Genomic DNA, 72,089 nt, shown 5'->3' on the forward strand with positions numbered 1-72,089 from the left:
TCAATAATTACTTTAAATATAAATGGATCAAGCTTCCCATCAAAAGTACAGAGTAGCTGAGTAAAACAAGATCCAACTTTATGGCTGCTGAAAGAAAACTACTGCAGTTTTAGTATTAGTTCATGCTTATTTTTAGTACATGCTTAGAGTGAAATTGTTGGGTATATGTGTAGATTCAACTTTTGTGGTTATAGTTCAACTGTTTTCCAGTCTAAGATACAGGAGAAAGTTTTAATTTCTCTCTATTATTCTTTCCTTCCCATCCAAGTAATGAGCAAAGCATGCCATTTTAAACTCAAGAATATATTCTGAATCCATCTGTTTGCCTTATTCCATTCCCACTGCCGCTACTCTAATCCATACCATCATATTTCCTCATCCATTGTACTTTAGCAATGATTTCTTAGTTTTCTTTCCTTCCATTCACTTATTCTTGTTAACCACACAGGAGCAAGGGCAATTAGATTGTGCTACTATGATCATGATTTCCTCAAAAAAGTCAGAGGCAAATTTTTCCCTTTTGTATATCTCACAAGGCCCAGCTTCCAGTCAGATTCTGCCCAATCCAAGCAGTCCCTGAAGCTAAGTGTATCTTTGCTCATCGTCTCCCTGCCCCACCTTCTGGACTAGGCCTAACTCCTCTTACACATCTGAAGCTTCTTAGCTCACCCTGTGGGCTCTAACTTCCCTTTGTCTGCTTTCTTGGGTCATACCACTACTCACCCATCCATCTGGCCCTATGGTATCATCAAGGGTGCTTAAAAGAGGAAAACATCGAATAAAAATAGAAAAAAAAAGTTTGGGGAAAATCAAAGTTGTGTCTACTAAATCTAGAAGGTGTTTTTAATTCTTGAAAGCATGACTCCTTTTATACATAAATATTCACCTTTTTCTGGACAACAGCTCAATACCCTAATTTGTAGAAAGAGTTTTTGACATATTATAATTTTTTAGGCTTTTTGGGTTCTCATTTCTTCCTGTTGGAGTCTCTATGACTTGTAATACTCTGACTCCAGAATAAAACACCAATGATTCAACTTTCTATAATGAGAATCTACAAAAGCTAAATAAATACACAACACAAGATATCATAATCTTAAAAAAAAAAAAAAAAGAATCTTTGCCCTTTGACCAAAACGCAAAGCCTTTTTAGCTGTTCAAGGCGATGGCACCCCACTCCAGTACTCTTGCCTGGAAAATCCCACAGACAGAGGAGCCTGGTGGGCTGCAGTCCATGGGGTCGTGAAGAGTCGGACATGACTGAGCGACTTCCATTTCACTTTTCACTTTCATGCACTGGAGAAGGAAATGGCAACCTACTCCAGTGTTCTTACCTGGGGAATCCCAGGGACGGGGGAGCCTGGTGGGCTGCCGTCTATGGGGTCGCCCAGAGTTGGACACGACTGAAGCGACTTGGCAAAACAGCCTCTGCCAGGTCTTCATGGTGCAGCTGTGAATATGTACTGGTTTTGCCTTGAAGGCTTTAAAAGCAGGTTTTGCTAAGACATGTATATTTGCTTTTCTTCAAGAACTTTGGGGATCATTAAATCTCTTACTTCACAAAGAATTGCCCAAGAAAAGATATCTTTTTCTATTGGACTCCTGTCGCATCCTTTTAAGAAGGTTAACAAATATCAAATTGTGATTACTACATTTCAGGGGAATCACTCCAGGAAGGATTCACTCTAGGTTATCAATTTAATTTTATTTCCAAAGAAATTACTGTATCTTTGGGTTCAAATAAATTAACCTCATTTAATACAGTTATAAAAAACTCAGCATTTAAAATCCCAACCTAGAAAAGTGTAGTATTTATTTGCATAAAGAACCTATATGCATCTGTGCTGTGCTCAGTTGCTCAGTAGTGTGTGACTCTTTGTGACTTCCATGGACTGCAGCCCCCAAGGCTCCTCTGTCCATGAAATTCTCCAGGCAAGAATACTGGAGTGGGCTGTGATTCCCTTCTCTAAGGGTTCTTCCTGACCTAGGAACCAAAACCAGGTCTCCTTCACTGCTGGCAGATTCTTTACTGCCCGAGCCAGCAGGGATGTATATCCATCTACATATAATTATTTAAAGAAAATTAATAAAAGCTAAATATTTTACACATGAAATATATTCCTTTTATTTCATGATCTTTTAAGGGCTGCTAGTAAGGTCATGCTTAAAATCTTGCATGCTAGGCTTTAGCATTATGCAAACCAAGAATTTCCAGATGTCCAAGCTGGATTCAGAAAAGAAAGAGGAACGAGAGATCAAATCGCCAACATTCAGTGGATCATAGAGAAAGCTAGGGAATTCCAGTAAAGCATCAATCTCTGCTTAATTGACTATGTCAAAGCCTTTGACTGTGTGAATCATAATAAACTGTGGAAAGCTCTTAAAGAGATGGGAATACAAGACCATCTTTCCTATCTTCTGAGAAACCTGTATGTAGGTCAAGAAGCAACAGTTAGAACCCTGTATGGAACAACTGATTGGTTCAAGATTGAGAAAAAAGTATGACAGTGCTGTCTGCTGTCCCCCTGTTTCTTTAATCTATATGCTGAGCGCCACATGAGAAATAACAGACAGGATGAGTAACAAGCTGGAATCAAGATAGGCAGAAGCATCAACAACCGCAGATATGCAGATGATACCACTCTAATGGCAGAAATCAAAGAGGAACTAAAGTGCCTCTTCATGAGGGTGAAGGCAGAGAGTGAAAGAGAGACTAAGACTAAATATATATATATATATATATATATATATATATATATATATATATATCACTAATATTGAGTCTTAGTTTTGTCTTCCATGATAGTTCAGTTGGTAAAGAATCCACCTGCAATGCAGGAGACCCCAGTTCGATTTCTGGGTCTGGAAGATCTGTTGGAGAAGGGATACACTACCCACTCCAGTATTATTTGGCTTCACTTGTGGCCCAGCTGGTAAAGAATCCGCCTGCAATGCGGGAGACCTGGGTTCAATCCCTGGGTTGGGAAGATCCCCTGTAGAAAGGAAAGGCTACCCACTCCAGTATTCTGGCCTGGGGAATTCCATGGACTGTATAGTCCATAGGATCACAAAGAGTCAGACACGACTGAGCAACTTTCACTCACTAAGATCAAGTCATCCAACCCCATCACTTCATGGCAAATCGAAGGGGAAAAGGTGGAAGTAGTGACAGATTTCCTCTTCTTGGACTCCAAAACCACTGAAGAATTGATACCTTTGAACTATGGTGCTGGAGAAGACTCCTTATAGCCCCTTGTACAGCAAGGACATCGAACCAGTCAATCTCAAGGAAAATCAACCCTGAATCTTGTTGGAAAGACTGATGCTGAAGCTGAAACTCCAGTATTTTGTTCATCTGATGTGAACAGATAACTCATTGGAAAAGTCCCTGATGTTGGGAAAGATTGAGGCCAGAAGGGGAAGAGGGTGTCAGAGGATGAGATGGGTAGATGGCATCACCAGTGAAATGGACATGAACTTGGACAAATTTGGGAAATGGTGAGGGACAGAGAGGCCTGGTTTGCTGCAGCCCAAGGGGACACAAAGCATCAGGCACAACTGGACTACTGGACAACAATAGAAAAATAAGATTTTAGGAACACTCTAAGAAAAAAGTTTGCTAATGGGATGTAATGTGTGCATGCATGCTAAGTAACTTCAGGCATGTCCTACTATTTGTGACCCCATGGACTGTAGCCTGCCAGGCTCCTTCATTCATAGGATTCTCCAGGCAGGAATACTAAAGTGGGTTGCCTGGCCGTCCTCCAGGGGATTTTCCTGACCCAAGGATAGAACAAAGTCTCCTATGACTCCTGCATTGTAGGTAGATTCTTTACCACTGACACTAGGGAAGCCCTGCAATGTAATGTTTGCCCCTAAATGTAATTGTTAATACAAATAAGTGAAAATAAATGAATTGGATTACTTGACCTTAAGTAATTTAATATGAATTTGTAAAATCATTTTTATTATTTTAATATTACTGCAAACTTATTGGAAGCAATCTTTGAAATAAAACCAATTTCTCTTTTTTGTGTGCAAATGAAGTTATGCTTTAATTGAAATGTTGTTGCTCTACAATATTATATAACCCAATTCCTCACCTTCACAATTTAATGGGATTAAATTGGTAGGAGGCATCTAGTTACTCTGCATGATGTGATTATTTTTGTCAATATTTGAGGCAAATACAATTTAAACTGTGTCATTCAAATTAAAACCTATGACATTGATAATGAGAAGTCTCAATTTTTTTTACCTCAATAGCTTGTTTTTCTTTTTTTTTTTCCCCTATAAATTAGTGTTTCTAGTACCTAATAAAAATATGACCAAATCTAATCATCTCCATGAAAATATACTACTTGTTGGATGAACAATAAGCTATAAGGGACTTCCTTGGCAATCCACTGGTCAAGCGTCTACCTACTAATGCAGGGAATGAAGGCTCTATCCCTGGTCAGAGAACTAAGATCCCATATGCCATGGGGCAACTAAGTCCTTTCACAGCTACTGAGCCCACATGTTCTTGGAGCCCACACCACAGCTGAAGAGAAGATCCCGTGTGCCACAACTAAGACCTGACAAAGCCAGAACTAATAAAAATATTAAACAAAGCACAAAGCATGGAATTTTCAGGCCTCTCCATAAAAAACCTGTTGTAACCCCTCTCTCCATACACTCATGCTGCTGTCATATACCTGTATCAAAACTAAGATCATCTTTTCAATTAAGGTGCTGATGAAGATCCTAGCAGTATGTTGGCTACATTGGTGCCAATAATAAAGAGGGTGAAATATTTTGATCCTATTGCCATTGGGGTCTGGTTAGTTAACAGTGGATCAGTGGATTGAATCTAAGGGTCTAAGCCAATGACCGTACTGAGAGAGAAAGAGTTAATGAATTTATAACTTTATTTCTTTAATTTTGAAACATAGCACCCTGCTTTTATAAATACAGTAATAGGAGTTTTTCTCAAGTTTTTCTTTTTTGAGTATTTCCTGTCTTATCTTTTATCACAGCTCCTCCATTCTTCATACTCAGTCCTTTGAAGACCTAATGCACTCCTGGTCTAGTTATCATTTGGAGAAGTCATGGATAAATTGCTAACTGTAACTTCATATAGTCTGATAAAAATATTTCATCCAGATAGGCTTAAAGATTGGAAAAACAAAAATATAAGGAACATATGTATCACTTAAAGATGGAAACTTGGCATTGACGGCCATATCTAGATATTCCTTCTTCCTATTTGATTTCCCCCAGTTATTCTCATACCCAGCCTGGTGTTGGTGGTAATGCAGTTAACACTTTTTACATGTTTACCTGGCAGAGAGGGAATTTAAGTTGCATAGGTCATATAGGATATTCCTAAATAGAATTTAAAGAGGCATATTGAGGAGAGTCCTTGGAGGATTGCAATCTGCAGTTTACACCAAAGTGATGTAATGACAACCACTTTCACAAACCAACTGAATTTAGAGATGAACGTTTGGAACATATTTCCAGGGTGTTAACTATGTATAAAGACAAAAAACTGGTAAAGGGCAAATAAAGCTTTCGTGTATTTTAAGATTCACAAGAGTGAAAAATAAAAACCACAGTAAACAATTCTCTGACAAAATTAGAGGATGTGGATTGGAACTCTGATGAATACACACCTTGGAAGAATTGATGCTTTTGAATTGTGGTGTTAGAGAAGACTCTTGAGAGTCCCTTGCATGGCAAGGAGATCAAACCAGTCAATCCTAAAGGAAAACAGTCCCGAATATTCATTGCAAGGACTGATGCTGAAGCTGAAACTCCAATCCTTTGGCCACCTAATTCAAAGAGATAACTCATTGGAAAAATACCCTGATATTGGGAAAGATTGAAGGAGGAGGAGAAGGAGAATACAGAGGACAAGACGGTTGGATGGCATCACCGACTCAATGGACATGAGTTTGAGCTAGCTCTGGGAGATGGTGAAGGACAGGGAAGCCTGGCCTGCTGCAGTTCATGGGGTTGCAGAAAGTCAGACATGACTGAGCGACTGAACAACAACAACGTGGCCATTGAGATCTTTTTTCCAAGGAAACAGGTGAAGGAGTGTGGTGGGGATTAGAGAATGAGGCTAGGAGTTTTGTGCAAAACTTTTGAGGGAAAAACAGAGAGGATGCCATTTTGTATAACATTCTTACAAAATATTACTTGATAATATAATGTTTTGAATTTCCCACTAGGAAAACAGTTTGGATATGCATACCTGAACATGTCACTTGAATTTGTCTACACCTCCTTCTCTTTGGTATTTATCAAGAAGAGAACATGCTAGAATATAAAGCATGCAGATTTTCATTTTATGACAAGCACCCGGTTTCTCTTTAGCATGGCTATATGAAAATGTGCTCCAATCAAAATGTGTGAATTTTCCTAATGTGCCCACACAAATTACATTTTTTATACAAATATACAATTCCTTGATGAGTCACAACATTTTTCTAAACAGGGATTCATTTTCAGTTCCATGTTAATAATTTTTCAATAATGTAACCTCGCTTGTTTGACTTGATCTAATTAATCAATCAGAAAGATTTCATTGAACTGTTTTGGTGATTGATTCTTCAAGTCTATTATACCTATTTGAACCATCTATCCTTTAAGATTCACATATGAAATTGTACTTTGCTATGAGGACAGTTTAATGCAATGAAGTTTGTTGTTTCCCATTTAATCCCTCTTGAACCCAAAGATGGCATGGGGAAGTTCGAACAAACTAGTGATCCAAGCTGTAAGCATATGATTATGTGAATATTACTATGTGAGAGAAGTATTGAAAATACGTGGATGAAATAATGAGTTAGTCAGTATATGTTTCTAGACAAAATCTCTCCATATTTAAAATGCATGTGTAGTTATATAGTTACATGTAAGTGTTATCACTATATTTGTACCACCCAACATGCATGAAGAATGTATTCCTGATAGATAAAAAGATCTAAATATAAGATCAAATTTTTAGAGTGAATAAAGGATAATCTAGTTATTTGAGTGCAGTAGAATAAAAACACAAATTATAAACAACCCAAATCACTGAAATTGAAAATCATGATAGATTCATATCAAACGAATGCTTTTTAAAATTGTGTATTACAAAACAACGCTATTCAGAGTTAAAAGTAAGTGAGAGTATATAAATACATATTTGCAAGCTTATAAGGAACAAGTTTTGGTATGTCAAGATATACAGGTACATAAGTAAATTACTTTAGATACATAAGTGAATTTAGGCAACATGATAAAAGAGAAATGGGCAGTTACATAAAAAGAGAGGGAACCTTATTACTACAAGAAGCATAGGAAAAAATGTTCACCCTCACTTGTAATGGAGCAAAAGGAAAATAGAACATTTTTTTTCACAACTTCTGTGGATTCTTTTAAAATTCAAATTAGTTGTTTTTATTTTCATGTTTTCTTTGTTTATCTGAAAATGAAAAAGGGAGTGATATTTATTCCCTGACTAACAGGTTATCAGTCACAACCACTTTGAATGTTTTCACATCATCCAGTACAATAGAATACATATATTCCAAGACCAACAACTTCAGTTCCAGAACCATATCACTAGAATAAATAATTGTTGAATGCTTTCTACATATGTTTTAATAGAGAAAATATATAAATCATACGCATTATCTTCAAGGGGATATTAAATCATACATTGCAGTAGGAAAAATAATACCACACAACACATAAAGCAGATGAGAATACAGAAAACAATTATAAATCAAAAAGGAAACAGTGGCAGCCTTTATTTTGGGGGGGGCCCCAAAATCACTAAACATGGTGATTGCAGCCATGAAATTAAAAGACCCTTACTTCTTGGAAGGAAAGTTATGATTAACCTAGACAGCATATTAAAAAGCAGAGACATTACAATTTTTCCAACAAAGGTCCATCTTGTCAAAGCTATGGTGTTTCTAGTAATCATAGATGGATGTGAGAGTTGGACTATAAAGAAGGCTGAGCACTGAAGAATTGATGCTTTTGAACTGTGGTGTTGGAGAAGACTCTTGAGAATCCCTTGGACTGCAAGGAGATCCAACCAGTCAATCCTAAAGGAAATCAATCCTGAATATTCATTAGAAGGACTGATGCTGAAGCTGAATCTCCAATACTTTGGCCACCTGATATGAATAGCCAACTCATTGGAAAAGGACCTGATGCTGGGAAAGACTAAAGGCAGGAGGAGAAGAGAACAACAGAGGATGAGATGATTGGGTGGCATCACCAACTCAATAGGCATGAGTTTGAGCAAGCTCCAGAGGATGGTGATGGACAGGGAAGCCTGGCATGCTGTAGTCCATGGGGTCACAAAGAGTCAGACACAACTGAACAACAATAACAACAACTATTTGTTGCAATAGTGAGTATTCATTTACAGTAATCAGGAGATAGAAGCAATCCATCAGCAGAGGAATAAATAAATGATGTAGTGCATACATACAATGGAATATTACTCAGCCATAAAGAGAATGAAATAATGCCATTTTCAGGGACATGGATAAACCTAGAGATTATCATACTGAGTGAACTGAATCAGACACAGAAAGACAAATATCATATAATAACACTAATATATGGAATCTAAAAAAAGAGTACAAATGAACTTAGTTACAAAATAGTAGCAGAATCACAGATGTAAAAAATAAATTTATGGTTACCAGAGGAAAAGGGGAAGGGAAAGATAAATTGGGAGATTGGAACTGATGTATACACACTACTATATATAAAATAAACCAATAAGAACCTACCATATAGTATAGGGGAATCCACTGAAGGATTCCTAAATAGGAAAGGAATATTTACAAAGAGTGGATATATGTATATGTATAACTAATTCACTTTGCTGTATACCTGAGACTATCATTGTAAATCAACCATATGCCAATAAATTTTTTAAATGTACATATATATATATATTTAAATTTAAATTGCTGGTGCATTAAAGCATGTGGATAATTTAATATATATTTTCTTTAGACATTAGCCACTTATTTTATTTTTTTAATATAAATTTATTTTTAAATTTTTTATTCATTTTTTGAACATTGAGGTTTTTTTTGACGTTTTACCTTTTTTTAATTTATTTTAATTGGAGGCTAATTACTTTACAATATTGTATTGGTTTTGCCATACATCAACATGAATCCGCCACAGCCACTTATTTTAAATGTTTCGACTTGAAATACAGTTCTTTTCAAATACAATAAACTCTCATTGACCAGAGAAAAACAAGAATATGTAGATATTCTATTAACTATTAACAAAACAAATAACATTTTTGAATTACACACAGAAATGAAGATTGATGATATTTAACATACATTTAAATTGTGCACATAAACTGGTAAAGTGAGAAATATATGTGAATATAAAATACAGCAGTATGCTATGCTACGCTATGCTAAGTCACTTCAGTTGTGTCCGACTCTGTGCGACCCCATAGAGGGCAGCCCACCAGGCTCCCCCGTCCCTGGGATTCTCCAGGCAAGACCACTGGAGTGGGTTGCCATTTCCTTCTCCAATGCATGAAAGTGAAAAGTGAAAGTGAAGTCACTCAGTCGTGTCCGACCCTCAGCGACCCCATGGACTGCAGCCTTCCAGGCTCCTCCATCCATGGGATTTTCCAGGCAAGAGTACTGGAGTGGGGTGCCATTGCCTTCTCCAAAATACAGCAGTAGGTGGTTCAAATACATAAAAACATTTCATGTGTCAGTGAATATTCTTTCACTTATTTAATATTATTTTCACAATGTAGTATCTATCATATTCTAAGTAATTACTAGATGTATTTAACTGAAAAAATGAATACAAACTTTCCTTCATATAATTTGATAAAGTCACTCTATCTTTCTAAAACTTGAGATTATGGGCTTAAAAATATTTGCAACAATATTATTGAAATCAAAATCACAAGAATGAAAAGAAAATTAAAAAACAAGCAAATATTGTGTTTCCCACATTCTATTTAATATTTGTAACACCACAAAGATTAAAAAACACAACACAAAGCAAAATTGTTCACATTTTCCTAATTAGATATTGGCAGTTTAAAAACAAGGGATAATCAGCCTTCCAAATGAAGTCTCAGTTATTGATAAAGACAAAATAGTATGCTGATTTTAAAATAATTTTACATTGTATATAGATATTGGTGAGAGTGAACAACGCTTTGAATTAATTTTTTTTCTAAAATACTACAGTTAACTGGCTTATTCCATGCTTAGAAAAAGATCCAATTGTAATTAACATATTGCATTATAAATATAAAAGATTGCTAAAAAGATAAAGTTGTAGCAAATAAGCTGTGCACACCCCTAATGTGTATCCTGCTTCAATATTCACATCATAGGATGCAGAATATTTTATATAGAAGTGATTTATATTACAAAATGAAATAATGGTTTTCTTAATATTTTTCTGAAATTGATTTTAACATCCTTTTCTGATTAAAGTGGATTTCTGAAGTGATTCTATCATTTTGACTGTCTAAATGAACCTTTTTGACTAACTTACTCTAAAGCTGAAAGCCATAGTGACATAATATCTGACCAGAATCACTTACCATGCATCTGCTTGAAGACAAATACCATGTCTGGATCATTCTCAAATTTACTTAAAGAATTCTCTTGTCCATAGCTTAGTCATTCTTTTGAAATCTCCCATTATTCATGATGAAGAGTTGCTATTTGGTGCAAGTTTCATTTAGATTTTAAGTGAACTGAGGCTTCACAAACTGAAAAAAAAAAATTAAAAATAAAACTTACCATTCATTTCTTTTTAAATTGAAAATAACAAATTATATACAAACACTAGCTTACACTAGTTGAGAATAAAAGTAATTATTTCAAGGTTATAACTCACATTATTTCCTTTGAAATGCTAACAGACATAGAGTCCCTAGTGAAACATGTGTTTCAAAGGTTTTTGTTACTATTGCAAAGATTAATAATCAGCAGTGGCCACAGGAATGGAAAATGTTAGTTTTCTTTCCAATCCCAAAGAAAGGCAACATGTAAGAATGCTCAAATTACTGCAAAATTGCACTCATCTCACACACTAGCAAAGTAATGCTCAAAATTCTCCAAGTGAGGCTTCAATAGTATGTGAACCAAGAACTAGATGTTCAAGTTGAATTTAAAAAAGGCAGAGGAGCTGGAGATCAAATTGTCAACATTCGCTGGATCATAGAAAAAGCAAGAAAATTCCAGAAAATCATCTACTTTGGCTTCATTGACTACACTAAAGCTTTTGACTGTGTTCAGTTCAGTTCAGTTGCTCAGTCATGTCCAACTCTTTGTGACCTCATGGACTGCAGAACGCCAGGTTTCCCTGTCCATCACAAACTCCTGGAGCTTACTCAAACTCACGTCCACTGAATTGGTGATGTCATTCAACCATCTCATCCTCTGTCATCCCCTTCTCCTCCCTGCCTTCAATTTTTCCCAGCATCAGAGTCTTTTCCAGTGAGTCAGTTCTTTGCATCAGGTGGCCAAAGTATTGAGGCTTCATCTTCAGCATCAGTCTTTCCAATGAATATTCAGGACTGATTTACTTTAGGATGGGCTGGCTTGACTCCTTGCAGTATAAGGGAGTCTCAAGGGTCTTCTCCAATACCACAATTCAAAAGCATCAATTCTTCAGCGTTTAGCTTTCTTTATGATCCAACTCTCGCATGCATACATAACTATGGAAAAGCCATAACTTTGACTAGACGGACCTTTGTTAGTAAAGTAATGTCTCTGCTTTTTAATATGCTATCTAGGTTTGTCATAGCTTTTCTTCCAAGGAGCAAGTGTCTTTTAATTTCATGGCTGCAGTCACCATCTACAGTGATTTTGGAGCCCAAGAAAAGAAAGTCTGTAACTGTTTTAATTGTTTCCCCATCTATTTGCCATGAAGTGATTGGCCCGGATGTCATGATCTTTGTTTTTTGAATATTGAGTTTTAAGCCAGCTTTTTCACTCTCCTCTTTCATTTTCATCAAGAGACTCTTTAGTTCCTCTTTTCTTTCTGCCATAAAGTTGGTGTTATCTGAATATCTGAGATTATTGATATTTCTCTCAGCAATCTTGATTCAAGCTTGTGCTTCATTCAACCAGGCATTTCTCATGATGCACTCTTCAGAGAAGTTAAATAAGCAGGGTGACAATATATAGTTCTAGTTCTAACTGTTGTTTCTTGATCTATATACATATTTCTCAGGAGGCAGGTAAGGTGGTCTGGTATTCCTATCTCTTTAAGAATTTTCCACAGTTTATTATGATCCACACAGTCAAAGGCTTTTAGGCTATGAGTTTGAGCAAGCTCTGGGAGATGGTGAAGACAGGGAGGCCAGGGGTGCTGCAGTCCATGGGGTCCCGAAGTACCAGACATGACTGAGCCACTGAGCAACATATGGCTATGTAATTTCTTACTTAAGTCTCCAGGCCAGCTTTACATATTAGTTTTGATTTGTAGAGATGTAGCTGGACCTAGAGTTGATCATACAGAGTAAAAGAAGACAGAAAGAGAAAAACAAATATCATATAAGAAGGTACATTTGTGGAATCTAGAAAAAATTGTACAGATGAACCTAACCCCAGAACAGAAATAGCGATGCAGACTTACAAGAACAACATGTGGACGCCGGGGCGGGGCGGGGGTGGGGGGTGGTGAGATGAAGTGGAAGATTAGGATTAACATATATACACTGCTGCTGCGGCTAAATCGCTTCAGTCGTGTCCTACTCTGTGCGACCCCATAGACGGCAGCCTACCAGACGTCCCTGGGATTCTCCAGGCAAGAACACTGGAGTGGGTTGCCATTTACTTCTCCAATGCATGAAAGTGGAAAGTGAGAGTGAAGTCGCTCAGTCATGTCCGACCCTCAGCGACCCCATGGACTGCAGCCCACCAGGCTCCTCTGTCCATGGAGTTTTCCAGGCAAGAGTACTAGAGTGGGGTGCCATTGCTTTCCCCGATATATACTCTACCTTGCATAAAATAGGTAGTGGGAAACTGCTGTATAGCACAGGGAGCTCAGCTCGATGCTCTGTGATGACCTAGATGGGTGATACAGGGCTGGGGGTGGAGAGAGGTCTGAGAGGGAGAGAATATATGCATACATATAGCTGATTCACTTCAATGTAGAGAAGAAACTAACATCTCAATTGTAAAGCAATTATACTCCAATAAAAATAAACAAAAATATAAATAAAAAACAAAAAATATATGTAAGCTGACTTTTATGTAGTAAGTATATATTCTTATATCCTAAATGGGGCTCTGAAAATCATTCTATATTTCTTGCAAATCTGAGTTTTTTTTTTATTTCCTAATAAAAAGCTCTTTTGAAATTTTTTACATATTATTTTCCTATTTTTTTCTTTGTATTTTTGTTGTTAATAATTTTGCTAAGCTTGAAGGAACTTTCATTTCAGACTTAGTACTATTCTTTCCTGGACTTTCTTTGGGCCTCAGATGGTAAAGAATCTACCGGCAATGCAGGAAACCTGTGTTCAATCCCTGGCTTGGGAAGATCCCCTGGAGAAGGGCATGGCAACCCACTCCAGTATTCTTGTTTGGAGAATCCTACGGACAAAGGAACCTGGCAGTCTACAGTCCATGGTGTTGCAAACAGTCAGACATGACTGAGCAACTAAACGCAGCACCATTCTTTCCCTAGAGAAATCTAGATTAAAATATACATACACACATGCATACACACCAACTGTTATTTTCTAGTTCAGAATTAGGGTAAAGAAGGTGCAAAATTCCATGCAAAAACGTTCTTCCAAATCCATACTAAAGCATTCTCCCAATGTATCCCTAAGATTGCGAATTTGCAAATGATTTAAACAAAGATATGCTCTCCTGTTCAGCAATTAAAGCCGAATTTTCCTGAGGGGAGAAATTTATGGGTGGATTGTATTTTTATATGCTTTCTCTTTCATATTTATGATTCTGGCAAATTCTTCTACTTAACCATCACTTTTTATAGCTCTTTTTCCTAACTCAGACTTTTGTTTTCCCATATTTTTATTTTTTTTTAATGTTTAAAAAGATATTTATTTATTTTGTTGGTTTTTTTTTTTTTTACTTTACAATATTGTATTGGTTTTGCCATACATGAACGTGCATCCGCCACAGATGTACACGTGTTCCCCATCCTAAACCCCCCTCCTCTTCCCTCCCCATACCATCCCTCTGGGTCATCCCAGTGCACCAGCCCCAAGCTTCCTGTATCCTGCATCAAACCTGGACTGGTGATTCGTTTCTTATATAATATTATACATGCTTTAATGCCATTTTCCCAAATCATCCCCTCCTCCCTCTCCCACAGAGTCCAAAAGACTGTTCTATACATCTGTGTCTCTTTTGCTGTCTCACATACAGGGTTGTCGTTACCATCTTTCTAAATTCCATATATACGCGTTAGTATACTTATTGGTGTTTTTCTTTCTGGCTTACTTCACTCTGTATAATAGGCTCCAGTTTCATTCATCTCATTAGAACTGATTCAAATGTATTCTTTTTAATGGCTGAGTAATACTCCATTGTGTATATGTACCACAGCTCTCTTATCCATTCATCTGCTGATGGACATCTAGGTTGCTTCCATGTCCTGGCTATTATAAACAGTGCTGCGATGAACATTGGGGTACACGTGTCTCTTTCAATTCTGATTTCCTCGGTGTGTATGCCCAGCAGAATCATAGTCTGTTACAAAGTCTGTTGATATATATTATATTGACAATTCCTCAAAATAAAGAAAATTAAAATTGTGAGCAGTTATGTCTTTCTAGACATTGTGTTCAATTTCCAAGTGAAGAAAATGGACACATTAAGGTTCAGCTGTCTGCTCTTCAATTTTTCCCTTCAGGTTCTCTAATGTCTTTTGGCAGACAATCTCAGCTATTGAATTGCTACACTGCCTGTCTCAACCTGTATGGTTTTATAGATAATGAGACTTCACCTCACTTTTAACTTAATTCCTGGAAAATTATATTCTAGTGTCATTCTATCAGGCATTGTCAAACAGAGAATCATTTTCTATGCATTCAAATATTTCACTCTGGTTACAATAGTCTACTCATGATTTTCAGTTTGATATATGACCTTATTATTGTCCACTTCATCATGCTGCCTTTGTTATAGGTGTTAAAAAATAAGCTCTGTCATTTAAAAATGTTTTAAACATATGAACAATACAGCATGCTGAATCATAATTTTATTATGATATTTTGAAAGATATATGGAGGTTCTGGTGATTCTTAAATTGGTATATGATAATGTATATACAAATCTTGGCATAATTTTGTTGAATTCTACATGGAATTTACATTCACTTTTCTCTTACTTTTGTGAGGCAACCTACTATGTGTGATGTATTGCCCAGAGAAATCACTCTTAGTTTTTTGGCATCTCCTTTTTATTTAAGAGTTCTCGGCTTACTTTTCATTGTGTCTGAAAGATTCTTGTAAGCAATTGTTTCTCCCCTTCAGTAAAACTTTTCCATGCTAGTCGTTTTCCTTTCCAGGCCATTAGACGTATAAAAGCTGTCTTATCGAATGATGATTTTAGTCTCCTATGAAAGTTGCTTTCTAGAAAAGCTGACCATAAGAGCAAAACCAAAGTCTATTTAGATTAAACATACTCCAGTTGGTAAGAATCTAGGATGCTTTTAATTTTTAAAGAATTAACTCCTTGTGTTGAAAGAGAGAGAGAAGCATAAAGCATATTGTTGTGGGGGGAGAAGGAGAAGGAAAACGGAGGAGGAGGAGAAAAAGGAAGAGAAGCAAAGAAAGGAAGAAAGAAAAGATACGATAATGACTGTAGAAGAGACCTATAGGAATTATAAAATGGCCCTCTCTCAGCGATTCTCTGTATATGAATTTTTGAAAAGGAAATACTAAGAACTGCTTACAAATATTTAAATATAAGTGGCTCTTAATTGAAATGTTATCTCTAATATTATAAAATTTGAAATACCTTAAATTACTAACAACAAGAATAAATAATAAACATACTATGTTTGCTACGTACTTCATGGAAATTTTTAAAACTTCATAACATAATTCCTAGAAAGACAGTTCAGTTCAGTTCAGTCGCTCAGTCGTGTCTGACTCTTTGCAACCCCATGAACCCCAGCACACCAGGCCTCTCTGTCCGTCACCAACTCCCAGAGTCCACCCAAACCCAAGTCCATGTGTCCATGATGCCATCCATCTAACTCATCCTCTGTCATCCCCTTCTCCTCCTGCCCTCAACCTTTCCCAGCATCAGGGTCTTTTCAAATGAGTCAACACTTCGCATCAGGTGGCCAAAGTATTGGAGTTTCAGCTTCAGCATGAGTCCTTCCAATGAACACCCAGGACTGATCTCCTTTAGGATGGACTGGTTGGATTTCCTTGCAGTCCAGGGGACTCTCAAGAGTCTTCTTCAACACCACAGTTCAAAAGCATCAATTCTTCGGTGCTTAGCTTTCTTTCTTTCTTTATTTTTTTTTCCTTAGTTTTCTTTATAGTCCAATTCTCACATCCATACATGACCACTGGAAAAACCATAGCCTTGACTAGATGGACCTTTGTTGACAAAGTAATGTCTCTGCTTTCTAATATGCTGTGTAGGTTGGTCATAACTTTCCTTCCAAGGAGTAAGAGTCTTTTAATTTCATGGCTGCAATCACCATCTGCCACGGTTTTGGAGCCCAGAAAAATAGTCAGCCACTGTTTCCACTGTTTCCCCAGTGGATGAGACCAGATTCCGTGATCTTAGTTTTCTGAATGTTGAGCTTTAAGCAAACTTTTTCACTCTCTTCTTTCACTTTAATCAAGACGCTCTTTAGTTCTTCTTCACTTTCTGCAATCAGGGTGGTGTCATCTGCATAGCTGAGGTTATTGATATTTCTCCCGGCAATCTTGATTCCAGCTTGTGTTTCCCCCAGCCTAGCCTTTCTCATGATGTACTCTGCATATATGTTAAATAAGCAGGGTGACAATATGCAGCCTTGACATACTCCTTTTCCTATTTGGAACCTAGAAAGACACGTAAATACCAAGTAAGTCTATGAATTATTGTGGCTTTTTTCCCAAATAAATATGTTTTCATATAGCTCATTTTGTATTTAGCACTAGTAAATTTACTTCAATATTAACAGAAAAAAAAATAGTGATCAGTTTAACTTTTTAAGAGATTCTCTGGAGGCTCAGATGGTAAAGAATCTGGCTGCAATGCAGGAGACCTGAGTTCAATCCCTGGGTCAGGAAGATCCCCTCAAGAAGGAAATGACAACCCACTCCACTTTTTAAACACAAATCAAAGAGCGTTGTCAGTTACATAATCTTCCAAGTACTTTTATATATTAGCTCATTAAACTTTTCAACAATCCTGGAGATAGCCATTATTATTAAATGAGGAAATCATGACACAGAGAGCTTAAGTGACTCACTCAAAGTCACACAAAGTCACACCTAGTAAAGCTCAATTTTGAACTTAGCAATTTGGCTGCATAATTATTGCTAAAAATCAGTATACTATTTTGAAGTTATTACTGATTATACAAATTTAAAAATATAATAAATTTAATATTCCCTAAAGTTCCATTTATATGAGAACATTGACACTAATAAGAATAACACCCAGAAGCATATTTTCTAGCACCAAACTTGGAATAAAAACAGAGATGGAAACTCCCATGTTGTCTATCTTTATTCTTGTTTTATAAGCTCTGTTTGGAGTAATCATCTCTTTTATTTCGTTGAAATTTTAGACATTATTTGACATTCTTTCTTAGGAGTAAGTAGAAAATAAAATACAAAACTAATTTTGAAAGCTGAGAATTTAGAATTTCTTTGTATTCCTCTGTTAATGGTAATATAACCATCTAAAAATGCGTTGATTTAACAATTAAAATTTTAAAAGTATAGTACACTCTTCTTTTCTCAAAACTCTGTATCACGTAAAGTCACATGTCAGTGAGACATTTATTATGTATAAGCTGCTGCTGCTGCTGCTAAGTCACTTCAGTTGTGTCTGACTCTGTGTGACCCCATAGACGGCAGCCCACCAGGCTCCCCCGTCCCTGGGATTCTCCAGGCAAGAACACTGGAGTGGGTTGCCATTTCCTTCTCCAACACATTAAAGTGAAAAGTGAAAGTGAAGTCGCTCAGTCCTGTCCAACTCTAGTGACCCCATGGACTGCAGCCTACCAGGCTCCTCCATCCATGGGATTTTCTAGGCAAAAGTACTAGAGTGGGGCGCCATTGCCTTCTCCATATGTATAAGCTAGTAACTATTATATCAGATGTTTTTGATTGTTGTTGCTCAGTTGCTAAGTCATGTCTGACTCTTTGTGACCTCATGGACTGCAGCACTTCTTCACTATCTCCTAGAGGCTGCCCAAGTTCATGTCCATCAAATTGGTGATGCCACCCAACCATCTCATCCACTGCTGTCCCCTTCTCCTCTTGCCCTCAATCTTTCCCTGCATCAGGATCTTTTCCAATGATTCAGCTGTTTGCATCAAGGAACTGAAGGAGGGAATTGCAAATCACTCCAGTAGTCTTGGCTTGAGAACCCCATGAAGAAGTATAAAACACCAAAAAGATATGCCTGTCCATAGGTATATACTATCTTCCTGCTTAGAAAACTAGTATTTTGAGGAAAGATTAAATATTATATTTTGAATCACTTATAGTTACAAGCACATTAACAGATGGTAAGTAAATGTTTACTTACCAGCATTATATTTCAATAGGATACCTTATGCTTACCCTTGTTTTTAAATCCATTCTTTTCTACAAATTCAGAAGAAAATGTATTGCAAATATCAAATATCCACTCAAATATCTCTCAATTATTTATTTTTTATTCAATAATTCGAAGGTAAATTTCTTTCCCTAATGCAAATGAAAATAATCAGGGATTCATAGGGACCCAGATCAAGTCTAGTAGACATCCTGATTTGGTGCCAATGATAAAGAACTTAAATAGAATTTTAGAAAACTTAGAAAAGAATGATGAGCAGAATAGGAGACTGATAAAACACTTGATAGGGAGAAAGGAAAGAAGAAGAGTTCACGGAAGAGAAGCTAAGGGAAATCTAAAACTGGTGCCGTGGCCTCTACACTTCAGTATGTACTGCTTATCTTGGTGATGACTGTTGAAAGTTTGTTCTCATTAATTACAAATTCATCCTGCAGTCACAAAGCAGGATGTCTCTGAGACTGTCATTATCATTCAGTTAATCAAGGTTGATTAATTTTTATTGAGTGACTCCAAAGTACTGAAAAGAAACTCCTCCAAGTTAAAATGTATGAAAAACCAATCAATAATATGGTTTCAAAATAAAAGTCACTAAGCATAGACATATGACAATCTGTTTCCAAAGTTTATTTGAAGAAAACTGGAAACCCAGTTGTTTTATGGAAGTGTTTGTGCTGTTCTTGAATATTCATGCAATAGAGATACTGGTGGGCTATTTAACACCTAGATTATAAGGAAAATGATACAAAATAAATACATTTCTAATAATAGAGTGGTTATTCCAAACAAATATTTTATTCAAAGCATGGGAGTCTTACTTGACTCTAAACTAAGCATAGTCTTTTCAGCAATTTTATTTTCGTTATTGTTTATAGTCAAAGATTTTAAAAAACAAATTGTGTTTGTTGTACAGACTACTTTAAGAAAGCAAATTTGGAAAAAGTAGAACACAAGAGAACACACTTCTAATAAGTAAAAGTGGAAAAATCAATACACGTTAAATTTAAAGCAAAGATCTTTACTAATAAAATTGAAGTGGAAATTATTGTTGTTTTTCAGTTGCTAAGTCTAGTCTGATTCTTTGAGATCCCATGAACTGCAGACCATCAGGCCTCCCTGTCCTTCACTATCTCCCTGAGCTTGCTCAAACTCATCCACTGAATTGATGATGGCGGCCAACCCTCTCATCCTCTGTCACCTTTTTCTCTTCCTGCCCTCAGTCTTTCCTAGCATCAGGATCTTTTCCAATGAGTCTGCTCTTCACATCAGCTGGTCAAAGTACTGGAGTTTCAGCCTCAGTCACAGTCCTTCCAATGTGTGTTCATTATCGATTTCATTTAAGATTGACTGGTTTGATCTCCTTGCTGTCCAACAGACTCTCAAGTGTCTTCTCCAGCACCACATTTCGAAAGCATCAATTCTTCAGTGGTCAATTTTCTTTATATTCCAACTCTCCCATCTGTACCTGATTATCGGAAAAGCCATAGCTTTGACTATATGGACTTTCATCTGAAAAGTGATGTCTCTGCCTTTTAATATACTGTCTAATTTTGTTACAGCTTTCCTTTCAAGGACCAGGAGTCTGTTAATTTCATGGTTGCAGTTTCCATCTGCAGTGATTTTGGACTCCAAGAAAATAAAATCTGTCACTGGTTCCAATTTTACCCCTTATATTTGCCCTAAAGTGATGGGACCAGATGCCATAATCTTAGTTTTTTGAATGTCTAGTTTTAAGCAAACTTTTTTACTGTCCTCTTTCACCCTCATCAAGAGGCTCTTAAGTTCCTTGTCCTTTCTGCATTACAGAGGTATCATCTGCATATCTGAGGTGGCTAATATTCTCCCAGAAATCTTGATTTCAGCTTGTGCTTCATCCAGCCCAGCATTTCGCATGATGTACTCTGCATATAAGTTAAATAAGCAGGATGACAACATATAACCTTGACATACTCCTTTCCCAATTTGCAATTAGTTCATTGTTCCATGTCTGATTCGAACCTTTTTTTTCTTGACCTACATACAGGTTTTTGAGGAGACAGGTAGGGTGGTCCAGTATTCCCAACTAGAAGAATGTCCCACAGTTTGTTGTGATCCACATAGTCAAAGGATTTTGCATAGTCACTGAAGCACAAGTAGATGTTTATTGGAATTCTCTTGCTTTTTCTATGATCCACCAGAGGTTTGCATTTTGATCTCAGCTTCCTCTGCCTTTTCTAAATCCAACTTGTATATCTGGAAGTTATTTGTTCACATACTGCAGTGAAGTTTGAAGGGTTTTGAACATTACCTTGCTAATATGTGAAATGGGAATCATCAATTCTAATTATCTTTTAATTCTCTCATGGATAAAACAAGTGCCAGATGCATACTTATTCAGTGGATTAGCTTCCCTTCAGAGAAAGGAAGCCATCCTCTTAAACAAATGATTTGTTTGTGGAAGTCAGTGAGTCAGAGCTTGGCCTGTGAGTTTGTTTGTTTTTTAATCAACCTGAGTAAAGGGAAATAGAATGGAGCAATGACACTTTGCAAAGCAAGACTAAGAAAGCCTCTGCTGTTGCTGCTGCTAAATCGCTTCAGTAGTGTCCGACTCTGTGCGACCCCAAAGATGGCAGCCCATCAAGCTCCCCTGTCCCTGAGATTCTCCAGGCAAGAATAATGGAGTGGGCTGCCATTTCCTTCTCCGATGCTCACTGAAAGTGAAAAGTGAAAGTGAAGTCGCTCAGTCGTGTTCCACTCCCAGTGACCCCATGGACTGCAGTCTACCAGGCTCCTCCATTCACGGGATTTTCCAGGCAAGAGTACTGGAGTGGGGTGCCATTGCCTTCTCCGAAGAAAGCCTCTGCCAACCGCTAAAGATAATTTGGTGTTAAACTGCCCTTTGTTTCACATCAGACTAAATTAGCCAACCTTTTTATAGCTTTGGGCAGGGTGACTCTGCTTCGGAGGCTGGGCCCAAAGGAGCTGACAGCTGGAGGACTTCCTTTGGCTGCACTCCTTGACGGAGGACAGAAAACCCTTCCTTGAAGAGCCATCTACATGAGGTGCCTTCCTGTCTACCACATCAAAGGAAAATGCAGCTATATTCATAAAATCCTAAACTTGGAAACAGTGTCAATGCTGATCCTCATTGAAATGAATAAATGTAATGCAGCATATTCAGATGATTCAATATTATATAGCATTTATGCAAGCACAAATATATGTATCAAGAACATAGATAAATTTTATAGGTGTATTAATTAGAAAAAAACAGACAAAAGAATATCAGAATGTCTATGATTCCATTAGCTTAAAATTCAAAACCAAGCAACATCTATGATGCCACATTGAGGGAAGTGGAGCATGGTGTGAACACTTCTCCCTTAAAATAAATAGGTCAAATAGGCCTACAACCACTTTTCCTTTATCCAGACTCCACTTAATTACAACCAGAAATCAATTTATATCCCTAATTACTTACTTATATTCAGTGTTGAAATGATATTACCAATTTGGTTTCGGATAAATTGACAAGGGTGAATAAATTAGAAAACTGATAATTATTTTATCATTAACTCTTGCTTTTATTAAGTTTTTTACTACACCAAATTTCCTTTAGGGAAAATAATAAAAATTAAGATTCATGAGGAAATAGGAAATAATCCTTTGGTGTAGTCCCATTTAATGACATTTAATAAGTATTATTGAATACCTGTACAGTGTCAAAATAGCTCCACTTAATAAGGTTGATAATTAATTACATATGATTTTTACCTCCTAAGCAATTTTCATTCTAATGGATGATACCTAGTGGATGATATATGATTTCTAATGGATGATACATAATTTCAATAATTTCTAATGGATGATACATATTTTTAATGTAATAAATTTTGATATGGCAGCATGTACAGAGGATGGGATGGTTGAATGGCATCACTGATTCAATGGACTTGAACTTGGGGAAACTCCAAGAGATGGTGAGCAACAGGGAAGCCCTGGTGTGCTGCAGCCCATGGGGTCATGAACTGTTGAACACGACTTGGGAACTGAACGACAACAACAGTAGACACATGGTCTTCAGCTAGCATATTGAAGAACAATTACCAAAGCCTGGTGACATGGGAACTCATCAGTGACACTTGTGACAATTGACCTTAAGTGGGAAGAAAAATTTTAAAAATAGACTTTAATGCTCAAAATAATTCTACATTATTGTTTGAGGTATACATATCAGAAATCAGATTATTTCATTAACATGAAAGTTTAGGAATAAAAATGCCTTTTAAAGTATTTTTTCTACTGAGTTGAACATACAACATTAAAATTAAAATTGCATTTGGGAAGGTGAGAATAAACTGGGTACAAAAGAAGGGAAAGAATAGAGATTATTGCTATGAGAAATAGGTCATTTCTCACAAGGAAATGTGCCTTTCACATAAGTAATCTAGTTGCTACAATGCAATGATTCATTTGATAATAGTCATTATCTTTTATTTTTCCTCTATCTCCAGAGACTATGCATATTATTGATACTAGCATTTTGTATACCCAAATGGAAACAGAAATCTAATTGGAATAATCCAATGTATAGACTGTGCTTTAATGAGAAATATGGTAAAATATTTATTCAGATATCATGTCCTCCTTCAAATATTTCAGATAAAATTTCTAAGAAAACTTTCACCTCCTCTTATGATTATAATTCTCTTTGACTCTGTAGACAGTAGCAGTGTAAAAAGTTCTCAGATAGCAAAACTGAATCTGTCTTAATGTTTGATCTTTTCATGTGTGCCATATTATTTTCAAAAAATCAGATCAGATCAGATCAGTCGCTCAGTTGTGTCCGACTCTTTGCGACCCCATGAATCGCAGCATGCCAAATTATTTTTGATGAAACTACTCAAATATAAATTTTTTTCAGTGATAAAATCCTCATAAAAATTTTAAAGAATGAAAAAGTGGCCATAAAAGATATAAATCATTGCTCTGCTTGGTGCATAATTCATTTTATAATGCTATTGAACAAAATATGTGCAAATCAGTTTATGCTAACCTAATATAAAAATGTGGAGTTTAAGATGATCAGGCTACTTTGATCAATGCAGGCGAAATCTGAAGCACATTCAATCAAATCCTGTAGCTTTCTAAACACACAGAAAAACATTTAAAATATTTACTATTTGGTGGTCCTGAAGTTTTTAAATTTATTTTATTTGTTTGTTCATTTTGTGTCACTATTATGGTAAATCCTGCTACTCCTGTTTCTCCTCCTGAAGCTCTTGACTAAAAGAAACAATGCCCCAATGAAAGAGGATTCAAATGAGATCAGCTTACTACTTAGTTCATGACTTAGAAATACACGTAGCCCTCTCCTTCACTCTCATGCACAGCTCTGATAAGTGCTGTAGTGGAGAAACTGGAATAGGCCTGACAGTGTTTAATATGCTTTTTTTTTGCCTTTTTCTTCCTCCAAAGTGACCAGTTTCGAAGTGCACATCTTGATCTGACTTATTTACTCAACAGTAGGCTCAGAGAAAATGGAAACAAACAAATAAACAAACAAAGAAAACCTAACCTTTGAAACTAGGCAATTTCATGTCCCTAGTGTTATGACAAAATTATAGAAGCAAATTTTGTTCAAAGAAGTCTTCATAATAAAAGGTATCTTTGAAAAACCCACATTATACTTGATGGTGAAAGACTAGATGCTTTCCCTCTGAGATCTGCAACAAAACAGGGACATTCATTCTTGCTGCTTCTGCACAACTTTGTATTAATATTAGAAGTTCCATCAAGGGTAATCAGCAAGAGAACAAAAGACATGCAAAGGGGAAAGGAAGTAGTAAAACTTTATCTATTGATAGATGGCATGATATTGGACTCACTAAAAATATTATCATTTGTGAAAAACTTCAGTAAGATTGCAAGATACAATATGGATATAAAATAATCCATTGTATGATTATCACTTGGAATAATCAATACAAAATAAAATTTCTACTTCATGTAAAATGATATCAAAAAGAATAAGATGACTATGAAAAAATTAACAAAATGAAGTGTGTGTGGAATTTATAGCTTGAAAAACATAAAACATTGTTCAAAGAAGAGCTAAATAAATGGAAAAAATCTTGTATCCATGGATCAGATTACTTAATATAGTTAAAATGGTGAAATAACCTCCCAATTAATCTATAGATTCCACACAATCCCCATCAGAGTCTCAACTGATAGCCAATCCTAATGTTCATATGAAACTCTATAGGACACTATCAATTCAGTCGCTCAGTCATGTCCAACTCTTTGTGACCCCATGAACTACAGCACGCCAGGTCTCCCTGTTCATCACCAACTCCCAGAGTCCAACCAAATTCAAGTCCATTGAGTCAGTGATGCCAATCAACCATCTCATCCTCTGTTGTCCACTTATCTTCCTGCCCTCAATCTTTGGCAGCATCAGGGTTTTTTCTAATGAGTCAGCGTTTCGCATCAGATGGCCAAAGTATTGGAGTTTCAGCTTCAGCATGAGTCCTCAACGAATACCCAGGACTGATCTCCTTTAGGATGGACTGGTTGGATCTCCTTACAGCCCAAGGGACTCTCAAGAGTCTTCTCCAACACCACAGTTCAAAAGCATCAATTCTTCAGTGCTCAGCTTTCTTTATAGTCCAACTCTCACACCCATACATGACCACTGGTAAAACCATAGCCTTGACTAGACGAACCTTTGTTGGCAAAGTAATGTCTCTGCTTTTGAATATGCTATCTAGGTTGGTCATAACTTTCCTTCCAAGGAGTAAGTGTCTTTTAATTTCATGGCTGCAATCACCATCTGCAGTGATTTTGGAGCCCAGAAAAATAAAGTCTGACACTGTTTCTACTGTTTCCCCATCTATTTCCCATGAAGTGATGGGACCAGATGTCATGATCTTAGTTTTCTGAATGTTGAGCTTTTAGCCAACTTTTCACTCTCCTCTTTCACTTTCATCAAGAGGCTCTTTAGTTCTTCTTCACTTTCTGCCATCAGGGTGGTGTCATCTGCATATCTGAGATTATTGATATTTCTCCCAGCAATCTTTGTTCCAACTTGTGCTCGATCCAGCAGATGTTGGTAATTTGATCTCTGGTTCCTCTGCCTTTTCTAAAACAAGCTTGAACATCTAGAAGTTTGCAGTTCATGTATTGCTGTAGCCTGGCTTGGAGAAGTTTGAGCATTACTCTACTAGCGTGTGAGATGAGTGCACTTGTGTGGTAGTTTGAGCATTCTTTGGCATTACCTTTCTCTGGGATTGGAATGAAAACTGACCTTTTCCAGTCCTGTGGTCACTGCTGAGTTTTCCTAATTTTCTGGCATATTGAGTGCAACACTTTCACAGCATAATCTTTTAGGATTTGAAACAGCTCAATTGGAATTCCATCACCTCTACTAGCTTTGTCCATAGTGATGCTTCCTAAGGTCCACTTAACTTCACATTCCAGGATGTCTGGCTCTAGGTGAGTGATCACACCATTGTGATTATCTGTGTTGTAAAGACCTTTTTTCTATAGTTCTTCTGTGTATTCTTGCCACCTCTTCTTAATAACTTCTGCTTCTGTTAAGTCCATACCATTTCTGTCCTTTATTGAGCCCTTCTTTGCATGAAATGTTCCCTTGGTATCTCTGATTTTCTTGAAGAGATCTCTAGTCTTTCCCAATCTATTGTTTTCCTCTATTTCTTTGCACTAATCACTGAGCAAGACTTTCTTATGTCTCCTTGCTATTCTTTGGAACTCTCCATTCAAATGGATACATCTTTCCTTTTCTCCTTTGTTTTTACTTCTCTTCTTTTCACAGCTATTTGTAAGGCCTCCTAAGTCAGCCATTTTGCTTTTTTGCATTTCTTTTTCTTGGAGATGGTCTTGATTTCTGTCTCCTGTAGAATGTCATGAACCTCCGTCCATAGTTCATCAGGCACTCTATCAGATCTAGTCCCTTAAATCTATTTCTCACGTCCAATGTATAATCATAAGGGATTTGATTTAGGTCATATCTAAATAGTGAGTGGTTTTCCCCACTTTTTTCAATTTAAGTCTGAATTTGGCAACAAGGAGTTCATGATCTGAGCCACAGTCAGCTCCCAGTCTTGTTTTTGCTGACTGTATAGAGCTTGTCCATCTTTGTCTGCAAAGCATACATGAACAGTATGAAATACATGAAGAGTATGAAAAGGACACTATCAATAAAGTGAAAAAACGATCCAAAGAATGGTAGAAAATATTTGCAAATTACAATCTTATAAGTATTTGTTCCTAGACTACAAAAGAATTTTTACAACTCAGTGATAATAAATAAAAATATATCAATTCTTAATGAGCAAAAGATCTTATTAGATATAAAATGGTAAAATGTTCCACATCATTACTTGTCAGAGTAATACAAATCAAAGCTACAATAAAATATTTCTTTGCATCCACTTCATGTATATGTATAGGATGGTTTTCTATGGTAGCTATAAATATAAAAATATATTTTATCATTGTAATTATAAAAGCAAGATAACAAATACTGATTTTCCAAGATGTGGACAGTTGGAACTCTCATACATTGCTGATAGGAATGCAAAATAATGCAGCCAGCTTGGAAAACAATCAGGCAGTTCTTCAGGTAGTTAAACATAGATTTGTGTGAGCATGTTCAGTCACAAAGTCATGTTCAAGTCTTTGTGACCCCATAGACTGTAGCCCGCCAGACTCTGTCCATGAGATTTTCCAGGCAAGAATAGTGGAATGGGTTGCCATTTTCTTCTCCAGGGGATCTTCCTGATCCAGGGATAGAACCTGTGTCTCCTGCATTGGCAGGTGGATTCTTTACCACTGGACCACCTGCAAAGACCAAACATAGACTTACTATATGATATGGCAATTTCATTCCTAGATATATTTCCAAGGGAAATGAGAACTAAATGCATGGAAAACCTTGTAGAATATTTATATATTTTTGTTTATAGTAGAATTATATTCAATAGTCAAAATGTGAAAAAGACTCAGTGATGAACAGATAAACAAAATGTGACATAAATGCATAAACACTACCATTTGACCATAAAAATGAATGAGTTACTGAATGAGCTACAATGTAGATGAAATTTAAAAATCTTATATTACATGAAAGTAGTTACTCACAAAAGACTGCATAGTACATGCTTCATTTTTAATGAAAAGTCCAGAATAGGAAAATCCATGGCAATAAAATACAAGTTCATGGTTCCATATGGCTGGGGACATAGGGATCCCAGTAGGTGACCAGTTCAGTTGCTCAGTAATGTCCAACTCTTTGCAACCCCACGAATCACAGCACACCAGGCCTCCCTGTCCATCACCAACTCCCGGAGTTCACTCAAAATCATGTCCATCGAGTTGGTGATACCATCCAGCCATCTCATCCTGTCGCCCCCTTCTCCTCCTGCCCCCAATCCCTCCCAGGATCAGGGTCTTTTCCAATGAGTCAACTCTTCACATGAGGTGGCCGAAGTATTGGAGTTTCAGCTTCAGCATCAGTCTTCCAATGAACACACAGGACTGATCTCCTTTAGGATGGACTGGTTGGATCTCCTTGCAGTCCAAGGGATTCTCAAGAGTCTTCTCCAACAACACAATTCAAAAGCACCAATTCTTCAGCTCTCAACTTTCTTCACAGTCCAACTCTCACATCCATACATGACCACTGGAGAAACCATAGCCTTGACTAGATGGGCCTTTATTGGAAAAGTAATATCTCTGCTTTTGAATATGCCATCTAGGTTGGTCATAAGTTTCCTTCCAAGGAAGAGGAACCAGAGATCAAATTGTCAACATCCAATGGATCATCACAAAAGCAAGAGAGTTCCAGAAAAACATCTATTTCTGCTTTATTGACTATGCCAAAGCCTTTGACTGTGTGGATCAAAATAAACTGTGGAAAATTCTGAAAGAGACGGCAATGCCAGACCACCTGACCTGCCTCTTGAGAAACCTGTATACAAGTCAGGAAGCAACAGTTAGAACTGGACGTGGAACAACAGACTGGTTCCAAATAAAAAAAGGAGTATGTCAAGGCTGGGAGAAATATGAATAACCTCAGATATGCAGATGACACCACCCTTATGGCAGAAAGTGAAGAGGAACTAAAAAGTCTCTTGATGAAAGTGAAAGTGGAGAGTGAAAAAGTTGGCTTAAGGCTCAACATTCAGAAAATGAAGATCATGGCATCGGGTTCCATCACTTCATGGGAGATAGATGGGGAAACAGTAGAAACAGTGTCAGACTTTATTTTTCTGGGCTCCAAAATCACTACAGATGGTGACTGCAGCCATGAAATTAAAAGACGCTTACTCCTTGCTAGGAAAGTTATGACCAACCTAGATAGCATATTCAAAAGCAGAGACATTACTTTGCCAACAAAGGTTCGTCTAGTCAAGGCTGTGGTTTTTCCTGTGGTCATGTATGGATGTGAGAGTTGGACTGTGAAGAAGGCTGAGCACTGAAGAATTGATGCTTTTGAACTGTGGTGTTGGAGAAGACTCTTGAGAGTCCCTTGGACTGCAAGGAGATCCAACCAGTCCATTCTGAAGGAGATCAGCCCTGGGATTTCTTTGGAAGGAATGATGCTAAAGCTGCAACTCCAGTACTTTGGCCACCTCATGTGAAGTGTTGACTCATTGGAAAAGACTCTGATGCTGGGAGGGATTGGGGGCAAGAGGAGAAGGGGACTACAGAGGATGAGATGGCTGGATGGCATCACTGACTCAATGGACGTGAGTCTGGGTGAACTCTGGGAGTTGGTGATGGACAGGGAGGCCTGGCGTGCTGCGATTTCTGGGGTCGCAAATAGTCGGACACAACTGAGCGACTGAACTGAGCTGAACTGAAGGCTGTATATTGTCACCCTGCTTATTTAACTTCTATGCAGAGTACATCATAAGAAACCCTGGGCTGGAAGAAGCACAAGCTCAAATCAAGATTGCCAGGAGAACTATCAATAACCTCAGATATGCAGATGACACCACCTTATGGCAGAAATTGAAAAAGCCTCTTGATGAAAGTGAAAGAGGAAAGTGAAAAAGTTGGCTTAAAGCTCAACATTCAGAAAACGAAGATCATGGCATCTGGTCCCATTACTTCATGGGAAATAGATGGGGAAACAGTGGAAACAGTGTCAGCCTTCATTTTTCTGGGCTCCAAAATCACTGCAAATGTTGATTGCAGCCATGAAATTAAAAGATGCTTACTCCTTTGATGGGAAGTTATGATGAACCTAGATAGCATATTGAAAAGCAGTAGGGAATAGTTCTAGGGTTTAGAATTTCTTTATGGGATGTTAAAAAAAACATTCTAATATCTACTGCAGTGATGGTTGGAGAAATGTGTATATACTAAAAAGCATTGAATTATAAACTTCAAATTAGTGAATTGTATGGTATGTGACCAATGACTCAATGAATCTGTTATGTTTTTAAAACAGGTAATTTTCAAGATTTTGACTGTAAATAAACTTGAAAGCATCATATTTAATAGTTCATAATTGGCTTCCCTGGTGGCTCAGATGGTAAAGAATCTACCTGCCATTTGGTAGACCGGGGATGGATCCCTGGATTAGGAAGATCCCTTAGCAGAGGAAATGGCAACCCACTCCAGTATTCTTGCCTGGAAAATCCCCTGGAGAGAGGTGCCTGGCAGGCTACATTCATGGGGTCACAAAGAGTCTGACATGACTGAACCACAAAACTTCACCTTCATCAAGAGGCTTTTTAGTTCCTCTTTGCTTTCTGCCATTAGGGTGGTGTCATCTGTATATCTGAAGTTATTGATATTTCTCCTGGCAGTCTTGATCCAGCTTGTGAGTCATCCAGGCCAGCATTTTGCATTATATAATCTGCATTTAAGTTAAATAAATAGTGGCAACATACAGCTTTATCATACTCATTTCCCAATTTTCAACCAGTTGTTCTGTGTCCAGTTCTAACTGTTGCTTCTTGCCCTGTCCTGTTGCTTCTTGTCCTTTCTCAGAAGGCACGTAAGGTGGTCTGGTATTCCTTTTTCTTTAAGAATTTTCCACAGTTTGTTGTGATCCACACAGTCAAAGATTTAAGTATAGTCAATGAAGCACAAGTAGATGTTTTTCTGGAATTCCCTTGGTTTTTCTATGATCCAGTGGGTTTTGGCACTTAATTATTAAACCAAATAAAAATGAAATGGGTCAAGTTGTATTTATAATTTCAAATAATAAGAAAAAATGGCTTTTTATTGCATGCAAATTACACCCGCAACAATCATCATCACCATCACCTCTGAGTTAATAGGCTCATAAGGGCATTGATTTCAGAACTGAGGATATGAAATAACTATCTTTTATACAGCATAATTTAAGTAACTGGACAATCAAGCATGACATAAGTGATGATAGAAAGATCAGCAATCGTTTTAAACTTTACTTTTAATTGGAAGATAAATGATTTACAATGTTGTTTTGGTTTCTGCCACACATCAACATGAATCAGTCATAGGTATACATCCCCTCCTTCTTGAACCTCCCTCCAACCCCACCACATCCCACCCTTGCAGGCTGTCACAGGATACTGGGTTGAGCTCCTTGTGTTATACAGAAGCTTCCCACTAGCTATTTATTTTACGTATGGTAATGTATATGTTTCAGTGCTGCTCTCTCAATTCATCCCACCCTCTCCTTCCTCTGCTGTGTCCACAAGTCTGTTCGCTACGTTTGCATCTCTATTGCTTGCCCTGCAAGTAGATTTATCAGTACCATTTTTCTAGAGTATATATATAGATAGATAGATATAGATATATGACATTTGTTTTTCTCTTCCTGAGTTACTTCAATCTGTATAACAGGATCTAGATTCATTCACCTCCCTAGAACTGACTCAAATTTGTTCCTTTTTGTGGCTGATAATCAAGAATGTACAACGGAGAAAAGATCAGCAATTCCTTAAAAAGAGTAAAATTTAAACAATTTTGGTGTCCTATGTATGCCCTGATCTACTCAAATAACTATATTTTAAAATAAATACTCAAACATAACAAGGCAAGATGCTATCTTTGACAAAAAGTCAGATGAATCAAGAATAACCAAAATAGAGAAGAAATAAATAAAATTAAACTGAAATTCAAAAGACACATCTCTGACTATGAAAATAAAGGAAACATCATATTAAATATCTTTCATAGTGAAATATTACTGTCACTAATACATATTAGCTCATATATTAATATGTAATACTGTAATAGGCAGTGGTCACCATTTCAGAAAAGAGAAACAAGTTGAAACAATTTATCCCATATCCTCTTAGCTCAGTGACAAAACCAGGAACTGAAACCAGAGAGAAGAGAACAACAATAATAAAGGAATCTGAATTTAGCCACCAGTGGGTGGAACACTGTCCCTAAATAAATTACCATCATCAGTGCCTTTTCAGTTCAGTTCAGTTCAGTTCAGCCGCTCAGTCGTGTCCGACTCTTTGTGACCCCATGAACCACAGCACGCCAGGCCTCTCTGTCCATCACCAACTCCTAGAATTCACCCAAACCCATGTCCATCGAGTCAGTGATGCCATCCAACCATCTCATCCTCTGTCATCCCCTTCTCCTCCTGCCCTCAGTCTTTCCCAGCATCAGGGTCTTTTCAAATGAGTCAACTCTTCACATCAGATGATGATAAAATTTAATCACACTTGTTAAATGGAAACATGCTTAGGTTACCTTTTGTTGTTCTTTAGTCATCATGTCCGACTCTTTTTTGACCCCATGGAATGTAGCCTGCCAGGCTCCTTAGGTCCATGGGATTCTCTAGGAAAGAATATTGGAATTTGCTCTTCCAGGGAATCTTCCTGACCCAGAGATCGAACCCACATCTCCTAAATTGCTTGTGGATTATTAACCTCTGAGCCACCAGGAGAGCCCACAGTTACTTATCTTTCAAATGAGAAGATTCTCTTTAAATCAGGGAACACATCACTATCTTCCTTAACCTAATATGGTTCAACAATCCACATTTTAATGTCTGAAAATATGTTTAACGTCTTACAATATTGACAACTAGTGCTCTTGATCAAGATAATTTTCTGTTGTGTTCCTTAACATATCATTAAAATACTCCATAGCCCTTGAGATTTTCAAATAACAACATAATAAATATTCACTTGAAATAAAACTATTTCATATTGAAATTTTACTTTATACACTAAGACACAGGCTCTGTTGGAGTTCTAAGAAATCTCAACAATGTATTTTAAATTCATAATTAAACAGCAGCATTCAAATATAGACTAGAAAGCAGAAGTTTAAACAGAAATCCTGTACTTAAATATCATAAAAGTATCAGCTACCTACTAAATATTTTTATATAAGCTTTCCATTACCAGAAACACACTTCCAGTTGGCATTATTAAAAGTGACAGTGTGCCCTTTACATTCATCTGGATATAATAGATATATGAATAATTGAAATATTATCTACTATCTAAATGAATGTTAAAGTATTATGGTCTCTCAAGATCATATCAAAATAGTTCTGAGGAGAAACTATCATTAATATTTAAGTGGAATCTCTTCTGTATTATGACAAAACAAAACCAAAGAAATGAAATTAGCATCTATGTGTGTTTTTCATTTCCAATCTAAAAGGTGACCCTGTAGATGTTACAGCTGTATGTTATTACATATTAAGTACTTGCTCAATAATTTTCTTAATACTTATAGCCAGAATGACTTGAAAAAAACTTAAGGTTTGTATGACCTTCAGTTTTTAAATAATTTAACACTCATCAGGAAATGTCTCTGTTAGACATCCCTTTGCCATATGTATGTTTACTCCACATACTAAATTTATTATCGGAGTGGAATTTGGCAGTCATTGAAACCGTGAAAGGACTAACTGGGTTTACTCCAAAAGAATTTGCATTTTTGAAGTTCAATATTTAACACTAAATATTGGTTTATCTATAATAATTGTGATATTAGTATGGTCATATGTTGTAGAATTTTAATTTTACTATTTGTCAAGTAAGCAGGGTAGATTATATTAGCAGGTATAGCCCTAAAACAGTATTATTTCAAAATTTTGTCCCATGTTATGAGATTACAATCGACTTTTATACTACAGTGTCTAAAAACCTTGGTCTTTTATGCTTGGTCTACATTTCAACTTAAATTTATCACAGATTTTTTTTTAGCTTATATCATAAATATAGTTAATTACTGATTTTTCTGATATGGTGAAATTAAGAATATGTTTCACACATCATGATTCATTGTTTTACTTTATAGTTATAATTTTCCCAACTTGCTACTTTTCTCAATTTCTCTCAGAAGCCACTTATCTGTATGTAATTCATTTCCATGAATGTTGATCCCTGGTAGTACATAAGCCCTAAAATGTTGTTTCTTTTTCTTTCTTTTTAAATTTTTTAAAATTGTTTTTTAATTTTTAATTGAAGGATAATTGCTTTATAATATGTGTTAGCTTCTGTCATACATCAGCAAGAATCAGCCATAGGTATACACATGTCCCTTCCCTCTTGAAACTCATTCTCACCTCCCACTCTACCCCACTCCTCTAGGTAGTCACAGAGTACCAGGCTTGAGCACCCTGCACCATGCAGCAAATTCCCACTGGTTTTCTATTTTACATATGGTAATATGTATGTTTCAATACTAGTGCAAATGCCCAAATTAAGGTTTGATTGTAGAGGCATCCACTTCTAAGATGGCTATTGAGAATAAATACTTTTTTTTTTTAAAACTTTACAATATTGTATTAGTTTTGCCAAACATCGAAATGAATCCGCCACAGGTATACCTGTGCTCCCCATCCTGAACCCTCCTCCCTCTTCCCTCCCCATACCCTCCCTCTGGGTATAATATCATGTATGAAACGAGTCGCCAGTCCAGGTTTGATGCATGATACTGGATGCTTGGGGCTGGTGCACTGGGACGAGAATAAATACTTTTGCAGCCAAAGCAATGTGCTAGATAAAAAGCTAGGCCACCTCAGCCACCAGAACCCCTTCCCCACATCCTCCCCCCAACCACGCTGCCAGATTCCCCTTTGTAGAGATCTTGGCTAATGTGGGTGACTGGAAATTTGGGCCCCCTGTGTTTTTGTGCCATTTTCATTTTTGTTTTCTCTTCTCACAGTTTAAATTCCCCAATCTTATGTTTTGAATTCACCAACAAAGAGTGAGTTGTGAAACCTTAGGCCCCCCACCATCAACCCTACCAAACCTGTCAAACACTTGTAAAGGAAAAAAAAAAAAAGTGTTGTCTGCCCTTCAGTTCTATAAGGATCATGCCATTAACCATGTTAGTCATCCAGGGACAGGGGAATTCAAGATGGAGAAAAACAGCAAGTATGCTATGCTTTGGATGTACAGGCCCCCAGATACTTGTATGGTCCATCAGTTGCATCTGACTCTTTTGCAGCCCCATAACCCGCCAGGCTCCTCTGTGCATGAAATTTTCCAGTCAAGAATACTGCAGCAGCTTGCCATTTCCTACTCCAGGGAATCTTCCTGACCCAGGAAACAAATCCGTTTCTCTTGCATCTCCTGTGTTAGCAAGCAGATACTTTACCACTGCACCAGCAGGGAAGCCCAGTTAAGACACCTGTCTAAGGACAAATTTCAATGAACCTGCATTCTTTCATCTTCCCAAGCAATGGAAAACATTAAAATCATTAACTTGAAATGTCTTTTCCTTGGGTTGAGCAATAATCTTTTTATGCTTGACAATATATCCCCCCCCCAAATTTGCATATATCTGTTCCTATTCAACACTTAGAGGCAGTTTCTCACAGCAATCTGACAGGCTCTCCCCTGTAGTCTTCACCAAGGCCTTCAAAAAACATTAACTCACAACTTTCATTGCACACTGTGTATTTTTCTTTCAGTAGATGCTACCTATCCATGACCTCACTGTGTCACCCAGGCGTGCCGTGTAATTTTCAAAACTTGTTAGGAATAAGCTTTGTCTCTTTCAAAGTTTCCTGGTGGTCATAGCTGAGGGCATCTGCAACTGTAACAAGGGCTACAAGAGCCAATCCAGTCACAACACTGATTACTGACAGGCTGAGACAGGCAAAGAGACTCAGCAAAATATTTACCAACCTATTTGCATTTGTCTGGGCTCATTTGATTGCCTTTTCATACTGTCCATGGGGTTCTTGAGCAAAAAATACTGAAGTGGTTTGCCATTTCCCTCTCCAGAGAGGATGAGATAGTTAGATAGCATCACTGACTCAATGAACATAAGTTTGAACAAACTCCAGGAGAGAGTGAAGGACAGGGAAGCCTAGTGTGCTGCAGTCCATGGGGTCATGTGAAGTGAAGTGAAGTTGCTCAGTCATGTCCGACTCTTTGCAACATCATGGACTGTAGCCTATCAGGCTTCTCCATCCATGGGATTTTCCAGGCAAGAGTACTGGAGTGGGTTGCCATTTCCTTCTCCACCATGGGGTCATAGTCAGACACAACTTCATGACTGAACAACAACAATTTGATTGCTAAGAACAGAAATTCAACATTAAATCAGTTAAAAGGAAATGTTTACATGTAGTAATAATTAGGAGAAAAAGTGGAACCAATGACAGATTTTATTTTCTTGGGTTCCAAAATCAATGCAGACAGTGACTGCAGCCATGAAATTAAAAGATGCTTCCTCCTTGGAAGGAAAACTATGACAAAACTATGTAGCATATTAAGAAGCAGAGCCATTATTTTGCCAACAAAGTCCCTATAGTAAAAGCTATGGTTTTTCCAGTAGTCACCTAAGGATGTGAGAGTTGGACCATAAAGAAGGCTGAATGATGAGGAATTGGTGTTTTTAATTTGTGGTTCTGGAGAAGAGTCTTGAGAGTCCCTTGGACAGCAAAGATACAAAAACAGCCAACCATAAAGCAAATCAACCCTAAAAATTCATTGGAAGAACTGACGCTGAAGCTGAAGTTCCAATACTTTGGCCACCTGATGAGAAGAGGCGACTCACTGGAAAAGACCCTGATGGAAAAGAATGAAGGCAAAAAGAGAAGAGGGTGGCAGAGGATGAGACAGTTAGATAGAATCACTGACTTAATGGACCTGAATTTGTGCAAACTCTGGGAGATAGTGGAGGACAGAGGAGCCTGGCATGTTGTAGTCCATGGACTCAGACAGGACTTAGCAACTGAATAAGAACAACAATAAATGTAAATAATAAAATAAAACTCATCTCAACACTTTGAGAAGGTATATCATTGACACTTCTGTGCTGGGTTGAGATACTACAGCACTTTTGGGTATCTTTTCTTAGTTTGTGCTCTTTCTTATGTATTAACTGTGCAGTATATACATTTCCCTTCCCTTCTCTTCCCTAGTGATTCAAATGTCCTACATAGCTTTTTGTGTGTTGTTGTTTACACACTGTTGTTTTTCAGTTGCCCAGCCATGTCTGACTTTTTGCAAACCCATGGACTGCAGCATGCCAGGCCTCTCTGTCCCTTACTGTCTCCTGAAGTTTGCCCAAGTTCAGGTCCACTGCATCGGTGATGCCATTCAAACATCTCATCCTCCAAAGCCCTCTTCTCCTTCTGCCCTCAATCTTTCCCAGCATCAGGGACTTTTTCAATGAGTTAGGTGTTCGCAGATGACCAAAATACTGAAGTTCCAACTTCAGCATCAGTCCTTCCAATGAGTATACAGGGTTAATTTCCCTTAAGATTGACTGGTTTGATTTCCTTGCTGTCCAAGGGACTCTCAGGAGTCTTCTCCAGCACCATGGTTCAAAGGCATCAATTCTTCAGTGCTATACCTTCTTTACAGTCCAGCTCTCACAACTGTACATGAGTTGTACAAGGCCACTGGGAAGACCATGGCCTTGACAATAGGGACCTTTGTCAGCAGAGTAATGGCTTTGCTTTTCAACACACTATGTTTGTCATAACTTTCCTGCCAAGAAGCAAATGTCTTCTGATTTCATGGCTGCAGTAACCATCTGTGGTGATTTTAGAGCCCAGGAAGAGGAAGTCTGTCACTACTTCCACCTTTTCCCCTTCTATTTGCCATGAAGTAGTGGGGCCAGATGCCATGATCTTATTTTTTTTTTTAATATTTAATTTTAAGCCAGCTCTTTCACTGCCCTCCTTCACCCTCAAGAGGCTCTTTAGTTCCTCTTCGCTTTCTGCCATTAGAGTGGTATCATCTGCATATCTGAGGTTGTTGATGTTTCTCCTGCCTATCTTGATTCCAGCTTTACATGCTACAGATCCCCAAACTAAACTAAATCAGAGTCAAATAACAACAAAAGAAAAGGACATATATAATACCCATGATAAAGACAAGAAACAGTTTCAAATTGTTACTACTAAGACTACATTGTCTATTTAGTACTGAAAACAACCTTGTGTTTCACTTTGTTCAAATCTGACCTAGTATCTTTGAAATGATACATAAGATATCCCAAACACAAAGTTGGTAATGAAGAATTATTAAGTTTTCTGATGGACACAAGTTTGAGCAAGCTCTGGGAGTTGATGATGGCCAGGTAAGACTGGCATGCTGCCGTCTATGGGGTCACAAAGAGTCGGACACGACGGAGAGACTGATCTGAACTGAACTGGTGGATTGCAGAGGTAGCACTGTGTTAGAGGTCAGGTCTTCATTTCTCAGAATTAACATTCCTTGTGGACAAAGCTGCATGACCACATGGTGAGTTTAGTTCCAAATAAGCCCTGTCACTGTGCATGTGTGCTGAGTCGTGTCCAACTCCTTGCAACGCCATGAACTGTAACCCATCAGACGCCACTGTCCATGAAATTTTCTGGGCAAGAATACTGGAGTGGGTTGCCACTTTCTCCTCCATGGGATCTTTCTGATCCAGCGATTGTCTTCTTTCACATCTCCTGCACTGGAAGCAGATTCTTTACCACTGCACCACCTGAGAAGCCCCAAAGCACTATCACTCAGTTCAGTCACTCAGTCATGTGATGGCTGAGCACTGTCATTAACTCAGGACAAATATCTATTAAAAGAAAATTTTATATCACTTTTTTTCTGTCTATATTAAAAGTGTTTAATATAAAATTTTAAATGGCCCATTTAATAATCTGGAAATTCAATGCTTGTCTCTAAAGAATACATAAAATCTAACATTATAACTATGAGAGTAACATAATGAAACTTTATAACCAAAATAATAAAGCAGTAAAAGAAAATATATTTTCTTGGAAAACCAGATATTTAAATAATTCCTTGGTTCGCTTCCTCTGTGGTCATATCACCTAAATTACACTCACATATTTAAACAACACTGCTTCATTTTTCTAAGTCAACATACAAAATTATAAAAGTGTAAAATTACAAGGTAGTAGCTTATGCTTTTCTCTGTATTGCTACCCTTAAATATTTACAATAGCTTTTCTTTTTATTATACAATCTAAACAGAGTTGTAAATCATAAAGAAAATCTATGAATATACCATCTGTAGGGTGAGAACTTTGCTTGCCCTTAACAAATTGTTTTTGAAATTCTCCTATTTGTAGAGACTTGAGATTTCAAAAGCTGTAATGAAGGATGTATTGTGGCAGTATGACCATGGGTTGAAAAAGAATTTCCAGAAACAGAGTATTGTAGAAAAGATTGAGTTAAGAGCAAAGATAATGTGGGCACTATGAGCACAGCAGGTTGACATCCTGACAGGCCAGGGAGAGTTGATGCTTTTTGTGGGTTAGCAGCCACCTTTTATAGGCTTAAGACAAAGAAAATTCTTGCTGGAAGGGTGGCTTTAGGTGATTGGTTAGGATGCTATAGGGTGAGTACAAAGGTGGGCATTTTTGCCTAATTTGGGGTCAGGAAGCTAACCAGTAAGCATCATGGAGCTTTTGACAACGGTTACAATGTGACTCAGTGAGTTCTGGAAATGACGTTGGTTCTGGGCTCCACTTCTGTGATCTTGGTACAAGACCTTACACCTGTAACCTTTAGATAGGACTCCACAGGGTGAACTGTAAAAAAAAAAAAAAAAAAGAAACAAAAAAATGGAACAAATCACACCATCCCTGAAACCTAGTCCACCACTTTATGAGTTTATGATTAATTTCCATATACAAAATTTTATTTCCTTTTTTGTCCCCTCTGCCCTCAATCCTGTGATAATTGAATATTATTCAACTAGAGTCAGATGATAAACCTACCTACAATGTAGGAGACCAGGGTTTGATCCCTGGTTTGTTAAGATACCCTAGAGAAGGGAACGGCTACTAACTCCAGTATTCTTGCCTGGAGAATTCCATGGACAAGGGAACGGCTACCAACTCCAGTATTCTTGCCTGAAGAATTCCATGGACAGAGGACCGTGGCAGGCTATAGTCCATGGGATCCCAAAGAGTCAGACATGGTTAAGCAAAGAACACCAAGTAAATTCAACTCACAGCTCTTACATTGTGTATTTTTTTTACAGTTTATGAAATAATATTCAATATATGATCAGGACTCTGAGTCACATGGTTGTTTTGAGAGGTTACACACAAATAAATAAAACATGAAATGCAACACAGGAAAGAATGCTGCTGCTGCTGCTAAGTTGCTTCAGTTGTGTCCAACTCTGTGCGACCCCACAGACGGCAGCCCACCAGGCTCCCCCGTCCCTGGGATTCTCCAGGCAAGAACACTGGAGTGGGTTACCATTTCCTTCTCTAATGCATGAAAGTGAAGTCACTCAATCATGTCCGACTCTTAGAGAGTCATGGACTGCAGCCTACCAGGCTCCTCCGTCCATGGGATTTTCCAGGCAGGAGTACTGGAGTGGGGTGCCATTGCCTTCTCCGAGGAAAGAATGAGACTGGTGGATAAAAATAAGTAGTTATGTGTTTTTTAAATATAATGTCATTTACAGCTTCCTCATTTCCTATATGTTGGAGTTGCAAACAGTCTTCCCATAGGAATCCAAATATTCAGATGTCAAATTTGAAGGAGTTGGAATAATCCATTATTAAACTCTGCAGTGCCCACTCCCCTAAAGAATACAGAGAAAGGCTAACTGAGTGTTAGGAAACTTGTCCTTAGCTGTCCTCTTCCACTAACTAGTGTTCTAGGCAAAAAGCACCTCAACTTATTGTCTAAGGTCAAATTAGAACTTAGGCAATAATAATCCATGGAATTTATGGTCTAGAGTTAGGAACAAGCGTTTGTGTGCACTCAGTTGTATCTGATTCTTGGCAACCCCATGATCTGTAGCCCATCCATGTCCTCTGTCCATAGGATTCTCTAGGCAGCAATACTGGAGTGCTTTGCCATTTCCTTCTCCAGGGAATCTTTCCAATCCAGAGATGGAATCTGTGTCTCTTGTGCCTCCTGTATTGGCAGACAGGTTGTTTACCAAATGAACCACCAGGGAAGTCACTTAGAAACAAGGGAAATACTCAAAATAAATAAAATTGTGACTTAGAATATGCATTAAAAATAATATATTAACCTAGAAATTAATGAAAGATAGATGCTTTATAAAGCAGTTTTGTCTTTTTATTTATTTATATTGAAATATAGGTGATTTATAGTCTTATTAATTCTTGTACAGCAAAGTGATTCAATTCCACACACACACAAATATATATATATATATATATCCACACACACATACATACATATTCTCTTTTAAATTCTTCTCCATTCTGGTTTATCATAGGAGAAAGTTTATTTTAATTTTAAGATAATTGCTTTACAATGTTGTGCCAGTTTCTGCAGTACAACAGTGTGAGTCAGCTCTAAGTGTATATATACCCCTTTCCTCTTGAGCCTCTTACCTCTGCATCCATCCCTGTAGGTCATCACAGAGGATCAAGCTGAGTTTGTGTGTGATTCAGCCCTTTCCCACTAGCTATCTATTTCTCACATGGTAGTGTTTTATAAAGCACTTTAATGTCAAATAATAAGTTTCACTATAAAGATCAAAAGAGGCTATGAATATAAGGACTTAACCATGTTAAGAGAACCTAAAAGAGGCCATAGAATCTAAAACATGTTGCATGAGCTAACTGGATCAAGAGTGGTGAGTTCAAATTCTGGTTATAATTAGTTTGAATATTCAGTAAAGAAATAGAGAATTGCACAAGTTTGAGGTTTATTTTGGAGATAATTATGAAACTGGAGAAAGAAAAGAGAAACAGCATTGGACCAAGTCCAAAAAGTATCTGTAATTAGAGGACAAATACAGACGAATAGAAGACTGAAGAAGAGTGTCTTCTGAGGCAGAAGAAAGTGCCTTATACGGTCTTAAGGAAGCCAGTAAGTACATGGTTAAGAACACACAATCACCTGTGGAAAATACTAATAATGCAGGACTGAGAAAAATGAAGAGGGAAATATGTCCATCTAGGAACTTCCTGGAAATCCAGCAGTTAAGACGCCATGCTCTCAATGCAGTGGGCCTGAATTCAATCCCAGGTCAGGTAACTAGGCCTGGCACACTGCCACAAGATGCAGTGCAGTCAATTAAATAAGGAAAAATAGATATTTTAAAAAAGAAAACAAGTATATGTCTACCAGAAACCTTGATAAAGGCAATTTTGATTGACTGATTAGAACATAATGTCAATTAGAATTAGATGAACAGAGAAAGGGGATGTGATAAAATGCAGAGAAAATTATTATGAAATTATTTTTGAAGTTAATCTGTGAAAGAAAATAGAAAAGGGCATCATAGAAATAACTCTAAAAGCTGAGTGGAGTACAGATGGCTACTTCTATACTTGCTGGTTTTGTTTGCTATTCTATATGGTGTTTCAAGGGCTTTAAAGTTTTTAATCATCAAATCTCTATAGCAACTCCAATAGAGAGGTTAGTATTCTGGATTCAGTCTTTACTCTTCTTCATGCTTTAGAGTATATAAAAATGATTCCTGAACTGTTTGATGTATCTTGTGATCCCAGAGATATACGAATTAAGGAGTGTTTGAAAGAATTTCAGAAACTCATTGCAGGCATTGGTGCAACCATGGAACCATGCCAGCAACAGTTCATTTTCAGAACTCTTTATTTCTAAGAAAAACACACCATTATTTAAACTACTCTGAGTCTAGACTTTTTTTTTTTTTTTTTTTTTTTTTTGGTAACTAAAAATTTTTTGGAAACTGTTAAGATAGGTTACATGTTGACATTTTTTTTTTTTTTAAGTGATGGGATATATACCCAACAAGCAGAAAGAGAGAGAATGATTTAGAACAGATAGAGTTCCAGGAGGATCAAATATCTGGATAATGAAGTGAAGTAAAGTAAAGCAAAGTGAAGTCGCTCAGTCATGTTCAACTCTTTGCGACCCTGTGGACTGTAGCTTACCAGGCTCCTCAATCCACGGAATTCTCCAGGCAAGAATACTGGAGTGGGTAGCCATTTCCTTCTGCAGGGGATCTTCTTGACTCAGGGATCGAACCTGGCTCTCCCACATTACAGGCAGACGCTTTACTGTCTGAGCCACCAGGGAAGCCCAATCTGGATAATACAGGGTCACTAAACAAAGGGTGAAGTAGATGATCATTGATTTGTTCATTACAAAAAGAGGCGGGAGAAAGGAAAAGGAGCAAAAACAGAGTGACAAGAAGATTTGTTGATGAGAGGAATACACGCACGCACACACACATATGCTATATTTTCTTTGTGAAATATGATACAGCAATAGCAATTAATGGATGATGCATGAGGCATATAGAGAGATTATGCTCATTTTGAAAGAAGACATTTACTCAATAGTCTCAAGAGTTGTCTTGTGGAATGAGAAAGAAAGTCTAATAGTGCAACAGAGCTGGTAGCAATATTGTTTCACTCTCTGCTTCTGCCAAATCATATATTTCCCCCTCCCCCACCTAAGCTTTGTTTAGTTTCTTTAAAGTGGTCTGTCTTTTATCCCCTCCCCTTAAATATTTGTCTTCACTTTTCTGTATTCTATTAACAATCCATGTACTATTTCTGAAATGGGCACCTTTATCCATAGCTTGTGATTACTAAATTATCTTCTTTAGTCTTGTTTCTGAGCTCCAAAGACACCTAGACACCTAGTTACGGGTTCTTCAATAGGTTACAGAATGATCAATGCAATCTATAGAGAGTTTGACTCTTCTTTCTTCCTTTCCTTCCCTCCTTCCTTCTTTCTTCCTCCCTCCCTTCCATTTTCCTCTCTCTCCCTTCCTTCTCTCCTAATTTTCATGTCACTACTCACTCCAGTACTCTTGCCTGGAAAATCCCATGGACAGAGGAGCCTGGTAGGCTGCAGTCCATGGGGTCGTGAAGAGTCAGACATGATTGAGCGACTTCCCTTTCACTTTTCACTTTCATGCATTAGAGAAGGAAATGGCAACCCACTCCAGTATTCTTGCCTGGAGAATCCCAGGGACAGGGGCGCCTGGTGGGTTTCTGTCTATGGGGTCGCACAGAGTCGGACACGACTGAAGCGACTTAGCAGCAGCAGCAGGCACTTTTGAGAGCCAGAAATTGTATCAATATTTGTCACAAAAAACACAAAATTAAAATGACTCTTTGACAACCTCCTCATCAAGCCAAGCATCCCACAGTTTTATTATACAGTCCCTTACTTTCCATACTTTCTATTAAATCAATGTTTTCCAACTATTCTTTCTCCTAAATCTCTACCAAGTCCCATTCTTCCAAACACATTTAAGGGCAGTGTTCATGTCTACTCCTCTGCAGGAGCCTCCTAAGGAACTTCCTGACTCCAAGGCCATCACGTCTTCCATGTACCCCTATGTTGTCCCAAGGATTTTTTCTTTCAGATATGCAACTATGATCATATAATTCACTTGTTCAAAATCATCAGAGATTCTATACAAGACACAAGAGTTTAAGGTATATAAAGTGGAATGACTCTTTAATTTATTTTTTAATATATTTTTTCTTCCTGAAGGCTGTATAAGAATACAAATTATTATTCTAATTTTGCTTCAGAAGCATAGATATTTTACATCTAAAATGATTGAGAGAGGGCTTGGTACAGCATAACTGAACCCAGAGAGATAATTTTATTTTCTAAATCTATTTCTATTTTCTATTTCATTTTAATTGTTAAAAGGCAGATAAAGTTATTAGAGGTACTTAGAATTCATGAGAATGCCATTAAAATATTTTTAAATATTGAAAAATATATTAAATTTTAACATAATGTGAAATTCAAGTAAGCTATAGAATTATTTATCTGCAAGAGTGAGTGTAGAGATTTAAATCTATTCTAATGAGATGAACACATTACATGGAAGTAACTTGAAGGGAAAATAAATGTTTGAAATCAATCTCAATGTAGTGGTGGAAGATTTAGCAATGTAGATGCCTTGTATCATCAAAATAACAAAAATTCTTCAAAATGCTCATTTGTATGTAGCATGAGTCAACTGAAGTAATGCAACCTCTAGGACCTTATTGAAACCTTCGTGTCCCTGAGATCTTAGCCATCACATGGTCCTAAATAGTTAAACTCGTAATGCCAACTCTTTGATATGGAAAATCTGCTTTCCTAGAGGATACATGATCTTTTAGATTTGTTTAAAAAGGGAGATAAATATAAAGTAAAGATCAAACATATCACACTAGTCATTTTTTAACTTAGGAATAATCTATTATTTGAAGAACTTGTTATGCTTGAAAGATTTTGACTTGTTAGAGAATCTGATAGATCAGACCTATGATCTATCAGTCTAAAAATATAAAGTTGACTTCAGGTTTATGATTTTAATTTGAAATATATAAAATATATTGTTAATACAATATAGTATTTGAATATTTTAGCAAACCACTTTTTACTATGCATGCCCAGTTGCTCAGTCGAGTCCAACTGTTTGTGACCCCATGGACTATAGTCCATCAGGCTCCTCTGTCTGTTGGATTTCCCAGGCAGGAATACTGGAGTAGGTTGCTGTTTCCTCCTCCAGGTGGTCTTCTCGATCCAGGGATGGAATCTACGTCACTTATGTCTCCTTCATTGGCAGGCAGATTCGTAACCACTGAGCTACCTGGGAAGCCCCCTTTTTACTATATTTACGGTTTAATTTACTAGATTTGCATATGTTGTTTAAATAGTTTTGTTCAATCAGACAGCAATTGTTTAAAAAAAATCAAGCTAAACAAATCAGTACATGCAGAGTAAATGCTTAAAAGCAAACAATGATTTAATTTTAATTAGGGAATTAATATATTTATAAGAAATGAACACATGTAAGCATTAAAGTAATTGACTTTATATGAAACTTACTTTACTTTTAACTTAAAATTAAAGGTTAAAGGAAAATCAGGTTCTTACATCTGTAATCTTCAGAAACTATGATTCTTTTAAAAGTAAGAAATTCTGAAGCCTACAATTGTTTTACTCCTTGAAGTTAGCTATCTCACATTGATATCTAATTTGATAAAACATTATATGTTTTTTCAGAGTTAATGAAACTGTCACCTACATCTGACAAAGCTATAGTTTATTTTATGAATATTTTTAAAGTTAGCATATTTCAATATAATCACAATAATTTTTGTCTGCTAATTCATGGGGAAAAATCTATTCTTTTCTCAATTCTAACACTTAAATCCCAAAAGTATATCTATATTTTGAGCATGGTGTCAAAATAAAGTGTTAGAAAATAATCTGATGTGTGCATTCCCACAATGTGATTAAAACAATAATTGAGACTTGGTTTTCTTGCCCCAGGGATTCTTTCTCTGTTTTCTTCCTGTATGAACTTCAATGAGTTGCTTTTCTTTGTGTACAATGCTTTCAATAGGGCTATATTAAAATCTTACTCCTCTGGGTGCCATTAGATATTAAAAGAACTTTTAAAAAAGAATTGTGTTACCTCTTATTCCCAACATTTGAAGCCAATTTTAGTTAACTTTTATTGTTCTGGTTTCCAGTCTTTGGAGGGTAAAGGGTGTGTCTCTTTTTTAATTAATTTTATTGGAGTTTAGTTGCTTTACAATTCTGTTAGTTTCTGCAGTATAGCAAAATAAATCCACTATATGTATACTTATGTCCCCTCTTTTTTGGACTTCTTTCCCATTTAGGTCATCACAGAGCACTGAGTAGAATTCCCTGAGCTATACAATAGGTTCTCATTTGCTTTATATTTTATACATAGTATCAATAGTGTTCGGAGAAGGCGATGGCACCCCACTCCAGTACTCTTGCCTGGAAAATCCCATGGAGGGAGGAGCCTGGTAAGCTGCAGTCCATGGGTTCGCGCACTCAGTCACTACTGAGCGACTTCACTTTCACTTTTCACTTTCATGCATTGAAAAAGGAAATGGCAACCCACTCCAGTGTTCTTGCCTGGAGGATCCCAGGGATGGGGGAGCCTAGTGGACTGCCATCTAAGGGGTTACACAGAGTCGGACACGACTAAAGCGACTTAGCAGCAGCGGCGGCGGCATCAATAGTGTTTATGCTAAGTCATTTTAGTCGTCTCCGACTCTGTGCGACCCCATAGATGGCAGCCCACCAGGCTCCCCGATCCCTGGGATCCTCCAGGCAAGAACACTGGAGTGAGTAGCCATTTCCTTCTCCAATGCATGAAAGTGAAAAGTGAAAGTGAAGTCGCTCAGTAATAGTGTTTATACGGCAGTCCTAATTGTCCATTTCCTACCTCTCCCCCTTTACCCCTTAGTATCCATACATTTTTTCACTTCATCCATTATTCTATTTCTGCTTTGTAAATAATAGCATCTGCATCATTTTTCTAGATTTTACATATATGTGCTAATATACTATATATATTTTTTTCTTTTCTGACTTACTTTACCCTATATGGCAGTCACTAGGTCTTCTCGTGTCTCTACAAAGGATCCAATTTCATTCCTTGCTATGACTGAGTAATGTTCCATTGTATACATGTACCGCAGCTTCTTTATACATTTTTCTGCTGATGGGCATTTAGGCTGCTCCCTAAACATTCTGGCCATTGTAAACAGTGCTGTAATGAATACCGGAGTGTATGTGTCTTCTGAATTATGCTTTTCTCTGGGAATATGCCCAGTAGTGGGATAGCTGGGCCATATAGTATTTCTATTTTTAGCTTTTTAAGAAACCTCCATATTGTTCTCCACAGTGGCTGTACCAATTTACACTCCCACCAATGGTGTAGGACAGTTCCGTTTTCTCCAAGTGTGTGTCTCTTAAACTGTCTGTTTATATCATACTATCTAAACTTGTATAAATTTGCCCTCAAAGAGAGGCCTTTATTTAGTATATAGAAAGCTTGATCACCTATATCATGAAAACTACTGTTTAATTAGAAAAATAATTTGAAATATGTATGAAAATTCTTGAACTGTTAAGCAGGCTTGCAAAAAAAAACTGTATAAACACTCATTTGTCTTAGTGGTTTCCTCTGTATTGCCTACTCTTGCAAAACATTTTGTTCTCTCCTAGTGGCTTCTTAGTTTCTACCAGACTGTCCCTTTTCCTACACTATAAATGTAATTACTTGCAAAAGAGGTGCTTTTTCTATGCAATAAAATCTCATATCTTTAGAACATTCTTCCCCAGAGCAGGTCTTGAAGCCATGACACGGTGGAAATGCCTACAGAAAGGAGGAGGGTGGAGAAGATGGTGGAGAAGCCAATGAAGGGAGTGCTTTCTATAAAAGACAGTCATAGAATACAGGATTGATTTTGTTGACACCTCCCAAGCAATATACAAAATATTTTTTTTCAGAATTTTCCTTGTGATATACAGGAAAAAAACTGGGGAATTTATCCATATCCCTAAAGGTTGACCCGGCTTCCGGAGTGGCTCAGGAGTAAAGAACCCACCTGTCAATGAAGAAGATGTGCATTCTATCCTTGGGTTGGGAAGACCCCAACAATGGCAACCCACTCCAGTATTCTTGTCTGGAAAATTCTTTGGAAAAAGAAGCCAGGCAGGCTACAGTCTGTGGGGTCACAAAGAGTCGGACACAACTAAGCACGCACTTCCATCACAAAGGTCGACCCTGAATGTCTCAGCTATCCTGCATTTCAGGGTCACACTATATGTTATTGGAAGAGACTTTAAAAGGCCTTGAAGTAAAAAGTTGTAAGACTTATAGTCTAGGCATGAGATGGGATGCTGTCAACACAGGCTAATCTTGCATGAAATTGTCCATTATGGCAACAGCTGAACTCGAGGAGTCCTGACATGATGGGACATATAACATTGATTCATCCATGCCATGACCACCCTACCAAGTAATTGTATTATTACGCATCTGTTTGTAACAGAAATTATCTTAATCCTGAGAGGGAAAATAAAGAGCACTCCGTGGAAAGTGTAGTGAAGTTGCAAAGAGAGATAGGCTGTTACTCATAAATCATCTGACTTTGTGAAATACGGATTACTGTCCTACAAGTTCTGCCAACATCCTAACTCCAGGACATTTCTTTATGGGATAATCTATTTTTCAATGTATGTGTATACATTTAGTCTCCCAGAAAAAAAAAGATGGGGGCAATTTTGATCCATTAAAAATTTATGATGACATTATGGGAAATCTATGCTTGATAAACATAGGGACTGAAAGGTGACAGTGACTTTTGAATTTATATTTGCTATAATCTGTAAAGTTATCAGTGAATGTTTTACCCTGGGTAAAGCAGAGTCCATGGCATACATTACCTTCTGCTATATTTTAGGGAGTCCAAACTGAGACAGCACAGACAAGGAAAGAGGGAGCAAGACAAAAAAGGATAAAAAGTAATACAAGGAGCCATTACTTGGCATTAAGCACTACGGACCGCTCAGTCTTGCAGAATTTTCTTCTGAGAAGCCATGTAAATGACTGCCAGTGTAGCCTGCTGAGAGGAGGAAGAGAGAAAAGTATAATCACCAGTTCTTGTATTTATTTAGATTTTGCACTATGGGGCATGAATTCATCTACAATTCATCATTGGGCATAGAGATCTGTCAGTCCTGTGGCTTCTCCTGCCTCAGGGTTCACAACAAGGCTCTAGTTTGGGAGGTAAATTGTGTAGGGGTGATGATGAGGTGGATACTCTTTGTGTTATGATACCTGAGTTTGTCCAGAATTAACAAAATTTTGCCCAAGAAAGGAGCTATTCCAAACTAATAATAAATTCCAAGCTTTGTTTCCTAGCATGGTGCTACTCTCTCCCTCCACCCTCCTGATTCTTCCTCTTCCTCTCCACCCCATCCCAGCTATTTTAAGAATAATTATCTTATTTACAAGGCAGAAATAGAGACACAGACCTAGAGTACAAACACATGGATACCAAGGGGGGATGGGATAAATTGGGAGATTGGGATTGACATTCATACACTATTGTTACTATGCATAAAATAGACAACCAATGAAAACCTGGCCTAAAACTCAACGTTCAAAAAATGAAGATTATGGCATCTGATCCTATCACTTCATGGCAAATAGATGGGGAAACAATGGAAACGGTGAAAGAGTTTATTTTCTTGGGTTCCAAAATTACTGCATATGGTGACTGCAGTCATGAATTTAAAAGATGCTTGCTCCTTGGAAGAAAAGTTATGATCAATTTAGACAGCATATTAAAAAGCAGAGACAATACTTTGCCAACAAAGGTCCATATAGTCAAAGCTATGGTTTTTCTAGTAGTCATGTATGGATGTGAGAGTTGGGCTGTGAAGAAGGCTGAGCACTGAAGAATTGATGCTTTTGAACTGTGGTGTAGGAGAAGACTCTTGAGTGTCCCTTGAACTGCAAGGAGATCCAACCAGTCTATCCTAAAGGAAATCAGTCCTGAATACTCATTGGAAGGACTGATGCTGAAGCTGAAGCTCCAATAATTTGGCCAACTGATGTGAAAAGTGGACTCAATAGGAAAGGCCCTGATGATGGCAAAGATGGAAGGCAGGAGGAGAAGGGGCCAACAGAGGATGAGATGGTTGGATGGCATCATTGACTCGATGGACATGAGTTTGAGCGAGCTCTGGGAGATGATGAAGGACCGGAAAGCCCGGCGTGCTGCAGTCCATGGAGTCACAAAGAGTTGGACACAGCTGAGCAACAACAACAACTGTAGAGCACAGGACACTCTACTCAGTGATCTGTGGTGACCTAAACAGGAAGGAAATTAAAAAAAAAAAGGTGTATATGTATACCTATAGCTGACTTACTTTGCTGTACAGTAGAAACTTCAACTTCACCACGACAAGACAGGGAAGCCTGGTGTGCTGCAGTTCATGGGGTCACCAAGAGTTGGACATGACTTGGTGACTAAGCAAGAACAACAACAGAAACCAATACAACATTGTAAAGCAACTATGCATGCATATCTGCTCAGTTGTGCCTGACTCTTTGTGACCCCATGGACTGTAGCCCACCAGGCTTCTCTGTCCATGGGATTTTCCAAGCAAGAATACTGGAGTGATTTGCCATTTCCTGTTCCAGGGGATCTTCCTGACCCAGGGGTCAAACCTGTGTCTCCTGTATTGGCAGGGAAATCCTTATCAACTGCACCACCTAGGAAAACAAAAAGCAACTATACTCCAATAACAATTTTAAAAAATAAATGATAGAATCTAGGTGTTCTGATTACAAGGGGATCTGAAAGTCATACATCTATCTGCTCAAATAATACCTTATTTAGATTTCCATTGATCACTCCATTTAAAATTGCAACCTCAAATTTATTTATCAATCCTTATGCTCTTTCTTTCCCTTTTTTCTGCACAGGGTTGATTATCTCTTAATATTCTAAGTATTTACCCAATCATTTTTGAATTTTGTCTATCACTCTATAATGTAAGATGTGTAAGGAGGAATTACTGTTTTTCTTCTCTGAAGTAGACTTGTATCTAGAGAGGTGCCTGGCACATTGTCATAGTTCATTTCTACAGCACTAAGGAACACTTGAGTGAATATTTTGTCCTAACTATTTAATCATTTTCTGTTCTGAAACAGACTGGGTAAGATATCTAGATACATTTTGAATGAGTGTATTGGAGTTATTATTCACACTAACTGTCTTTATTTTTAAAAATGCAGCTTTTGCATTCCATCTTATATTTATCTCTTCTTTGGTTCTTTACCTGCAATTCTACTAAAATGGACGTTTTTCACTGGTATATTTTTAAACTTTGAGTAGATGAATGCTTTTACTTCCTGAAACCTTGGGTTTGTCAAACTCATCTTCATTTTGTGTTATACAGTGGATGGCATGCCAACTGGCCATAGAATTGTTGAGTTATAGTCATTTCTTTTTCATACATTGTAGAGATTTCTCTGATGTCATCTGTCAACTAAAATAGCTGAGAAATCGAAGATCATCTGATTTTCTCTCTAAAATGACCTCCTATTTCTTTTCCCTGGATGCTTGCAGGTTTTCTTCTTTCAACTTGAAGATCAATGAGTTTTCCACAAACTGTCTCAGTCTTTTTTATCTTTGTTAATGCTTTTTTTTTCTTTTTTTCCTTGAGTCACTGGCATACAGTGAGTGCTTTGAACTGCCTATTGGTTTTTTTCTTTTGTTTTAGGAAATATTTTTCTATTTATTCTGGATATTTCTTGTATCATTTTCTTGGTCTATACATACTTTTTCAAATACATCTATTATGTGCACTTTATATCTTCAGTGCATCTATCCAGAAAACTAATCTTCTTGAAAGTCATTTTTATCTATTTACTCTTTTTCCCTACTCTGTGTTAGTCTGACCTTTGTCCTCATAGTTGTTCTGGTTGCTGCTTTGTCTAAAGAACCCATTTTGCAGGATTTCATTTTCCCCTGTAAGTAATATTAAATTCCTCAATCTTATTTCCACATCCCTACTTTGTTTTCTCTATTTTAACAAGTATTTCTTCAACATATTCCAAATGTCATTTTATGTTATGCTTATAGTTTGTTGAATATCTGTAATGTTTCAAAACTTTGTACCATAAAATGTACTCTCCTCTTTGGATTTCCCTGGTGGTTCAGACAATAAAGCATCTTCCTACAATGTGGGAGATCCAGGTTTGATTCCTGGGTCAGGAAGATTCCCTGGAGAAGGAAGTGGCAACCCACTCCATTACCCTTGTCTGGAAAATCCCATGGGCAGAGGAGCCTGGTAGGCTATAGTCCATGGGGTTGCAAAGAGTCAACACAGAGTGAGCGACTTCATCTTCTTTATAGAACAAATTTTTAAAGCCTCTTACAGTAACTTTTCTTATGATAATAAAGTATTTTTCATCTATCTGTTCCCATAATTACTATTTTATGATTATTTATATTCATCAGCCACTTCTGTCTGTAACCCTCCCACTTCTTTCTTTCTCCCACTCACTATTATATAATCATTGGCTAAATTTTTTAAGTTATTGAAAGGTACATATTTTAGTTTCAGGTTTTTTGTTGACTGATGGCCATGAAGCTTTGTTTGGGGAAATTCCAAGGGTAACAATAAATAACACCACTCTTCCTTACCCATTGTCTAAAGAAATTATAAAATAATATAAAGACTGGCAGAAGAGGGATAACCTTTATTTTTAATAGAAGTTGATTTGAAGCGCATGACTCTATGGGAAACAAAAGGATATGCTACCTGAACCTCAAAATTATGCAGAATCCCATGCACATTCTTAGAGATTCCTGACTTCTTCTCATCATAAGACTGCAATTGCCAGAATACCTGAGCTGCTTGCCCCTCCAAGTGTGGTGTTTTCTCCTAAAAGGAAGAAGGACAAAACAGCAACATCTAGTTTTTCTTTCCTTTTTGATTTTCCAATCAGGTAAGAAAATTTATTAGACTTAAACTAGGGTAGAGTGAATAAAAGAGCCAGAAGGGAGATGCATGTTTATATCAATTTTCTGCACATAGAAACAACCATATGGATTTGGGAATGCCTCCCTCCCACCACCAACATCCACACCCCCCACCCCAGCCCCCCACAGTAGTAGTGGGCAGGTCAATCTAGGAACTTCTTTCACACAATTTCACTCTTAGGTCATTGAACAATCTGAGAAGCCTGGTGGACTACAGTCCATGGTTGCAAAGAAACTGACATGAATGAGTGACTGAGCACACACAGCACATAGCAAACGTAGCTACTGGTGTATATAAAAATATCAAAATAATTGGGGAAAGAGATAAAGAAAAAGGAGGAAGGCAGGAAGGGAGGGAGAGAAGGAATATGCTCAACATTACTAATCAATAGGGAAATATATGTCAAAAAAACAATGAAATATCACTTCACACTTGTCTATAATCGAAAAGACAAGAGGCAACAAGTGCTGGTTGGAATGTAAAGAAAAGAGAACACTTGTACGTTGTTGATGGGTATGTAATAGTGTACAGCCACTATTGGAAACAGCCTGAAGATTCCTTGGGAAATTAAAAATAGAACAATTATATAATCCTGCGGTCCCACTTCTGTGTATTTTTCCAAAGGAAATGAAATTGCTATCTCAGAAAGATAGTCATATCCCTCTGTTCACAGCAACATTCCTCATAATAGCCAAGATACAAAAACAAAGTGTCTCCCAATGGACAAATAAATAAATAAAATGTGGTTTATGTATACAATGGAGTATTATTTGGCCTTAAAAAAGAATAAATCTTATCATTTATGACAATGCAGATGAAATTGGAGGGTATTATGCTAAGTGAAATGTAAGACTGAGAGAAACAATACTACATGTTATCACTTAAATGTGAAACTTAAAAAAAGTATTTAACTCATAAAAACAGAGAGTGGAATGGTGATTGCCATGGGCTGGGGGGTTGGGCTAGGGGAAATGAGAGAAGTTGGTAACAAAGTACAAAATTTCAGTAATAATAAAGTCTGTAGTCTCGTATATTAATAGATCATAGTGACTATAGTTGAAAACAATGCATTAAATACTTAAATGTGCTGGAAAATAGAACTGAAATATTCTCATTCCCCTCAAAAAACGTAAATAGGCAAGATAATAGATATTTAAATTACTAGATGGTATGGGGAGGGAAGAGGGAGGAGGGTTCAGGATGGGGAACACATGTATACCTGTGGCAGATTCATTATGATATTTGGCATAACTAATACAGTTTTGTAAAGTTTAAAAATAAAATAAAATAAAAAAATTACTTAGTGGGAAAAATTCACATCATGCACTTCAACTATATTACAATTTTGTCAGTTATACCTCAACAAAACTGAAGAAGATCCAGGTAATTTATGTAAATGCTCCCCTTTCAAGATGGTAGAGCATTACACCCTATTCCTTAATGGGGGCTTGCATATAGTGACTTTCTTCTAAAGAGTCCATGAAGAAAAGAGTAAAAGATAATAACTTTATTATTTATTTATTTTTCTCCAGGACCACTTCCATATCCATCAGCTCCTCCTCTAAATTTTCTTTCTGGTCTGGGGTCCAAAATTTTTAGCACACCAAAATAATCTCCAAAATCAAAGTGGTCTCTTCTTCTACTTTAAGAATGTTGGACTTCCTGCATTTCCTGTCTCAACAAAGCCTTTTGACTTCTACGTAATGACCATTGATGGTATGGTATTTCTGCAACAATCTTACCCCCAAGATCATGATCAACAAGACTAACAAATCCAAAGCCTCTTTTTTTTTTTCTTCTTTCCTTTCCCAGACTCCCTGTCAGTAATTTTCTCAATGGCATACATTTTTCTATATTTTCCATATTCCTCAAATTCATGTTTAAGATTATGCTCCATGGTGTCTTCTGTAATTCCACCAGTGAAGAGCTTCTTCACAGTGACGAGACCCCTGTTTTTCAGTCCTCTCTTGCAACAGCATGTCTGGGGTCAACCACTCTCCCGTCAATGGAATGAGGTCTGGCAGCCATGGCAGCAGCCACCTCAGCCATGGAGGAGAAAGTTACAAAGAGAAACCCTCTTAATTTTTGACTTGCAAGGTCCCATATGACCTCACAGTCTGTGAGTTCTCCCCATTACTGGGAACAGTTCCTCAGACTTTCTTCTGAGGAACTCTGTGGTTCTGTGGTTTCAGAGCTCAAGCTATCAGTAAAGTTTATGAATTTGTTTGATTCCTATCTTTTCTCTCTTCAATGGAACAGATTTCAGTTTTCTCGACTGCAGATTAACTCACTTCAGCAAAAATCTGGCAGCTGAAGTTAAGAGAGACCTCAGGGAATGAACAGAGACTTAACAGGTCAAGCCCTGCAGTACAAACCTCTGCTGTTCCAGGAATAGCACCTGTGGGAACCTCCCCAGGTGCCTGGTGATGCGGCTTCTACCTCTGGAGGCCTTGAATCAGTCTTGAGCACCTTCCAATTTTCCAGAAGGGTCCAGCTTGCAAGACTGGACAATATAGGATCCTCTATCTGCCAAGAGCTGTCATCAACCATCCTGAGATGCAGACAATCTGACTTACTGGAAATTGCCAACAATATTGTATAGTGGAGAATCTTGGCAAATACTTCCTCATTCAGATGGTTAAGGTCAGCATCAGCAGTCATAAGCCAAGTTGATAATATATACTCTTGATATAGTTTGATGACAATTGCCCTTTACCTTTTTGCTATGCCTCTCCCAAAACAAATAAACATGATGTAATTATGAGAAAACATTATCAGACATAACCCAATTGAAAGGCATTCTACAAAATGTCTAACCCATGCCAATCAAAACAAGAAATATTTAAGGAATTGTCAAAAAAAAGAGGAAACTAAAGAAATGTGATGACTTAATTGTGATGAGGTATTCTGATGGAAATGCCTGGAAACAGAAAATAGGCATTAAGGAACAACTGAGGAAATCTGAATAAAATAAGTTTAATTAATAGTAATGTACCAGTAACGGCATATTAATTGTAATAAATGTACTATACACACAGAAGAGTGTTATTTGATCTGAATATTTGACAACTATTGGCATTATATTTGCAATTCTTTTGTAAACCTTAAACTCCTGTTAGATAAAGTGTATTTTTAGAAAATTAACAGGGAAATATCTTAAAATTTCTCAAATAAGACAATTTTGAACTTCTCATTTAGGAAGGTCAAAATTAACATTTGAAGTCAAATTAACATTTACATAGGAGGAAATATTGCAATTGAGAGAGTTTACCATGCAAGATGCTTTTTGAAAGTACAATTCCAAAAAAATATATTGCAACAAAACCAAAAAGAATTGTCAGAATGTGATGAAATGAGAACAACTCTTTTATGTAAAGTATACAATTTTATAGCATGAATTATTTGAAAAGATTAATAAAAAATATTTTTGTACAACATAGAAAGAGTAAGATGAGACATACAGTAAAAACGCTCAACACTCTACCCAGCCCACTCAGGTTAATCACACAAACAACTTTTCTGTTTCCTGTGATGCACTCCACTCTCACAAATGAGAATCATCTCCCAGGTACAATCAATAATTCTAACTGCTGCTTTGTTTCATTTTTCTTTCTTTTTACTTTGGTACTAACTTTCTTTATATCTTAAAAATACTTTGTAACTCAACTGTATATACATCTCCTTTCCTGATTCACCACCATATATATATAATCTACCTCTTTAGACAAACTTTAGTTTCAAAAACTCATTTTTGTCATTTTCCTCATGTTATTTGTATTAAATCTTATGGTAGTGGCATAAATATCAGTTTTAGTTGCTACACATCTACCAGGATTAGCTATTTCACAGGTGTTTGTTTTCATTTTCTCTTAGCTTGGTCTTTCTCAAAGTGTTTACTCCAAAGGTTTGCATACAGGTTTCATAAATGAGTGTCATTTAACTGAGTGATGGGCTTCCGTGGTGGCTCAAATGGTAAACAACTTGCCTGTAATGCAGGACACCTGGGTTCAATCCCTGGGTTGAATCCTTGGTACCCCTGGAGAAGGGCACAGCAACCCACTCCTGTATTCTGGCCTGGAAAATTCCATGGACAGAGGAGCCTAGCAGGCAACAGTTCAGTTCAGTTCCGTTCAGTCGCTCAGTTGTGTCCGACTCTTTGCAACTCCATGAATCGTAGCACGCCAGGCTTCCCTGTTCATCAGCAACTCCTGGAGTTCACTCAGACTCACATCCATCGAGTCAGTGATGCCATCCAGCCATCTCACCCTCTGTCGTCCCCTTCTCCTCCTGCCCCCAATCCTTCCCAGCATCAGAGTCTTTTCCAATGAGTCAACTCTTCGCACGAGGTGGCCAAAGTACTGGAGTTTCAGCTTTAGCATCATTCCTTCCAAAGAAATCCCAGGGCTGATATCCTTCAGAATGGACTGGTTGGATCTCCTTGCAGTCCAAGGGACTCTCAAGAGTCTTCTCCAACACCACAATTCAAAAGCATCAATTCTTCGGCGCTCAGCCTTCTTCACAGTCCAACTTTCACATCCATACATGACCACAGGAAAAACCATAGCCTTGACTAGACGGACCTTTGTTGGCAAAGTAATGTCTCTGCTTTTCAATATGCTATCTAGGTTGGTCATAGCTTTCCTTCCAAGGAGTAAGCGTCTTTTAATTTCATGGCTGTAGTCACCATCTGCAGTGATTTTGGAGGCCAAAAAATAAAGTCTGACACTGTTTCCACTGTTTCCCCATCCCTTTGCCATGAAGTGATGGGACCAAATGCCATGATCTTCGTTTTCTGAATGTTGAGCTTTAAGCCAACTTTTTCACTCTCCACTTTCACTTTCATCGAGGCTTTTCAGATCCTCTTCACTTTCTGCCATAAGGGTGGTGTCATCTGCATATCTGAGGTTATTGATATTTCTCCTGGCAATCTTGATTCCAGCTTATGTTTCTTCCAGTCCAGCATTTCTCATAATGTACACTGCATAGAAGTTAAATAAGCAGGGTGACAATATACAGCCTTGATGTACTCTTTTTCTATTTGGAACCAGTCTGTTGTTCCATGTCCAGTTCTAACTGTTGCTTCCTGACCTGCATACAGGTTTCTCAAGAGGCAGATCAGGTCGTCTGGTATTCCCATCTCTTTCAGAATTTTCCACAGTTTATTGTGATCCACACAGTCAAAGGCTTTGACATAGTCAATAAAGCAGAAATAGATGTTTTTCTGGAACTCTCTTGCTTTTTCCATGATCCAGTGGATGTTGGCAATTTGATCTCTGGTTCCTCTGCCTTTTCTAAAACCAGCTTGAACATCAGGAAGTTCATGGTTCACGTATTGCTGAAGCCTGACTTGGAGAATTTTGAGCATTACTAGCATGTGAGATGAGTGCAGTTGTGTGGTAGTTTGAGCATTCTTTGGCATTGCCTTTCTTTGGGATTGGAATGAAAACTGACCTTTTCCAATCCTGTGGCCACTGCTGAGTTTTCCAAATTTGCTGCAATATTGAGTGCAGCACTTTCACAGCATCATCTTTCAGGATTTGAAATAGCTCAACTGGAATTTCATCACCTCCACTAGCTTTGTTCGTAGTGATGCTTTCTAAGGCCCACTTGACTTCACATTCCAGGATGTCTGGCTCTAGGTGAGTGATCACTCTAGTGTGATTATCTTGGCCATGAAGCTCTTTTTTGTAGAGTTCTTCTGTGTATTCTTGCCACCTCTTCTTAATATCTTCTGATTCTGTTAGGTCCATACCATTTCTGTCCTTTATCGAACCTATCTTTGTATGAAATGTTCCCTTGGTATCTCTAATTTTCTTGAAGAGATCTCTAGTATTTCCCACTCTGTTGTTTTCCTCTATTTCTTTGCATTGATTGCTGAGGAAGGCTTTCTTATCTCTTCTTGCTATTCTTTGGAACTCTGCATTCGGATGTTTATATCTTTCCTTTTCTCCTTTGCTTTTCGCTTCTCTTCTTTTCACAGCTATTTGTAAGGCCTCCCCAGACAGCCAGTTCATGCAGTGGCAAAATTCAGACACAACTGAGTGACTTTCACTTTTTCACTTAACTGAATGAAAGGATAAATAAACATGGTAAAATATTTCATGAAAGAATAAAAGTATTTAAAGTAAAGTTAACACCTTATATCCAAATAACGATTACCTTGAAGTATGGTCTATTATCACAAAGGTGATTGGGAGTTATCCAGTGTTCTTGCCTGGAGAATCCCAGGGACAGCAGAGCCTGTTAGGCTGCCATCTATGGGGCCGCACAGAGTTGCACACAACTGAAGCGACTTAGCAGCTTAGCAGCAGTGTTATGTCAATATACTCAATACATACAGCAAAGTGAAGCTATATTATATTAGGGAAGCCCAGAACAGAGTCAAAATCACTTTCATGTTTCTATATCAAGATGATCCACTTTATGCATTGTATTCACTTTCTCCCCTCTTATTATCCTCTCTGTACACATTTGTTAGTTCTGTTCTCTGTAATCCACTGAACATGCTCTTTCAAAGGAGACAGTGACCTCTGTGTCTTGTCAAATCCAGTGGTCACTGTCTGTTACCTGAATATCCAGAAGCTAACCAATCCATTAGTCTAATTCTCCTTCTTGAAATTCCTTTTTTCTTATGCTTCTAAGGGAAGAAAGTTTACCTCTAAAGAAAGAAGGATTACTTTCATAGGCCTGGATTACTTCTTCTTTCCTTGGACATCCTTTCTTAGCCTTCTAGTGGTTCTTCTATCCCCCCCCCACCCCGACCCCAGCTCTAGATGTCAGAAGTTTCCAGGGCTTGTGCCCGATCTTCCTTTTCTGTATCTGTGTGTTATATCTGTCCTCATCTAGTGCTAAGACTTTGGTGCATATATTCCTTAAAGAACCCAGCTCTCAGTCACCAGCTCTGACTCTCTTCTGAAGTCCAAGCACATGAGTCTGAATCCCTTTTTAACTTCCCTGGTGACTCAGAGAGCAAAGTATCTGCCTGCAATCAGGAGACCCAGGTTTGATCCCTGGGTCGGGAAGATTACCTTGAGAAGGAAATGGCTACCCACTCCAGTATCCTTGCCTGGGAAATCCTATGGATAGAGGAACCTGGTGGGTTATAGGTCGCAAAGAGGCAGACGCAACTGAGTGACTAACACACACCTACATATCCAGTTGGCATCTCCCCCTGAAACACCTCAAAATAAAACAACTGGCTCACATTCCTTAGCTTCACCGAAAATAGTTTCTCTCTCAGTGATATAGAAATAGATGGATGAAATTAAATATGTTTTGGAAGTTGAGCTGATTGGATGATGCAATAGATGTGATCTTACAAATAGTTGCCATATTTGTTATCATATTAGTCTCCAAAATTATTCCCCTTCCATAAGTGCATTTTTATACTGTTTGAACTATAATATAGATGATAGAATTGCCTTGTTCAAGAAGAAATCTCATTGGGTGATTTCTTTCTTTCTACTGTATAAGTATTTGGTCTTATTTTTTTTTTTTTTTACTTTAATTGAAGATGAGTGATCAGTATATTTTGTTTCACTGTTCTCCTTGAAAATTGAAAAATCTAAAAATCTATCATCAATAGTTTCTTCAGAATAACATTGAAACATACATTACCAAATGTAAAACAGATAGCCAGTGGGAGTTAGATGTATAATTCAGGGCACCTAAAGCCGGTGCTCTGTGACATCTTGGAGGGATAGGGTGGAGAGGGAGGGGCGTTCAGTAGGGAAGTGACACATGTATGCCTATGGCCAATTCATACTGATGTATAACAAAAACCATCACTATGTTGTAAAGTAAATATCCTCCAATTAAAATGAATAAATAAATTTTTTTAAAGTTTCTCTTCATGCTGAAGCTTATCATTTTCAGTCATAGATGTATGAGTTGCTTACTATGAGTTTTAGACCACTTCAGGAAAACTCATGCAAGTATGTGAAGGAAGAAATAAAAAGGAATCATCATTAATTCCACATAATTTATTCAGCAGTAACTGAGTAACTTCTGCATGTTTAGTATCAAACTGAGCTACATATGCAAAAGCATAAATAATATTATTAAAAAATTCTTTTGGAAAGTTTGCTCCGATGAAAATTTCCGTTACTCATTTTGTTGCACTTTGGAGACTGCACAAGTAATTAAACATGAAATAGGAACACTTTCATCCAGATTTGAAAAGCCAGTTTGCAACAAATACAGCCTCTTTGTCAAAGCCTCTTAATGAGACTTATTCTCTGATAAAGGTATTTTCTGTTCATTCAAGAGTCATAATACTATTAAACCTGAGTATTTAAAGGTCACCATCAAATCAAAATGCTAGTCCTTCTGTTGTAGCCTGGGACACATTATCTAACATAATTTCTTTTCCATTGATTATAAAGAAAAAAAGAATGTTTGTTTCAACAAAAATGTTATAAAATTCAATGAATGTTTATTGCCTTATGAATATTTGCCTCGTAATTTTTGAGTTGTAGTCTTTTAGTGGCTAATATTACCTACAATGTAATAAAAAAAATTACTCAGATATACCAAATATGTGTAACAAAAATAACTTATTTGGTTTTGCATCAAGGTGTTGAACTAAATGTCTAAATACTAGTAGCAGGAACATGCCTTTGAATATCACTGGAATTAGCACAGAGAGGAGAGGAAAAAAGAAAATATAACCCTATCAAGGAAAAGTGAAAGTGAAAGTCGCTCTGTCCTGTCTGTCTGTTTGCAACCACATAGACTATACAGTCCACAGAATTCATCAGGCCAGAATACTGGAGTGGGTAGCCTTTCCCTTCTCCAGGGGATCTTCCCATCCAGGAATAATGATGGACAAACAAGCATCAAATAACATGAAATTAAATATTTATCTTTTAAGTCATTTTAGCATATCTTAACAAATAATGTTGATTTAATGTTTAATTCTGTTAGGTCCATACCATTTCTGTCCTTTATCGAGCCCATCTTTGCATGAAATGTTCCCTTGGTATCTCTAACTTTCTTGGAGAGATCTCTAGTCTTTCCCATTCTGTTGTTTTCCTCTATTTCTTTGCATTGATTGCTGAGGAAGCCTTTCTTATCTCCTTGCTATTCTTTGGAACTCTGCATTCAGATGCTTATATCTTTCCTTTTCTCCTTTGCTTTTCACTTCTCTTCTTTTCACAGCTATTTGTAAGGCCTCCCCAGACAGCCATTTTGCTTTTTTGCATTTCTTTTCCATGGGGATGCTCTTAATCCCTGTCTCCTGTACAATGTCACAAACCTCAGTCCATAGTTCATCAAGCACTCTGTCTATCAGATCTAGTCCCTTAAATCTATTTCTCACTTCCACTCTATAATCATAAGGGATTTGATTTAGGTCATACTTGAATGGTCTAGTGGTTTTCTCCACATTCTTCAATTTAAGTCTGAATTTGGCAAAAAGGAGCTCATGATCTGAGCCACAGTCAGCTTCCAGTCTTGTTTTTGCTGACTGTATAGAGCTTCTCCACCTTTGGCTGCAAAGAATATAATCAATCTGATTTCGGTGTTGACCATCTGGTGATGTCCACGTGTAGAGTCTTCTCTTGTGTTGTTGGAAGAGAGTGTTTGTTATGACCAGTGCGTTCTCTTGGGCAAAACTCTATTAGCCTTTGCCCTGCTTCATTCTGTACTCCAAGGCCAAATTTGTTACTCCAGGTGTTTCTTGACTTCCTACTTTTGCATTCCAGTCCCCTATAATGAAAAGGACATCTTTTTTGGGTGTCAGTTCTAAAAGCTCTTGTAGGTCTACATAGAACCATTCAACTTCCGCTTCTTCAGCATTACTGGTTGGGGCATAGGTTTGGATTATTGTGATATTGAATGGTTTCCCTTGGAAATGAACAGAGATCAAGGATAGAAATGGTATTGACCTAACATAAGCAGAAGATATTAAGAAGAGGTGGCAAGAATACACAGAAGAACTCTACAAAAAAGAGCTTCATGTCCAAGATAATCACACTAGTGTGATCACTCACCTAGAGCCAGACATCCTGGAATGTGAAGTCAAGGGGGCCTTAGAAAGCATCACTACGAACAAAGCTAGTGGAGGTGATGGAATTTCAGTTGAGCTATTTCAAATCCTGAAAGATGATGCTGTGAAAGTGCTGCACTCAATATTGCAGCAAATTTGGAAAACTCAGCAGTGGCCACAGGACCGGAAAAGGTCAGTTTTCATTCCGATCCCAAAGAAAGGCAATGCCAAAGAATGCTCAAACTACCACACAATTGCACTCATCTCACATGCTAGTAAAATAATGCTCAAAATTCTCCAAGCCAGGCTTCAGCAATACGTGAACCATGAACTTCCTGATGTTCAAGCTGGTTTTAGAAAAGGCAGAGGAACCAGAGATCAAATTGCCAACATCCGCTGGATCATGGAAAAAGCAAGAGAGTTCCAGAAAAACATCTATTTCTGCTTTACTGACTATGCCAAAGCCTTTGACTGTGTGGATCACAATCAACTGTGGAAAATTCTGAAAGAGATGGGAATACCAGATGACCTGATCTGCCTCTTGAGAAACCTACCAGTCAGGAAGCAACAGTTAGAACTGGACATGGAACAACAGACTGGTTCCAAATACGAAAAGGAGTTCGTCAAGGCTGTATATTGTCAGCCTGCTTATTTAACTTATATGAAGAGTACATCATGAGAAACGCTGGTCTGAAAGAAGCCACAAGCTGGAATCAAGATTGCCAGGAGAAATATCAGTAACCTCAGATATGCAGATGACACCACCCTTATGGCAGAAAGTGAAGAGGAACTAAAAAGCTGCTTGATGAAAGTGAAAGAGGAGAATGAAAAAGTTGGCTTAAAGCTCAACATTCAGAAAACGAAGATCATGGCATCTGGTTCCATCACTTCATGGGAAATAGATGGGGAAACAGTGGAAACAGTGTCAGACTTTATTTTTTTGGCTCCAAAATCAATGCAGATAGTGATTGCAGCCATGAAATTAAAAGACACTTACTCCTTGGAAGAAAAGTTATGACCAACCTAGATAGTATATTGAAAAGCAGAGATATTGCTTTGCCAACAAAGGTCCATCTAGTCAAGGCTATGGTTTTTCCAGTGGTCATGTATGGATGTGAGAGGTGGACTGTGAAGAAGGTTGAACGCTGAAGAATTGATGCTTTTGAACTGTGGTGTTGGAGAAGACTCTTGAGAGTCCCTTGGACTGCAAGGAGATCCAACCAGTCCATTCTAAAGGAGATCAGTCCTGGGTGTTCATTGGAAGGACTGATGCTGAAGGTGAAACTCCAGTACTCTGGCCATCTCATGTGAAGAGTTGACTCTTTGAAAAAGACCCTGATGCTGGGAGGGATCGGGGGCAGGAGGAGAACGGGACGACAGAGGATGAGATGGCTGGATGGCATCACCGACCCAAAGGACATGAGCTTGAGTGAACTCCGGGAGTTGGTGATGGACAGGAAGGCCTGGCGTACTGTGATTCAGGGGATGGCAAAGAGTCAGACACGACTGAGCGACTGAACTGAATTGAACTGAATTGAATGTTTAATTCAACCTTTTTCTGCTTTACCTTATAAAAATTAATTATATAAGGTTTTAGGAATGTGAAGCTAATAACTATGGGTTGACCCAAGTATGTGACAGGAGATGTTAATATAATCAATTGCTGTTTGGTCGCTAAGTCATATCTGACTCTTTTGTGATCCCATGGACTGTAGCTTGCCAGGTTCCTCTGTCCATGGGATTTCCCAGGCAAGAATAGTGGAGTCGGTTGCCATTTCTGTCCCCAGGGTATCTTCCCTACTCTGGGATCAAGCCTTTATCTCCTGCATGGCAGGCAGATTCTTTGCTGCTGAGCCATAAGGGAAATCCAAAATGGTCAATACAAGCTTTTAAAAGATACTAAAGCAGAGACATTACTTTGCCAACAAAGGTCCGTCTAGTCAAGGCTATGGTTTTTCCAGTGGTCATGTATGGATGTGAGAGTTGGACTGTGAAGAAAGCTGAGCACCAAAGAATTGATGCTTTTGAGCTGTGGTGTTGGAGAAGACTCTTGAGAGTCCCTTGGACTGCAAGGAGATCCAACCAGTCCATTCTAAAGATCAGCCCTGGGTGTTCTTTGGAAGGAATGATGCTAAAGTGGAAACTCTAGTACTTTGGCCACCTCATGCAAAGAGTTGACTCATTGGAAAAGACCCTGATGCTTGGAGGGATTGGGCACAGGAGGAAAAGGGGACAACAGAGGATGAGATGGATGGATAGCATCACCGACTCGATTGATGTGAGTCTCAGTGAACTCTGGAGTTGGCGATGGACAGAGAGGCCTGGCATGCTGCAATTCATGGGGTCGCAAAGAGTCGGACACGACTGAGTGACTGAACTGAATTGAATAGTAAGTAATTGATATTATGGCAAATAAGTTATTATACTAACACATATAATTCTTTATGATAAAATGTTTTCAAAATTAATTATATAAATATATGTTTTAATAAACCCATTTATAAACTTTCATGTTAACTGCATTTGAAAATATAAGACCTTGTTGGGCCCTAGAATTATATCTTGAGTATGGACTTTTTATGTCCTGTCTGGGAATGATAATCAAGAATAGAGCCATAATCCACAAAATAGATAAATCTTAATTTTTAAAAATTAATTTCTGATATAGTCATGATTTTTATTGTATATCCTTAATATCAAATGATATTGTGCTATTTTAGGATGAAAATAATAATTTAAAAACTTAGTAAATGACATAACAAAGAAGAACTGAGGATTATTTTCTTTCCCAAAGTCATAACCAAGAGAGCCTTAATATTTCCTTTGACATTGCTAAAGTTGGACAGATTTCCAGACTGTTGGCTCCTGACTTTCCTTTTTTTAGAATATTTACTTTGGAGTATTTAAAAAACTCTAAATATGTGATCCCATGGACGATTGGCTTCTGACTTTCCTTTTTTTAGAGTACTTATTTTAGAGTATTTAGAAAACTCATAATTGCAAATTCTTTCTTTGTCATTTGCATGCTCAGTCACTCAGTCTTGGTCAACTCTTTGTGACCCTGTGTACTGTGGTCCACCAGGCTCCTCTGTCCATGGGATTTTCTGGGCAAGAATACTGGAGTTGGTTGCCATTTCTTTGTTCAGGGGATCTTCCTGACCCAGGGATTGAACCCACATCTCCTGCACTGGCAGGTGGATTCTTTCCAACTGAGCCACCTCTGTGCCCTTTAAGAGATTTAAATCTTGTAAAAAGCTTCTTGACAGTTTTATAAGCTAGTTATCTTTTTCTCAAAGACCTGGTTGCCATCTTTTTGAAATGTAACCATCCAGGAATTGAACATTCCCATTTTCCAATCTGTGAGAGGGTCACAACTTCACTTTAATGGCCAATACAGGTGACATAATAATAGCAGAGAAAACCATTTACAAACCCAATAGTGACTTGACTCCTGGATATATTAACTGTTCATCCATTCCTCTAAAATCCTCCAGTACATTTCCAGTAGCTCACTCCAGTGCTTAGAAACCCTTCTGCCTTTAATTTAAACAGAGATAAGTTTAGTCTTTCTCTCCTATTGCAATGGTCTTGAATAAAGTCTTCCTTACCTGTTTAACTTTATCCAGTGTACTTTATTACTTTGACAGTCATTGGGCATCAGAAATCACTTGTTTAATAAAAGTGGCATTCCTTGTAATACTGAAACTATAATTATCTGGATGAACTTTTCTTTAGGTCTACTACATAATTGCAGTAGCTGTATTTGTTAATAATCTTGTTGGCTCCACAACACAGTACCAGACACAAGATGTTGGTGAGAATTCCTGGCTGCCATTAGTTGGCATGTCCAGATGCTCCCATTTCTATAAATCATATTACATTATCTTCCCAGTTACAGAAGCAGTCAAATTTCCCTTTCTACAGTGATGATTCACAATTAAATACCCTATTCATAGAATGAGATTTGAGTATTCTAAGTTATTTAATGTATAACTTCACTGATAATTTAGAAAGGGTATTTTATGACACAGTAATAGAAATGTTTATTTACAATGAAGTCAAGAAAATAAGAGCTTAATAAGAATATGAGTTTATGGCAAGGGGCATCATAGTACTCTTACCACTTAAGAAATGAATATTTTTCCATTGTTTATGTATAGCTTAAAACAGTTGTCTAAGGATTTCTTACCAGTCCAACTAAGATTAAGTGCTAATGCTTGGAAAAGTCAATAGGACCCAGAAGGATAAAGAATTATTACTGGTTTATCTTGTGTCAAGTGTTAATTCTTGGACCAACTGTATGTGAAGAAGACATAGTATGATAAACATCTCAACTCAGAAATCCCTTGCTGGAGTAGGTGATAGAGATTTAACAGGGAGGACGGGGAACAGTTTTCAGAAGAAAAAATACCTACTTCTAGTACACATGATTTCTTGGCAAGGGAGAAAAAGATATTTTATCAAAAAAGGCATTAAAATTTTGGCTACATCACTGATTCTAAATTGGGAGCAATTACTAAAGTCTATAGCATTTTATTTGTCCCAACTGGTAAGTGAGAAAGTCTTGGCTGCAGCATTTAGTAGGCAGAGGGCAGGTAGAATCTTAAACATCATATCGTGCATAAAACAGCTATTCACTGCATGGCAAATAGATGGGGAAACAGTGGAAACAGTGGCTGATTTTATTTTTGGGGGCTCCAAAATCACTGCAGATGTTGATTGCAGCCATGATATTAAAAGACACTTACTCCTTGGAAGGAAAGCTATGACCAACCTAAACAGTCTGTTGGAAAGCAGAAACATGACTTTGTCAACAAAGGTCTGTCTAGTCAAGGGTGTTGGAGAAGACTCTTGAGAGTCCCTTGGACTGCAAGGAGATCCAACCAGTCCCTCCTAAAGGAGATCAGTCCTGGGTGTTCATTAGAAGGACTGATGTTGAAGCTGAAACTCCAATACTTCACCTGATGCGAAGAGCTGACTCATTTGAAAAGTTTCTGATGCTGGGAAAGATTGAGAGCAGGAGGCAAAGGGGAAGACAGAGGATGAGATGGTTGGATGGCATCACCGACTCAATGGACATGGGTTTGGGTGGACTCTGGGAGTTGGTGATGGACAGGGAGGCCTGGCATGCTGTGGTTCATGGGGTCATAAAGAGTCAGACACAACTGAGTGGCTGAACTGATACTGACCACCCCTTTCCAAATGAGGAATTATCCAACCCGAAATGTTAATAGTGCTAAACTTGAAAAACTCTGTTCTAGACTTATATGCTCAAAGCTAAAGTCCCTAGTGTCTTCAACATTTGCTTATCTGATTTCAATAATATTAAAATGTAATTTCAACAGCAATATTAGTAGTAGTAGTTGTTGTTCAGTCACTAAGGCGTGTCAGACTCTTTGCAACTATGGACTATATCCTGCCAGGTTCCTCTGTCCATGGGATTATCCAGGCAAGAATACTGAAGTGGGTTGCCGTTTCCTTCTTAGGGGATCTTCCCTACCCAGGGATCAAACCTGAGTCTTCTGCGTTGAAGGTGCATTCTTTAATGTAGTAGTATATTTTATATCATAACATGATTTCATGTTCCTAATAACACTGATTATTCACTTCCTGTGTGCTTTATTGCTCAGTCGTGTCTGACTCTTTATGAACTTATGGGTTGCAGCCAACCAGGTTCCTCTGTCCATGAGGATTCTCCAGGCAAGAATACTGGAGTGGGTTGCCATAACCTCCTCCAGGGACATTTCAAACCCAGGGATGGAACTCAAGTCTCCCATATTGCAGGCAGATTCTTTGCTGTCTGAGCCACCAGGGAAACACTTAACTCACTTCCTGCTACTGCTGCTGCTGCTAAGTTGCTTCAGTCGTGCCCGACTCTGTGCGACCGCATAAACGGCAGCCCACTAGTCTCCTTTGTCCCTGGGATTCTCCAGGCAAGAATACTGGAGTGGGTTGCCATTTCCTTCTCCAATGCATGAAAGTGAAAAGTGAAAGTGAAGTCGCTCAGTCGTGCCTGACTCTTAGTGACCCCATGGACTGCAGCCTACCAGGCTCCTCCCTCTATGGGATTTTCCAGGCAAGAGTACTGGAGTGGGGTACCATTGCCTTCTCTGGTACTCACTTCCTAGTACTTGTTAATTCTTCAACACTGATTATTCAGAAGCTACTAGTTAACTAAAGAATTCTTAGAACTAATAATAAAATAAACAAAAAATACCACAAACACATTTTCTCCTTTGCATGTCAATAAAACATCCCAGTAACTATAAAGCTGAAATGGTATTTTTAAAGCTGCATCATGGTTTACCATGTAAAAATATTACCCTCTGTTCATTTTTGGGTTTCTTCATTCCTAAAATCATTTGCTTGATATGAGGTAACCTTGGTTTAAAATCTTCAGGAACTGTTTCAGCCTTGTCTTTCTCATTTTTCTGGTACCAATTCAACCATCAAAACTAGGAATTCATCTTCAGTATATATTTTGCATTGTATATAATAACAGCAGCAGTTGTTGTATTAATACTAGAAATAGCAACCAAGCTAAAGGCAAAATCACATCATCTCTCACATATCAGAAACTGTGCCAAGTATTTTACAAATAATATTAATTCCCCAAACACCTTGAAGGTAGATAGTGCCATAGCTATTTAGCAAATGAATAAATCATTAATGCATAAGTTTAAATAACAAGCCCATACTTGCCAGGATTTAAGTGAAGAGCCAGAATTTGGCGTCACTCCTGTGAGCCTACAGAGCTGCCCTATTTCTCACTTACCTATTGCCACTTCTGTCCCTTTATTCTGATTCCAAGGCCAATCTTTTTATCCAAATCTGTTCATGGAAGTGTCTGGTGTTACAATTTTGTTTCAGGGTCTGGCCTTATGTCTTCCTAATCTTTTGCACTTTGTGTGTGTGTGTGTGTGTTAGTTGCTTAGTTGTGTCTTTATATCTAATTCAGTCACATTCTTACTCTTTGCAATCCCATAGACTGTAACCCAACAGGCCCCTCTGTCCGTGGGATTCTCCAGATAAGAACACTGGAGTGGGTTGCCATTTCCTTCTCCAAAAGGAACTATAGAGAGAAACAAAGTGAAGTCGCTCAGTCGTGTCCAACTCTTTGTGACCCCTTGGACTGTAGCCTACCAGGGTCCTTCATCCATGGAATTTCCCAACAAGAATATTGGAGTGGATTGCCATTTCCTTTACCAAGAGATATTCCTGAGTCAAGGATTGAACCCGAGTCTCCTGAATTGGCAAATATATTCTTTATCATTGAGACAACTGGGGAGCCCACTTCTAACTATATAACCTAGGACTATTATTTAAAGTTCCCATTTCTCAGTCTCCTCAGTTTTAAACTGATATAACAATAATATCTTTCTTCTAAGACATTTTTGTGTGATATTTTCCTTTTTTATTTCAAGGTACAAATTACATAAAATTTATATTGCTTTCAGGTGTAAAACATAATAATTTGATATTTGTGTGTATTGCAATACGTTCAACACAGAAAGTCTAGTTAACATTTGTCACCATGCATAGTTACAAAACTTCTTCTTTTTTTTTTTTTTTTTTTTCTTGTGATGAGAAACACTAAGAGTATTTGCCAGGAGAAATAGAGAAGCAGATGTTCAAGAGATTTTATGACCCTGATTCTGGCATCTCCTCATATCCAGAAAAGCACTAAAAACATTAATGTTGACATATGCTCTTCATAACTAGCAGTAACCTTCACAAGACCAGCAGAAAACTTCTGCAAGAATGTGTACCTGACTGAATGTACTCCCGCTTCACCAAAATCACATGTATACTGACCTTTTCTCCTACCTCTTTGGAGCAGTTTGAAATAGTTTCTCAGACCTCTCTGAGATGCTGTCTCCCAGGCTACAGTTCTCATTTTGCCCCAAATAAAACAACCCACAACTCTCACATTGTGTTTTTTTTCCCCTTTCTGTTGACATGGGAATTGTAGAGAGAATAGTCAGAAAGTCTCTTTAGTAGACCAGCTCAGAGTTGATCATCCCTTAATTCACAGAAGTATTGGAGGAGTTGGAGGGAAGGGGGAGATTGAAAATTCTTTAGGAGATGAAATCAGGAGGGCCCAATAAGGAACCTGGACCGAGAAATAGAGGAGAGGTCAAAAATACTGGCTGAGATCCAGGTCTGAACAGAAGTGTAGTGCCATTAACCCATGAGGGGCGGCTGGAGAAGTACAGCAAGGGTGGAAAAGGGGAGAAATTGAATTTTGAATGCATTATTTTTAAAGTGCTTCCAAGCCATTTATTCATCTATCATTCTCCCTCCCTCTCTCTCTTCTATCTATCTATCTATCTCTGTCTTTATATCTAATTCAGTCACATTCTTACTTGGATATGTAGATCTGGAAGTGATCAGATAGACATGCTGATTAGGGCCAGAGTAGATCATCTTTTTCAAGCAGAAAGCCCAACAAAAAGGAACCAGGTAAATAAATGTTGCCTGTTTACTGCCAAGTGTGGTGAGTTGGACATGTTAAAACTTTTAGTGAGAAAAGCAAATAGCCAAGGAGTTTATGAATTCATATGGCATTTTGGTAAAAAC

This window comes from Bubalus kerabau, chromosome 18, assembly GCF_029407905.1.
Source record: "Bubalus kerabau isolate K-KA32 ecotype Philippines breed swamp buffalo chromosome 18, PCC_UOA_SB_1v2, whole genome shotgun sequence".
Classification (NCBI taxonomy): Eukaryota; Metazoa; Chordata; class Mammalia; order Artiodactyla; family Bovidae; genus Bubalus; species Bubalus kerabau.